The 60,948-nt window shown below is 38.9% G+C and overlaps 1 protein-coding gene across 2 annotated transcripts; it reads right to left on the bottom strand.

The window, feature by feature from the left end:
• Positions 1 to 5,576: 5,576 nt before the first annotated feature.
• Positions 5,577 to 37,853, bottom strand: Vps4b (vacuolar protein sorting 4 homolog B). Of its 2 annotated transcripts, none has more exons than XM_076836592.1 (11): positions 37,490 to 37,853; positions 27,961 to 28,072; positions 26,326 to 26,482; positions 23,159 to 23,226; positions 19,394 to 19,513; positions 16,464 to 16,620; positions 15,823 to 15,971; positions 13,725 to 13,806; positions 12,321 to 12,540; positions 9,278 to 9,418; positions 5,577 to 7,044 (listed from the first exon to the last, which is right to left on the bottom strand). In XM_076836592.1, exons 1-11 carry the CDS (start codon positions 37,514 to 37,516, stop codon positions 6,943 to 6,945), a joined length of 1,335 nt encoding a protein of 444 aa, XP_076692707.1. In that variant the 5' UTR covers positions 37,517 to 37,853; the 3' UTR covers positions 5,577 to 6,942. The 2 variants fall into 2 exon arrangements, with proteins under 2 accessions (XP_076692707.1, XP_076692706.1); XM_076836591.1 differs by having other exon boundaries at positions 37,740 to 37,823.
• Between the last annotated feature and the right edge of the window lie 23,095 nt (positions 37,854 to 60,948).

The raw sequence follows: 60,948 nt of genomic DNA, 5'->3' as shown, positions 1-60,948 counted from the left end.
CAACCTCCCTTCTTAGGTATTATGAAATCCAGATGTGAATTGCTTTTTTCAAATTTTTACATTTGAATTATATGTAAGGTAAAAGGAACCTGGATAGAGTCTAGGATTCTAGATCCAACTGCAATAAAAAAGAAAAAAGTGCACTTTTGATATTATTCTAGAATAATTTATGAAACCCCAAGTGTTTGCTGGCCCTTTTTTGTTTTATGGACATTAAATGGTCTTGTTCTGCATACCAGCCGGGGCTCTTCTCTGAACAGTTGTAGTGTAAAATACATGTAACTATTAATTTGATAGGTTTAGCAAAGAAAAGCCCAAAGCGCAAGCCAACCAAATTTGATCTTATTCCAGGTTACCCAGTTGTGCTTCCAGGTTATCAGCAACTACAGGACCAGGCCAGGGTGAGGTGAATGAGGCACTCAGTCCACTCTGGCACAAAATCAAGGAGATGCAAATAAACATGCAGTAATCAAGATCAATAATATTTTAAGACAATAGCCTTTATAAAAACAAAATTAATGAAAAAAATTTACAATGAAAAATATCAAAATTGTTAATAAAATCTTTTTAAACATGACTGACTGAATGAAAAACAACTTTGTAATGGGTTTACTTACATTCTTACTGCCATCATCTCCTTCATGGTCCATATTAATTATTGATTACAGTGTTTTTCCTGATTTAGAAAATAATAAATGTACTCATTGGAATGGCTATTATAAAAGAAAGCCAAACTCAAGTGGACAAGGACAAGTGTTGACAAGGATGTAGCAACTGCATTGTTGGTAGGAATATAGAATGGCGTAGCCACTGTGGGAAAGTTTGATGGGTCCTCAGAAAGTTAAACATAGAATGACCATGTGACCCAGCAGTTCCACTGCTAGTTGTGTACCTAAAAGAATGGAAACCAGGAACTCCAATGGATACTTGCATAACAATGTTAATAGCAATAGTATTCACAATAGCCAAAGGTGGAAAAACCCAAATGTGCACCTGCAGATAGATTCATAAACATAATACGGTATGTTCACACAATGGAATAGTATTCAGTCTTAAGAGGGAGTAAAATTCTGCCCCAAACTACAACATGACTGAAACATAAAGACATGATAGCAGTGAAACAAGCCAGACACTAAAGGCTGAATGTATAAGAGAAATCTTACAATATTCAGCCTTACTTCACTTAGCACAATGTAGAAATAGAAAAATTCATAGAGTCAGAAAGTAGACTAGACATTACCAAGGGCTGGAGAGGTGGGAAAGCAGGAGGGGGGGATATTGTTTAATGGGTACAGAGCTTCTGTTTGGGATGATGAGAAAGTTCTTGAAATGGTTAGTGCCGGTGGTTGAACAATGCTGTGAATGTACTCAATGCCACTAAACTATACACTTAAAAACGGTTACAATGGTAAATTTTATGTTATATATACATAATAAAAAAACCAAATGCCTAATTCATAACATTTAGAAAATAAGAACCTCTGTCAAATTCAATGTCAGAGAGGAGGGGTTGGGAGTAGACAGGCCATTTGCATTTGGTTCCGGACTTGGTTCAGGACACTTCTCCAGGTGACCTCATAATTCTTGGAAGGGTTTATTTAGATAATCATTTTTCCTCTGTATGTGAAAGTAGACAGGAATTTTTGTGCTCCCATATAGCAGAATCACCTAAAAAATACTTTCCTTTCTCATAGCTCTCCCTACCAACAAATCCTTGTCCCAAGTCACTGAAGAGATTAATGCTTTTGAGAGCAATAAGAGAGGACATTTGAATGCAGGGAGGGGACACAGGTCTCAACTCACCAGGGTGTTGATGATGGTCTAGGTGGAACCTATCAGTCCCCCTACCCCGGGGGCAGCAAGCTGGGCAGGTGGCTGAGCCCAGATAGGATGGCAGGCTTGGGTCTTGGCAGGCACTAAGCAGCTGCAGCCTTGAAAGAGGTTCTTATGCTTCATTCCTGGTGTAGAAAGGGAATGCTGCGAGAGGCCTATGCACTTGCACAATAAAAATGTTGGTGACAGACTTGAGGGATCAGAGGTTTATTTCCCATTCTGGGGACCACAGAGCACTCTTGGATTTTGGTACAATCCTTTGAGAAAGCAGAAGTCAAATAAAGACTAACAGATCTTTCCTGACAGCATGGCAGACCTGGATTTAGTGATAATGTAAAGGGATGATTTGAGGGAGCAGTCGACATCACTTTGCAGTTACTTGGGGAGTGCCCAAGACTTAAACATTCACTGCAAGCTGGAGACTCACCTAACAGTAAAACGAGAATTGTCAAAATGTTTTATCTACTTTGAGTCAAATCTAAAGTAGAAGGCATTTGGGAAAAGTAATGTTCTGTGTAAAAGAGGGGTGTGTGTGTATGTATACTTTTACTAAGCTTCTAGAAATATTGCCCTGGAAAGAAATAGCTATTGACAGCTGTACCCACACTATACCTGTTAACCACTTGAAGCATCACCCTTCCCATTCCCATGTAGCTACTACCAACTTCTTCCATTTTAATATTTTCATTTAATAATCTCGAGTTTTTTTGCATGTCAGTACTTTTTCATGTAATCACATTTTGTTTAATATGGTGTTTCAAAAGTTTTGTGATCTGAATTACAAAGTAGACATCTTAATTTTTTTTTTTTTTTTTAGTTGTAGATGAACACAATGTCTTTATTTATTTTTGTGGTGCTGAGGATTAAACTCTAGGCCTCATGTGCCAGGCAAGCACTTTACCACTGAGCCACAACCCCAGCCCTACAAAAGTATATTTTAGGCCTTTAAGAATGTGCTGACGATTTTATGTCTTTTTTTTTTTTTTTTTAGCTATTGGCGGACACAACATCTTTGTTTGTATGTGGTGCTGAGGATCGAACCTGGGCCGCACGCATGCCAGGCGAGCGCACTACCACTTGAGCCACATCCCCAGCCCCGATTTTATGTCTTTGGAAAACAGGACTGAAATATGCAAGTCTTACAGTTTTGGCAATCTTTCAAGACACAGCTATTCCAAAATCTAAAGTATCTACATTGGAATATCTTATAGCCAAGAATGGTGTCTGATTGTAACAGAGGGAGCTCCATGACTTTGTTCACAGATTATTCACAGATCTGTGTTAAGTGTACGGGAAAGGCAGAGATTCTATGATTGTATGTTTTCAAAATTGGTTCCATGCTTTGCCTCTTCCAAAATTAAAGTTCATTCTTCATTCCTTTTTTTAAAAAAATTTTTTTTAGTTGTAGATGGACACAATATCTTTATTTTATCTATTTATTTTTTATGTGGTGCTGAGGATCAAACCCAGTGCCCCAGGCATACGAAGCAAGTTCACTACACTGAGCCACAACCCCAGACCATCCTTCACTCTTATTTAACCACATTTGCTTTGTGTGAGTATGTGTGTGCATACTTTTTGCTGAATAATTTCTAAGAAAGGTGAGAACAATCTTAGCATGGTAATTCATTCCTTAAGTGCATACTTCAGCATGGATCTCCTAAATTAAGAGCACAGCCCAACCAATACAATCAATGCCATTATCATGTCCAAGACAGTTCAGAACAATTCCATAATATTGTATCAGTCCATATTCATATTTTTTCACTTGCACCAAAATTCTTTTACCCTTTTTTCCAAACTAGGATCTAATCAAGGTTCAAATATCCTGTTATTATCTTCAATTTCATTTAATCTAGGTGAGTAGAAGAGTGCCTCAAGCTTTTCTTCTCCTAATGACATTGGCGTTTTCTATAAACCAGGCCAGTCATTTTCTAGAATGACCTATGTTCTCTTTTGTCTGATTGCTTCCTTGCGGTGCTATATATTTTTCTCTCCCCAGCATTTTCTGTAACCCAACAATTAGGACTACTGCTTGATCAGACACAGATTAAACATTTTTGGTAAGAGAACTTCATGAAATGTATTTCATGTTGCATCTCACTGGGAAGCACATCCCTATCTTCCAACTCACATGCTCTTCCAATGTCATCTTGACATTCCTCCCAGGGTCCAGTGGGACCCTTGTCCTCTTCCCTTCAAATTGAGTGGGATTCTGTGACTATTTCAACCAACAGGCTTCAGCAGAAGTGACATTATGTGACTTGTGAGGCTAGCTCACAGGGGGTGGTTAACAGCTTGGCTTTGCTGCCTGGCACACTTGCTCCTGTACAATTGTCACAGCCAGGAGACAGCAGCCTGACTGCCCTGAGGTCACCATGCTGTGTGGAATGCTAGCCCGTCCATGGGGAGAAATCACTCCAAGAGGCCTTGAGCTGTGCTACCAGCTCCCAGAAGCTTGGCCCCTGCTATTCCAGCTCCTGTCAGTGTCTGAATGCAACTGGCAAGGGACTCCTAACCAGAACTGCCCACCCGAGCCCTTCCTAAATCCCCAATCCACAGAAACTGACAGAAAATAATTGTTACTTTAAACCTAAAGTTTTGGGATGCCTTGTAATGCAGTGATATGAACCACAATAATTGGAGTTACCTGCATGTCTTCTTATACTCATCAGTTTTTTGCCAGACATTATTATTTCTGTTCCTTTCCCCTGTCAAAAGCCTTGGTAAAGAGACTGGGTTGTGGTCTTCTCCAGGAACACTGTCGCTTTGTGGGTGACTCTCCCATGATAAATCTGCTCCAGCATTTCTATTTCCTGAATATATCGAATACTTATATTGGTAGAGTGTCCACTGTCAGGTTCAGTTTCTTCAGCCAGTCAAGCCAACAATTAAAACCACTCTTTCATTGATTGAGCCTATATTGGTATATTCAAATTTATCTGAAATTTGAAACTCAGATTCTGTGTGCCAACATAATCTGTTCTCACACATCTTCCAAAATCTCACAAACATATATTCCAGTACTAAAGTCTTGCTCTTTTCCTACTCATTTTTCCTGCTTTCACATAAAAACTTGGTAGATCTGTGAATTCAACTGATGTAATTTGGCAACCCTCAGGAAAAAATACTGTTTGGCTTTTGATGATTTTAGCACGGTGGCTGCAAGGAAGGTTTTTTAGCAGTTATATAAAATCCCTGGGGTTCCACCCCTGCACCTTGATCCCAACCAGCTGTCCTTGATGTTCTCATGCTTTTGCTTTGTCCTCACTGTACACTTGATTCCCTAACACTAGTGTTATTAGCTGTCTTGCAATTTACCAGATTACCACTAGCTGCTGCTGTTGGTTACAATCCTAATTTGAACGGCTTGTTCTCTTTGTTATGTGTGCAAAATTGAAGAACCTGCGTGATAGCTCTGATATGCCAAGGCTAGGTCAAGAGCCTATGCTTGCTGCCAAGTGATACAGAAAACAGGATCTCCGACTTAGGTTCCTGCAGTGTGTGGGAGGCCAGCGCATCGCCAAACCAGGGAGGCAGTTTGGGTGAGCAGCACCTCTCTGAAGTATTTTCGTTTAAGAGCTATCTTTGTGGTTCTGGTTTTCTGTCTTTTAAAAATATTTTGTTATTTTATAGGGTTCCAGAGGAGATTAATTCCTATGGTTAGCTGTCAATCTGTCCTTCTTTAGATCATGTTTTCTCCTATATAGAAGTTCCCCAAATAAAGATGCATACACAGAATATAGTCAATAGAGATTACATCAATTTACTTCACATAAGAACAGCGTATTTTGGGCCTATGATTTCTATTTAATATCAACAAAAACAATCTGTACAGAAAACCCAAAGGCATAATATGTAAAATGTGCAAAAATACTTTAAAACGCAAGTTACTATATAGCATTTGCAAGGTAGAATTTATAGTAATTAAGGAATCTACCTCATTCTAGCTAATTTAATAATCTTTTGCATGTATGATCAATGCAAATGTACAAGGCACAACTTAGTGTTGATGCTGAAATGTGTAACACATACCTTCAGAATATTTACTTGAAGATGTTGGAAAAACATTATTATCATGTTTATATTTTATTATATGAACATCAGTTCATTTCTAAAGGTTCATAAGTGTTACACTGATAACATATATCTTTCCAGGAAAAACTGTTTCCTGAACTTAAAGGATGAAAGACAAGACCCCTGTTACTTTATACTTTTTTAAAAATTTATATATATATACATATATATGTACACACCCACATCACACACAGGAAACTTCCCATAATCCAAAGGGAGGCCACTTTCTTATTGGTAAAGATTCCCATTACAGTATTTCATGACAGTAATTTTAAAATTCATACTTATTTACCACCTGTTTTGGTCAATCTTGCTACAAAAAGATAATGGGATTGACAATTTTATTCTTCAAGGTAAAGACAATGCCTAATTTAGAAAGTCTTTCTCTTGAGAAAACACAGTGAAAGGCATCATTTAGTTAAATACAAAAGCTTGCTTCCTTTAAAGAAATTACTTTAATCTATACAGAAAAAAAGAATCAACCTATTAAAATCAATAAGAACACTGGCTATAACACAATTCAAAATCTTTCTAAACCAACCACAGTACTCTTTATTGTTTTATTGCCCATCCCTGAGAGTAAAGTTTCTATTATTTAAAATTTTTTAATGAAGTAAATTTTACATTGATAAGAATGTTCAACAATTTATTTTCAAAATATAAAGCCCTATTTCATTTTATAAAAAAAAAAAGTCAAATGCTCTTTGCTAAGTCCACCACTCATAAAAAATTCTAAATATTTGTGTCAATCAATGTTCAATATTCTTTTTACTGGGTAATTTCTAGTTTCATGCCATTTACATTTTACTCATTTCCTTATAAATGCATTATTTTACAATTTTTGTTAGTTGGAGTATTTAATAAGTAATGGAGGAAAGTATAGTATAAAACTTAAAGGAATCTGAAGTGAGATGTATATTTCCCTGTAGTACAAGAGCTTAACTGGAAATAATCTGATGCCACCCAAGAAAGGCAAAAGTATCTATGAAAGAAAGAATACATATGGTAAACGTCTTCCTTGTTGTCTTTGGTTTAGCCTTCTTGGCCAAAATCTTCTGTAAACTTCTTTAACTTCAACAAGTCATGTTCATTGACTGTAGGTTTTGTATTCGATAGTGACCGTAACATATCCGACTGTCAGGGAGAGGAATGTGAGGATGGTATTAATGACAGATCTAATAAACCAAACATCATGGAAGCATCATCATTATCGTTACCAACTTTAACCTAAGATAAAATATGAATATGCACAGTGCCATAAGCTACTGATGACAAGTTTCCCTATTCTTTCTGGAGAACATCTGAGATCATGTCATTCCTTGGTGTAGAAACTTTCAATTTCTTCCCTGGTCCTGATCTAATCCTCCAATGCTCCCAGACACCCATGAGAAGGACGACCCCATCAGCCTGAGGTTTTAAGACTCTCTACACCTAGGTCAGGATGTAATTTCTGGCCTTATGGTTTTCTTTAACAAGATATCAGTTCCCTCAGTAAATACAAATTCAAAAGGAAGATAGTAATTTACTATAGATCTCTCTTCAATCACTTTCTCTAAATATTCCTTATATCATCATATAATCTTATAAATTATTTTAAATCTTCCAATATAAACTATAGAAATGTTTTTTGTAGTAAAATTATTACTACTTTTAAATTGCACTTACTGAATTTTACTACAATTTTATCACAAAAATACATTTCTGTAGGGCAGTCATTTATATTTTAAGTGAAGCAGACTAATATTATTTCAAAATCAAGTAGCCAGAATTTTTAAAAATTACACTTAAGATTGAAATATAAGAAAATATGCTAATATCAGAGATACATTAAAAAACAAATTGTCTTGGCTGGGGATGTGGCTCAAGCGGTAACGCGCCTGGCATGTGCGGGGCGCTGGGTTCGATCCTCAGTACCACATAAAATAAAGATGTTGTGCCCACCGAAAACTGAAAAATAAGTATTTAAAAAAATTCTCTCTCTCTCTCTTTAAAAAAAAAAAACAAAAAACAAGCAAACAAACAAAAAAAAGTCTCCTAAAACTGTGTAAGGAAAAGTGATGAAAAAGACCATTGTTAAGTCACTGTAAATTCTTCAAAGCTGTTGAACAGACTATAAAAACTTTTAATAGCAATACATTAAAGACTCAAACAAAAAAGGATTTCTGAACAACTTTGCAGATAAGCATAATTAACATATACATATATGTACACAAACATGTATGTGCATATGTCTACATTGTCTGTTATGTCTGTCTACATATCATGAAAGTTTCTTCTAAGTTACTGTTAAACCTATCATAATGCTCCTTTAGCTGAAGCAGAAAATTTTGAAAAATTCATCAATAAGAAAACAAACAATAATAAACATAACTTTTCAATAACCGTAAGTTCTCTAAAAATATATCTTATAAAAATCATTTTAATTCCTGCACTATAAACTAAAGAAATATACTTTTTGTGGTTAAAACTGTTTAGGCAATTAAATTTTTTTTTTAAAGAAAAAGAGTTAAAAATGTTCAGTTAAAATTTTTAAAATCTCTATTATTTATACTTCTCATGGAGCCTTGAGAAGTAAAACAGAAAAATACCCATTATAAATACTATAATTAACATTTCTGGTTATTTTGAAAAAGTCTTAAAAATAATTTATATACTATATATAAGCTTTTTTGGGGATGATCCAGCTTTAGAACCTATAAAATCAGAGAACTGTAGTTTTAAAAGTAGGCTTTATGCCCATAGCATAACCCCAGTGACTATGATCCTAGAGACTAAGCAGGCCGAGGCAAGAGAATCCCAAGTTAGAGGCCTGCATGGGCATCTCAGCGAGACTCCCTTTCAAAATAAAAAACCAAAAGAGCTGGGCATTTAGCTCAGTGGTAAAGCATTCCTGAGTTCAATCCTCAGTACTGAAACAAGACAAACAAAAAGCAGCTTTTTCACTTAAAGTTCATGTCCCAAGAAAATATTTTAAAGATAATCATTTTTATATTTTAAGTTTGATTAAGGTTGATTATTGCTGATCGTGGTGGCACAGGCCTGTAATCCCAGCGGCTCAGGAGGCTGAGGCAGGAGGATTGTGAGTTCAAAGCCAGTCTCAGCAACTTAGTGAGGCCTGAGCAACTCAGTGAGACCCTATCTCAAAATAAAATATTTTTTTAAAAAAGGGCTGGGGATGTGGCTCAGTGGTTAAGTGCCTCTGAGTTCAATCTCCAGTACCAAAAAAACAAAACCAAAAAACATAAATTATCTTTATAATTTTTATAATAGTATTAAGTAAACGAGCCTAAACATACTAACATTTCTAGCAAATTTTATACAATATAATGTTTTAAAATATTTCTTAAGAACAAATAAAATTTCAAACCATGGAAACAACTGGTTCCAGAAGTTTATCTCCAGGGACATCCATCCATGTCATTTCAATGGCACCGGGATCGCCTGGAGAGCATGGTGTCAGCAGATCATCTACAATGCTGTTAGGATCAGCTTGGGAAGGTCCACGAACCTGTAAGAAACCACCAACTGAAACATTTACTTGAACAAATTAAATAAAAATCAAGACTTAGGTCACTAACAGGAAAACTAAAAGTATATTAATATTTTTTTTATGTTGCATTAAAATTTTTACTTTAGGACAGATTTTGGCTGATTTAAATTTTTTTCTTGACTTTTTCTATATTTTGATTATGTTTATAATACATTGTATTATGGGGGGGTTAAGGAAGAAATAGTTATAGTAGCTATACTTTCCTTTTGCTTCCTCTAATGCTTATTAAGTGATAGTAATCTTAGAGATCAAAAATAGACAAGTTAAAAAATTTTTTAAGTTACTATTTTCATGGCCGAGAAATGTGATACCTGACAACTTTAGTTTGAAATTACTGAATCTTTTGTCTCTTTTAACAAAACCTTTTCCAAATATAAGTACAAAATCAAATGCTAACAATTTCTGATACATAACTTGTTAAAATAAAATTATAACAATATCCAGAAAATGAAGCATTGTGACATAGAGTCACATGATACTATTCAGATAGCAATAGATTTGTATCAAATTGGGGTTGCTTTCATGTATGTCTTATCATGATCAACTTTTAAGTATCATTTTAGGATTGGTGCAGGTGTGGAGAAATACGCATTCTCAGTTTACTTATGTATATTCGACTGTCTATCTTTCCTTTTCCAAATTTCAGCTGCATGAAGTCAGAAGTATTTTTCCTTTTTCAGCTGCTGTACCTTCTTCTAACTCTGAGCCCAGATTCACACTTTAGACATATGATTAAGTAAATTAATAAAAGGGCAAACCAATTCTTGCTAACTGAAATAGTTAGCCTTAAAAACAGAGAAAATGATGGCCAAGAAATATATGAAAGAATCTTTAGCATCAGTAGCATTTGGGTAAATGCATATCAAAACTACATTGATCTCACTTCAGTCTGACTAGCAATTATCAAGAATAAATAAATAGAACTGGAGACTGTCATGATAAGTAAAATAAGCCAGACCCAAAAAGTCAAAGGTTGAATGTTTTCTCTGCCGTGTAGAAACTAGTCTAAAATAAGGTAGTGGTGGGGGGTGGGGAGAGGTTTGGGGGGAGTTAAAAAAAAAATCAGTGGACTAGATTGCAGGTGGGCAGGGACCAGGTAAGTGGAATGAATCTAAATTAACTTTCTTATGTACATATATAAATATACCACAGTGAATCTCACCATCATGTATATCCATAAGACACTAACTAAAAATACACAATTAAAAACAAAAACAAAAACAAAAAAACCAACAACCCTATAAGTACATAGCACAAAGATCAGTAGAGCAAAGAGAACTAGGCAGTGGAGGGTGGGGGAGGCAAGGGAAAGGGGGAGTACTGGGGACTGAATTAGAGCAATTTATATTCCATGCCTTTATAATAATGTTAAAATGAATCCAAATGTTAAAAAAAGAACCAAGTGGGGGGAACCCAGTGGAAAATATGGAGCCACAGAGATATCTACTGTAGTTGGTGATCCAAAGCCCCAGTGTTAAAACCAATCTGGGTGCTTCACTTTTATGCTACCAACAAGGACCTTTCTTCATGGTTATATGTCCTGACCCTGGTAGTTAAGACATAAAATGGAGTGATAAATTCTGGATAAAAATTTATTGTTTCCAAATGTCAAAGAGAATTTAAAAGAAATATAATGGCTGTGGCATCAACTTAATCCTGAGCTTACTATATTTCTTGGTAAAGAAATGGCTGAAGAAGATAAATAGGTAGCACAAACAGTATTTTATGAATATTATTTCATTTTATTCTCACAACAGCACTTCAATGTTTATCTCCATTTTAGATAAATGAGACTTAAATCGGTAAACCATAATTCCTGGCTTTAAGTTAAAATTTTAATTCAAGCTCTAACTTTAAAAAGAAAAACTAGTATGGTATATTGGTCTTATATATTGTGTGATTACTTTTCTAATAGTTTATATATATATATATATATATATATATACACGTACACATACACACACACACACATATATATAAACTGTCACATACACTACTATGAGTAACACTAGATAATACTACCCTCAGGCCTCAAGATGGGTGGACTGAGTTACCTAGTCCACTGTTACTTAAGTCAGGATCTCAAGACCAGGTCTTTTTACAACACTGTTATCTTAGCCATCTATGCTCCAACTTCCTCAAGCAGGTAGAAAAGTGCATGGCAGGACAGCAGAATAGTTGTGACTTTAGTACACTTTACTTAGAAACAGATCACACCTCTGCCCCATTATACTTGTAATACATTAGACAAACTGTGTTAGATCCAAGTAACAGATGAATGGCTATGTGCACCTCTTTGTTTTTGTGAGGACCAAATGAAATAATAAGAATAGAGTGCAGTGCCAGACAATGGGAATATCTAATAGACATGAGCTTGTATTACTGTTCTTCAGGTATAAATGTACCAATTCTGCTCAAGGTTTTTCTAGCTACATCAGCAGCAGCCTTACAACTATATAAATTTGTACACTTATGTCTAAATTATATGGAGAAATTTCAAGTTATTACTTAGAAAATCTTAAGTCTCTTTAGGACTATCCATGGTTATTTTTTTTTTAATTTTAATATTTATTTTTTAGTTATCGGCGGACACAACATCTTTGTTTGTATGTGGTGCTGAGGATCGAACCCGGGCCGCATGCATGCCAGGCGAGCGCGCTACCACTTGAGCCACATCCCCAGCCCTATCCATGGTTATTAATAAACTTTATTGGAGAACTTATTTTCAACACAACAAAAAAAGTCTATTCTATAAACCCAATTATTATATTATTATACAACACTGAACTCTAACTCCTCTGAAGACAAACTAATGATGGTCTTGAAACTTCATTTTAAAAATACATGAAAAGTTATTTACCTTTTTGAAATGCGTAGCTGACTGCACTTTTCTAACAGGTTGCATAAGTGCATCACGTACAATGACGCTTATATCTGCTCCTGAGTAGCCATCGGTTTTCTTCCCAAGATCTCGGAAGTCAGCTTCCGTAAGGCTATTTTGAGTGGCACCCAAGTGTAGTTTAAACATTGCTGCTCGGGCATGGGCTTCCGGCAAAGGAATATAAATTCGTTTCTCAAATCTTAAAAAAAAAATAATATCAAGGATATTAAAACATATACTAATTTTAACTGAAAATTAGGGTTTTTTCAAGAAGAAACAGATATTTAACATTCTCAGTTATACCAACTGGAACAATGTGCCAGACTTAAACATGCATTTAGGTTAAATAAAGGACACATTAAAAAAAAAAAAAAAAAAAAAGTAAAAGTAAAATAGCTAGGAAACCAGTTTGGAATCTTTCTCATACAATTTTTGGGTAATTTTGGCCATAGTGTTTACATGCCTGGAATTCACTGATTTTGTATACTGGGGATTGAACACAGGGGCTCTTTACCGCTGAAGTATATTGCCAGTACTTTTTATTTTTGGGACAGGCTAAGTTTCTGAGGCTGGCGTTTAACTTGCAATCCTCCTGACTCAGCCTCTGGAACTGCTGGGATTATAGGTGTGTGCCACTGCACCAGGCTTATTATATGCCTGGAATTAATGACATAAAAAAATATATCCTACAGAATAATATTTCTAAAAAAATTGTTCTTTGATCTCTTTATCAAAGAATTAATGCATAATAAAACAGAGATAACAATAATTTTCTAAATTTAAAATAGTAAAATTAGTCAAAATCTTACAGAATAAACATATAACATGTCTGCTTTATTATAATGAGTACATTAAAAAATCTTATAAATAACAAATACTATGCTTTTATTAATAGTCATTTTGCATACTTAGAATTTCAGTATTTGGAGATAGGGAGAAAGTGATGAAGGACAACTTAATTGGTCTTTGTAGACTTTTCTCCTTTAGGTAACTCTCCATGGCTATGAGATTTTAAAAGTTTTTGTTACTTTTAGAGATGGGTTTGGAATCAAGCTATTTTTCAAAAGTACCTAACATATTTCCTTTCTTGGTACTGACTGATAATCTAGCATATTGGCAAATCAAAGCATGAATGGGATAAATGTGGCAAGGACTGAAGTGCTCTTTTTTTTTTTTTTTACCATGCACAATTAAATTCAAGGGAGTTATGAAGCAGTGAAAAGTGAAGTCTTCCTACCTTCCCTATAACTGAATTTTCATATTCAACTTAACAATTACTGACTTAATTTTTCTTTTACTAAAAAATCTACTTATGTTATTTGTACTTGTATAATAATCATTATATAAAGATTTTATATGAAGGATTTTCACTGAATGTCATACCTTCGTCGAATGGCAGAATCCAGAACCCAGGGTATATTTGTAGCTCCCAGAACCAAAATTCCATCATTGTCCACACCAACCCCTGTATTAAAATAGGTAATATTTTAAATAATTGGGTCATTATGGTGTTTTTAAAAAACTGTCTGTATGTTCTGTTAAGAAATGTAGTGATTCAGCACTGAAGTGCCTCATCTTGAGTCTCTCTGAAAAACCATCTATGCTCAATCAAATGCCATATTAGTATAATATAATGCAAATATTCCCAAGAATCAAACCTCCTAGATTACAGATGAATACTTAGTTCATCTATTCCTCCCATGATCCTTCTCCCTATCCCACTATGAATCAGCCTCCTTATATCAAAGAAAACATTCGGCCTTTGGTTTTTTGGGATTGGTTAACTTCACTTAGCATTATCTTTTCTAACTCCATCCATCTACCTGCAAATGCCATGATTTTATTCTCTTTTATTGCTGAGTAATATTCCATTGTGTACATATGCCACATTTTTTTTATCCATTCCTCTATTGAAGGGCCTCTAGGTTGGTTCCACAGTTTAGCTATTGTGAATTGTGCTGCTATAAACATTGATGTGGCTGGGTCCCTGTAGTTTGCTGTTTTTAGGTCCTTTGGGTATAGACTGAGGAGAGGGATATCTGGGTCAAATGGTGGTTCCATTCCCAATTTTCCAAGAAATCTCCATACTGTTTTCCATATTGGTCGCACCAATTTGCAGTCCCACCAGCAGTGTGTGAGTGTACCTTTTTCCCCATATCCTTGCCAATACTTATTGTTGTCTATATTCATAATAGCTGCCATTCTGATCGGAGTGAGATGAAATCTTAAGAGTAGTTTTGATTTGCACTTCTCTAAATGCTGGTGATGATGAACATTTTTTCATATGTTTGTTGTCTGATTGTATATCATCTTCTGAGAAGTGTCTCTTCAGGTCTTTGGCCCATTTATTGTTGGGTTATTCATTTTTTGGTGTTTAACTTTTTGAGTTCTTTATATACCCTAGAGATTAGTGCTCTATCTGATGTGTGAGGGGTAAAGATTTGCTCCCAAGATACAGGCTCTCTATTCACCTCACAGATTCTTTTTTTTTTTTTTTTTTAAGAGAGAGAGAGAGAGAGAGAGAGAGAGAGAGAGAGAGAATGAATATGAGAATTTTTAAAAAATATTTATTTTTAGTTTTTGGCGGACACAACATCTTTGTTCGTATGTGGTGCTAAGGATCGAACCCGGGCCGCACGCATGCCAGGCGAGCACGCTACCACTTGAGCCACATCCCCAGCCCCAGATTGTTTCTTCTGCTGAGAAGAAACTTTTTAGTTTGAGTCCATCTCATTTATTGATTCTTGATTTTAATTCTTGTGCCAAAGGAGTCTTATTAGGAAGTTAGGCCTAATCCCACATGATGGAGATTAGGGACTACTTTTTTTCTTCTATTAGACACAGGGTCTCTGCCAGACCTTAAACTATACTATAGAGTAATAGTAACAAAAACAGCATGGTATTGGCACCAAAACAGACTGGTAGACCAATAGTACTGAATAGAAGATAGAGAGACTAACCCACAAAATTACAATTATCTTATATTAGACAAAGATGCCAAAAACATGCATTGGAGAAAAGATAGCCTCTTCAACAAATGGTGCTGGGAAAACTGGAAATCCATATATAACAAAATAAAATTAAACACCTATCTCTCACCATGCACAAAACTCAAGGGCTGGGATTGTGGCTCAGTGGTAGAGCACTTGCCTAGCACGTGCGAGGCCCTGGGTTCAATCCTCAACACCACATAAATGGAACAAAGACTTAGTCATTTATATTCTTTCCAAAATATTTCCTTGACTGATATTGTTCCTGGTATAAGTGTATACATTATTATCTGCTATTTTAATTAATTGAGTCCTATAAGATAATTACAGCTGGTTAAAAATTATGTATGCATATGAAAACAATCAGAATGAAACATGGCATAATGAAAGAATTTTAGAAAGAAGAAATTCTACTTAAATTTATTGCCCACTGTTGTTCTAATAATGGTTATGTAATAGACAGAAGCTATTTTGAAAATCAGCATTACTACCTTGCATTTGAACCAGGAACTCAGTCTTAATTCTTCGTGCAGCTTCACTTTCATTTTCACTTCTTGAACCGCAGAGAGAGTCAATTTCATCAATGAAAATAATAGAAGGCTTGTTCTCTCTGGCAAGCTGGAATAAGTTCTTAACTAGTCTAAAAACAAAAATTTTCAGAATCTAAAAAACTAATATGAGACTAAAGCAAAGCAATATACCAATGCTACAAGAATGCAATAGCTAGATAATTCATTTTACAATTTTTACTAATGCACTTTTTCCGATAATTCTTAATTATGGAATGATGCATTATGGGACTAACTCTTTTTCTGTTGGATGGGGCACAGGGGATCCAACTCAGGGGTATTCAACCATTAAGCCACATCCCCAATCCTATTTTGTATTTTAATTAGAGATGGGGTCTCACTGAGTTGCTTAGTGCCTCGTTTTTGCTGTGGCTGGCACTAAACTTGCAATCCTCCTGACTCAGCCTCCCTAGTGTCTGGGATTACAGGCATGTGCCACCGTGCCCAGCTGACCACTACATTATGTTGCTTCTCTGAATATCTACTAATGATATAATTTTACAGATTGATATAGTAACTAAGAGGCAAAGAAAAAACTAAAAAAAACTTGATTTACTACTTACTTTTCACTTTCACCTAGCCACTTAGAAACAAGGTCAGAGGAAGATATTGAAAAAAATGTTGAGTTGTTTGCTTCTGTTGCTACAGCTTTGGCTAAATAGGATTTTCCTGTTCCAGGTGGGCCAAATAATAGGATTCCTCTCCAAGGGGTCCTTTTGCCTAAAATTTGATTAGAAAAATAATGTGAGAATTCCAAGACCGTTACTCAGTTACTATAGACAATACTCATACTGAAGAATGATGTGAAAAGGTTTTCACTCTAAACTTGTAAGCATAAAAAGGTATTTTAAAATAAATCAATCTGACGTAAGTGTGTCCTAAATGCATTTGCTTTTTCTAGAGACTACTTTGTCAAAAGTGTATTTACACTAATATAAACCTAGTAAGAATGTCATTTGATTGCTCATTCATTTGACCAATATGTACTGAAAATCAGCATGTGCAAGATAGAAGGATCTCTACCTATGCAGGCTTCAAGTCTAGTGGGGAAAAGAGTCCAGCTAGAGGTCATTTTCTGACTATCTGCTGTGTGCACTGCTCAGCACCTAGATATTGCAGGAAACTGCATCCATAAAGGAAGGGCAGCTGGAAAGAATTTTTTAAAAGTATGTATGACCTTTGGAGGAATGAACCTAACAGTTTAGATGATTTCAAAGTTTTGCTGAACTTCTGAATCCATAGGGAAGGGAAGGTAGATATTATAACTGGTGGTTGGAGAATGATATGGAAGCTCTAATTTTAAATCTAGTTTCATTACAATGTAACAAGGGAACAAATCAATCTTTGTGCCTCAATTTTGCTAATAAGAAATTACAATGCTGCCTAAAGTAAACCAAGCTGTTATAGCTGGCAATAAAATATCAAATACACATTAAAATACTACTAGGTATACAAACGTGGATGGACACACAGTGTCTACCAGAATGATGTGTAGATCACTAACAAAATGTAAACATTATTTGGGAGGATGAGGTGGAAGAATAACAAGTTCAAGGCCAGCCTTGACAACTCAGTGACACCCTTTCTCTAAATAAAAAAAAAAAAAAACCTATAGGACTAGGGATATAGCACAGCAGTAAGATACCCCTGGGTTCAATCTCAGCATTAAAAACAAAACCCCCTACATATTATTATCTTTGTTGTTATAAAAAACTTAGTTTTTACTTGAATTCTATTTTCCTTTTTTTTTTTTTTTTTTTGGTGGTTCTGGGAATAAACCCAGGGGTGCTTTATCATTGAGCTACATCCTCAGTCCTTTTTATTTATTTTGAGACAGGGTCTCACTGAATTATGGAGGCTGGTCTCAAACTTGTGATCTTCCTGCCTCAGACTCCTGAGTTGCTGGAGTTATAGACATGTGCCACCATGCCAGGTTTCCTCTTTTCAATATAAGAAAATCAGTCAAGTATTCCCTGACAAGAGCACAAATACCACTGATATCAGATGAAATACTGCACAGTGGTATACAAATACTTTTTAAATATAATTATCTTTTTAACGTGTTAGATACTTTTTTTCATTTATAGTAGACAGAAACGTCCTTAACTTCCCTCAGCAAAAGTAAGGTGATTTAAAGTTCAAATACAGACAAAGCAGTCTATACTGTTAAAAGTCAAGAGAGACTGCTGACCTCTGGAGAGGACAGAAGCAGAGGGCAAACACTGAGCTACCGACAATATAACATTTCTCATGCTGGGAATGAGTACATAGGCATACTAACTTTGTGATAATTAAAGAAGCCGAACACTTACGGGTTCCTGCATGTCTCTCTGTATTTATGCCATACTTTAATAAAAAGCTTGTTCTAAAAAGTGAGCAATTTAAAAAAAATATTTTAAAAATAATAATGATACACATACATGGAAAAATTCATGAAGATGATACACAAATGACTCACGTTTGGGCAACACTGGCAAAGTAACATAACAGAAAATGACTTCAACCACATTTTTGTACCTTTATAGCACTATGTTGCCAACTTATACTGTGTGTCTCGTGTTCCTGAAGTTAGGCTGTAAGGTGCACCCCGAAGCTAGGTGGACAACGCGAGGCCCACAGGTGCTTTGCTTTCTTCATCACTGCTCTATGCGACTTCACTGTCTGGACCTGTTCAGTTTGAGGCCAACATCACAGATTTGCTTTCTATATAAACCAGCTTGTTTTCAAAAGGAAACACCTCTGCTAGACGTTGGACTGTGGGTGTAGCCATATCATAGACACAGGTCATCAGTCACAAAAGGGATGATCTGAAGGCAAGGTTAGCACAGACAGGGCACTGACTGCCTGAGCCAGAGCTTGAGTTTTCTCCAGATGGTGGCTCAGCAACACTCTGATAATGAACTGTCCCTTTGTCCCTAGAGGATATGTACTTCACCTGAAGCTGTGAAGTTAATTCTTCACTTTTTAAGAAATGGAAATACTCTTTAAAAACTAAAGCATGACTACTGCAAAAAATTCAGATGAAAGACAAAACAAAATGTAAAAATCATCTATAATTTTACCTCATTAGCAAACATAAAGTCAACCACTTCTTAGCATACCCATTTATTTAATAAACAAGGAACCATACTATATGCATTTTATAACTTGGTTTTTGATCTTATAGATGTAGACATCCTTCAATTAATTATAGTACACATTTAAATTTATTAACAGATATACACTATATTTTAGTGAATTGTACTCCACTGAATGTTAGTAATTTGCCTTTTGCCCTATTGATTGATATATAGGTTGTTCTGCTTAAGCATAGTTACATACAAGAAATAAAACATCTTTGTGTATAGATGTATCACTGCCTTATAACTATCAGAATTTAAGATAAAAATTCATGATATGGTGACAAGAATTCACAATGTTTTTTATACCTTAGTCATTAATGCCTTCTTTTAAAAAAAATCGCCAGATAAAATTTAATTAAAAGTCATCTCACCTGTAAAAAGATGAGGAAATTTAATCGGCAATATCACAGCCTCTTTAAGTGCTTCTTTTGCTCCTTCAAGACCAGCAACATCACTCCATTTCACATTTGGTCGCTCTATAACAATGGCACCTACAAAATTATGTCATCTTTAAATTAATCTCATCAAAGCTGGAAAATAGCATGAAATAACGTTAAAAGAAATGCATTATATATCTGTCTGGAAAAGTTCTGTGTACTAAAAACTATAAAATCATATACTCAATGTCATAAACTAAAAAGAAAAAGATTTAAAATATTATTTCAGGGAAAAAGAAGAAAAAAGATTCAAAAAAATATTATACTATGAAATTTATCAGCAAACCATTAAATTAAAAGATGGGAAAAAAACTTCATCTATGAAAGAATGTCATGACTCTTTAAAAATGGAATGAAGAAGTAGTAACTGTTGGGAGTAGTCAGCAGGAGTAAGGAACCTGGGTAAGTGGCTAGATAACCTAGGGTAGGACACTTATCTACTTCTGCTTTCTTATTTGTTGAAATAATACTACCTGCCCAATTTAGGTTAGTGTAACCTAAAATTCTTAGGTTAGTGTAAGAATCAAGTGATAATGAATATTAAGAGTGTTTGGAAAAGCACCAAACACCACATAAAGTGGTTATAATATTTGACTACATTAATTCTGGAGCATCAAGTGTACTTGGTTCAATGGGGGTTGATCTACTATTTCTCGTGAACCAAAAGAGAAGTGATCTAATGTTCTCTTCAACCACAGAGAGAAAATAAACTTAATAACTTTAACTGAAGACAAACAGAAGGGAGAAGGAGGACAGAAAGGGATGGAATGGAAGCAGAAGTGGATGATGGAAAAGAGAATCTGTATCTTTATAGATCCACAGTACTTTCCTGAGATTTCACATGTGGCTTCTAAATAGACCTAGTTATAATTTTTGTAAATTAACAAAGTTACTTGAATAATTTTATTTGCTGAATGCAATATATTCAAAAGCCATAGCAACTGTTGCTGGAAGATTCCAAGAAGACCTTTTAATACAGTTTACTGGCAAAATTTTCTAGTTATCTTTCATCAAAAGCTTTTCCAATTTTCTAGTTTATAGAAATTGCTCAACTCTACACTTTTTACTAAGCAGCCTGTTCTAAGATGACATATAGTTGTTTTAAGTATAAGAAAACACTCACTTACACAATTTACTGGTTAGGGAATTAGTTTCATAAATCATTTCTGCTTGTTAGAAAATATTAACTATTATTCTAAGACCATTTGGCAACTTTCCTAATTATGAAAATCTTTGTCAGACTAAAATTAAATGAAATCATAAACACTTTTGCATATAAAGCTTCACTTTTTCTTTCATGCTCCACTAAGATTAGTAATTCCACAGAAGAAAATACTTACATCATATAATAAGATTTTGTTATACAAAAGCAAATTTACTTTATATATGTGAATCATCTAGCTAACTAAAATTTTGTGCAATTTTAATAATATGAAAAGCTTACTTTCACATTTAATTAATACCTTTGTCCTCAAAACTTAAAGATGACTTTAGAATGTTTACTGATGAAAACTTAAATACTAAGAGTTAATGGTTTGTAAAACTAAAAAGGGGGGGACTGGGGTTGTAGCTCAGCCTTGCATGTGTGAGACACTGGATTCAATCCTCAGTACCACATAAAAATAAATAAGCAAAATAAAGGTATTGTGTCCATCTGCAACTAAAAAAAACCTAAAAGGGGGAGGTGGGATTAATTGAAGAATATAAATAATTGAATGTACCTTATTACATAAATTTATCCAATCTTTGATTATATTATGCATACATCAAAACATTATTCAACCTCAAAAGTCACTAAATATCTAAGTTAGGTAACAAAAATCATAAGCCTATTTTTAATTCTGATAACCATATACTACACATAATGTCATAATTTAAAGCAGAAATACAAGATTTATTTCAGGAAAAAGAAGATGATTCAGAAAAAGAATATTATAGTATAAAATCCCTTACCAAATCATTAAATTAAAATGTAGCAAAAACTTTATACATTATAAATGAAAGGCTGAGGCTCCTTTCTTATTTTATTTCATCCTGACATTCCAAATAAATTTCCTCATTCACATGTTTTAACCATTTGTATTTTTTTTCACATCTCTCATGCTTATAACTGTCAGAGAATTTACAGAAATATGTATTAAAAAGTGGTTACATCTTTTTAAATATTTTTTTAGTTGTAGATGGACACAATATCTTTATTTATTTTTTCGTAGTGCTGAGGATCAAACCCAGTGCCTCACATATGTGAGGCAGGCGCTCTACCACTGAGCTACAGCCCCAGCCAAAGGTTACATCTTTTTTAGATTTTCTCTTGTGAGGGGCAGGGGGCCAGGGAGTAGAGGGGAAACTAAACCAAAACCAATAAAGCAGACAGAAAAAACTGTCTTGCTTTACAACTGAAATAAGGTCACATGTCACAGAACACTGGACAACCTAATAAATGCTAACATGCAGTGTACACAGCACAGCTTCAGGCAGTGGGATGCACAGTGGATTCTCTCTCCATAAAGCTGTCCTCATCAACTGTTCTGCTTTCAAGGTACTATCCTAAGTGTTCTCCAACACATCTTGCTGGAATGTGTAAGACAGAAACATGGGCAAAATGGAGATTAGTACAGCAAGGCTAAAAGTCTGGTTAAGCTAGGTATATTCACTATTCAATAACCAAGGCTGAACCGGCATCATGAAAGTTATTCCCTGTCATTTATTCTATTTCAAAAGATTCAAACAAATACATACTACCAACAATTGGGCTTAAAATTAAATTTGAAAAAAACATTAACTAACATATCAAAGAACAATCACATTTTAGCAGTTTAGAAGGTGAACAATTAAATAGATGCCTTTTTACATACACAATGCTACCATTTATCAAGTCCCTAAATTTTGTCATATAAAATATTATGATGTATTTACGGTCATTTATTTTCCTTCCATGAAAAGAAAATATTATAAATTTCCATTTTAGAGATGGGGAACCCTGACTCAGAGGTTAGGAAACTTTCCCACAATTAGAGAGCTTTTAAGTGATCAAGTTTGAGGTGGAATTCAGATCTGAACCCACTCTCTCTCCATTATGCCACTGTACTTCACTACAGAATGGAATGAAATGGGCTTATATAGGTGTGGCATGTAAAACGGTTAAAAAAGAAATATACAGAGATACATGTAAATAGGATCAATGAAAAGCAGATGAGGAAGAGCAAGTAGGAAACACAAAATAAACCATCTTCAAATCAGTCAAAAAATGGCAATAAAAACCAATTGTAATCCCTAATTCTTTCTTTTTCTCTGACAATAGCAAAATTTTAAAGCCTACAGATTTTGTAGTGTGCTAATATTATAAATACTATCTTCTCTACAAGGGGGCAAATGAAAAAGAATAAGTTGATTGACAGCCTTTTAAAGGCAGATATAAAAACAAGCAATATTTTTACTCCATGGGGAAAAAAAAAAAAACTATATCAAACCACTGAGGGCAAACCATATAAAAAACATTTTAAACAAAGCCAACATGTGATAACTGGGAACACCGTTATCACATATTAAAGACAGTTATTCAATTCTTTATACCTTATAAATGACAGTTTAACCTCATTTAAATATAGAGGGAAAGGAAAAAAAAAACAATTAAAATACACAATTCACCATGAGTGTTTTCAAGAAGACAGTAAGTTTAATAATAAAATCTAAAGCAACCTTGAAGTTGATTCTGTAGTTTCTTTTTTTCAGGATCATCAGATTCTCCTTCCCCATCACTGTCATTCCTAATAAAAAGAATTTAATAATACATTCAAATGACCACTCACTTCCATCAAATAATGCAAAAATGAAGGAATAATAACCTGAAATATTTGCAACTTAAATGGCAAAATAAGACATTCACATTTAAAGTTATGTTTACTTTATTACTCTTAATATTATATTAAATAAGAGGCAGGTATATTATCAATTAAGAGGGAGGCATAAACAGGAAAGGAACAAAAAGACTACAATGAAGTCAAGAACTATCTCCAAATTTCCATGATATACTTATGTATGTATGAATTATAAATGCATGCTCCACACATTATTCCACAAAGAATTTAAGATATATTACAGAGAAGGAGTTGCAAATAACAATAAAACATCAGGACCAGGCAAAATATGACTTGGAACAAGAATTAGTTCTAGGGAGAAAAAACCCAGAATACTAATTATCTAAGGTACAAGATCTATGACCCTTAGTCTAAGAATTACAAAGAATGAGTGAGGTTTCTTGATGAAAATTAACTGAACCCAAAGAACAATGGGCAACTCAGCAGTTCACATATGGGAATTTAAAATGACTTTTTATCTTATTTTTTTGTACTGGGGATTGAAACCAGGGGTATTTAACTGCAGAACCACATCCCCAGCCCTTTTTATTTTTTTATTTTGAGACAGTGCCTTGATAATTTGCTAAGGCTGGCTTTGAACCTGTGACCCTCCTGTCAGCCTCCCGAGCTCCTGGGATTACAGGTGTACTCCACACCTGGTCTGGCAACTTAAATTATAGCAATTAGTATATGATAGAACACATTGCAACCTTCAAAAATAATGTTGAAGAAATAGTTTGTCAGAAAGATATTCCTGATACAATGTTGAGTGAAAAAGTCACAAAACAAAAAAACAGGGCATTATATATATATATTTCAATACTGGGGATTGAACCCAGGGGAATCTACCACTGCACTACATTCCCAACCCTTTTTATTATTTTATTTTAAGACAGGATCTTGCTCTGTTTCCAAGGTTTGTCTCAAACTTGCAATCCTCCTGCCTCGGCCTCCCAAGTAGTTGGTATTACAGGCATGTGCCACCACACTCACCTGGCATTATCACATTTTAAAAAATATCAAGGAAATGAAAATTCTGACAGGTTTTATGCCAAAATGGGATTGCCTTGGTTAGGTAGGGTTATGGGTGAGATAGGAATGATTCACGCAACTCTTACTTCAACCACCCTCATCATGCTTTCTACTGTAAAGGTTGTACTTATTTAAAAAAATGCCCTTTGTAGGCTCCCTTACAGGTAGGGTTCCACATGAGACCCAAGTTCCTCTAAGAAGGTGGAATTTGCTTCCATGGAGACCAAATCTTGAGACGGAAGCACTGGTTTTACTGAGGAAGTGCGGCAGAGGTCTTACTGTGTGCTTCCAAGCCTTGGCAGCACTTGGCAAGGAACTGGCAGCAGTGGGATCTGAACATGACGTATTTACATACACATGAATTTATAATTACATGTCCTCACATGGCATAATGAGCACCTCTCCTAGTGATATGGCATCTATGCTTTATTCTCAGACTCTCAGATTTCTATAAGGCAATGGCTAGCAACAAATCCCTTTTTGTTTAAATTAGACAAAGTGAGTCCTGCTGTTTATTATAGGATAAAAACTGGCATCCCTCAATAACCAGTACAGGAGAGATGATTACAGGGTCTTCAAACAACACTGGAAGAGCCTCAATAGACAGAGGAAGACAAAATATTTCTGTAGGCAAGAGAGTCTCAGTGAGAGTTGGAGGCTCTGGGCACTGAATTTTTTCCAGTATTTTAATTTCAAGTTGGAGTTCCTGCCTTACATTAATGCTCATTCATTAACGAAATACCAAGTAAAAATTCAATAATTCCCAAAATGAAATTATGATCTGAGTTTTGTTATGTTAATACTGTGGATGCAGAAGATAAAATATTCTCCGGTGTCATAGAAAATTCCTGCCCTGGTTCCCTAACCATGTCTTCAACGGAGAATATAAAACTTTAAACCTCCAATTTCCTGCTATGGAGTTTCTTATATCCTCATGTTCTTCAAAATGGTCTACATTAGAAGCCACAAAGTCTCTAAAGCACTGTTACTTTCATTCCTTGTAACTGCAGGGATTATCTAGGGACCCGTGCCACTACGAACATCAACTGTATGATATCCTCTAAAGCTCACCCAAATCTTGCTGCTTTCACCCCAACCAGTCCCAATCATCCCAGCAAAGAGCATTCTTCTCCTAAGAGTGTGTCACCTGGAACCACTTCTGGCACCAATCAGCAAAATAGTCAAAGAGGATCTGGTTAGAAGATGTTCCACCTGCTTAGCACAGAGCTAGGCATTCATATATTACATGTCAAATAAATAAATTCTGTCTCTGTAAGTGATGTATTTCCTATCTAGGAAGATATTCCAAAAATGGGTTTCAAAGTTTATAAATTATATAATTTATACATGGATTTTAATTTATAATTTTGTAATTTATAAAATGGGTTATAACTTATAATTAGTTTCAATTTTATAAATTATGTTATTGTTTGTTTTCACTATGACAAATTTAATAGAAATTTAAGCAAATACAATGCAAATTCACATCAAAAAACTTTGCCTAAGATATCCAAACAATTATCCATATTACTGAAGTTATCTTTCTTTTTATCCACATGGTCAAAGATTTAACTCACATGTCACTCCTACAACTTTAATGCTCAATATTTACATGATGGTCAGAGGGTATTCCAGGCCATTCCATGCCATTTTTACAAATTATTCCCCTATCACTAGCAAGTGGTCATGGAGAGTCACCTTAGGTGATGTATCATCCCTTAAACCAGGGGTCAGGAAACATTTGTCTCTGAAGGACCAAACAGTAAATATTCCAGGTTTTGCAACCACAGTCTCTATTGCAAAAACTCTACTCTGTTTTTACAGTATCAGAGCAGCCTTGGAGGACAACATGTAAAGCAACGGGTAAGGCTGTGTCCCAACAAAACTTTTACTGAAAGAAACAGGCAACAAAAGAAATGTATTTCATAGAGGAAAAGTTAAAAGACACAGTGGAATCCAACACTATGAAATACATACCCCTTCTCATCAGCTGGACTTGGATGTCCCTCTTTTACTGGCTTCTGTGGTTTTTTCTCCTTCTTCTTCAGATATTCCTTCAGTTTCTCTGCTCTATCAAGATATTCTGTACACTTTGCCCTAATACTCTGCTTGGCTTTATCACCCTGTGCTTCATCTGTTGAAGGGAATAAGATTTTCATTAGTATTCTGTGCAGAAATATTTTAAAACTCTTAAGACATATTCCTTTAAACAAAGGAATTCTACATTGGGGAGAGGGAAAAGATCACCTCTAACTCACTGTTAATCAATGATTATCAATTATTTTCTATTTTTCCCCCCAAAGGGTTGGAGACAAACAATGAATTTGATACAAAAAAGAACTGAGCAAGACAACAGGGATTTTAAGTTAAGAAATAAGAAATTATTTGATATTATATAGGTTACATTTTGAAAATAGTTAAAGCTGCTTGTCTCACACAAAACCAATCTAAGAAAAACAAGGTGAATGTAGAACAGCAGTTAGAGGTTGGGGGTATGTGGATAAAGGGGCTTAAATTTGATCAGTGCATACTGTTATGTGTGTATTAAAGAATCACAATGAACCCCATTAGAGGTGTAATTTATTCATGTTGGGCTAGGGATACAGCTCATTAGGTAGAGTGATTGCCTCACATGCACAAGGCACTGGGTTCAATCCCTAGCACCACCAAAAAAAAAGAATTTCATTCATGTTAATAAAAAGATAAACAGAAGTAAAGCAGTATTAGCCATTTCTATTAATGTCTATGTAAGTTTTATTTCAAAGAGTATACAAAGTGATGGAAATTTCATATATTATATGTACCAACAACATAGTAACTTTACTACATAATAGAATGTCAGGGCTATTTTCAAAAGTCTACTTCAGCAATACATGTGATACAAGGAATTGTCCCCATACAACTTGTGTACTATATTCTTAGTTTCACTTTAATTGGGCATAAGCCCTCTTGATTAAATGGGGAAGCTCAAAAGACAACCTTGATGCATACAACTACATTAGGTGTAAGATCCATAAGAGCAGTGTTTTTTTTTTTTTTTTAAGATCTTTTTTGATATGGACACAATATCTTTATTTATTTTCATGTGGTGCTGAGGATCAAATCCAGTGCCTCACATGTGCAAGGCAAGCGCTCTGCCACTGAGCTACAACCCCAGCCCCTGAGCAGTGGTTTTTATCCACTTTTCTCTCATCATTGTATCTCTTGTGCCCAGAAGAATGCTTGGCACATGATCAACGTGCAATATGAGGTTGTTAAATAAATGAATAAAATGTTTCCCAACCTTTTTTAAAAACAATTATTTCCAAGCATATGCTTACAGAGTAAGTTCAGAGTATATATAATTTGGGCATACTATAATTAAAATAAAAAGCTGTTTCCATTGAATATGGACATTTTAAGATGTCTGCATAAACAAAGTAAAAACTATGATAGCTGTTACTTTCGTTAGTTAAGTCTGAGTGCTTAATAGTTACTAGAAAGAAAGTGGAATTTGTTTGGGGGGGCAAATGCATGGTTCAAAATTTTCTGGTTTGTATTTCAATTTTTTAAATGAAATAGAGTAATTTTTTCCTTTGCATGTTTTTAAATAAAAAATAACTTTTAACTTACATTTAATTACATGGAGAAAATACTGTACAGCATGTTGATAAAGTTGAAGGGCTTCCTCATAATTCCCAGCTTTGTCTTCTTGTGATGCTTTGCTAGCAAGATCTATTGCTTTCTGTTTGAGATGAAAAATAATAACATCAAACATAAATATAAGTTTGAAGTTAATAATTTTGAAATGGGGCTGGGGATGTGGCTCAAGCGGTAGCGCGCTCGCCTGGCATGCGTGCGGCCCGGGTTCGATCCTCAGCACCACATACAAAACAAAGATGTTGTGTCAGCCGATAACTAAAAAAAATAAATATTAAAAAAAATTCTCTCTCTCTCTCCCTCTCTCTTAAAAAATAATAATAATAATTTTGAAATATTATTATTTTTGGTGGTGCCAAAATACCAGGGCCTTTCATATGCTAGGCAAGCAATCTACTACTTAGTTACATCTCTGCCTAATTTTTTAAATTTATTAATTAATTAATTTATTTGTTGTTTTTAGATAGTCATGACAGTAGAGTTATTTTGACATTTATACATATATGGGGTACAACACATTACAGTTTTGATCCCATTGTGGTTGAATATGATATAGAGTTACACTGAATGTATATTCATATATGAGTATAGGAAAGTTATGTCCGATTCATTCTGTCTTTCCTATTCCTGTCCCCTCTCCCTTCCTTTCATGTCCTTGTTATGGGTTAGCACCCACATGAGAACATTTGATCTTTGTTTTTTGGGGATTTACTTATTTCGCTTAGCACGACATTCTCTAGTTGTATCCACTTACTGGTAAATGCCATAATTTCATTCTTCTTTGAGTAATATTTCATTGTGTATATGTGCCACATTTTATTTATCCATTCATCTGCTGAAGGGCACCTATGTTGGTTCACGGTTCACAGTTCACAGTTTGGCTATTGTGAACTGAGTTGCTATAAACATTAATGTGGCTGCCTCACTATAGTATGCTGATTTGGGTATACGCTGGGGAGTGGGATAACTGCAGCACACAGTGGTTCCATTCCAAGTTTTCTGAGGAATTGCCATACTGCTTTCCAAAGTGGTGGCACCTATTTGCAGTCCCACCAGCAACGTATGCATGAACCTTTTTCCCTGTTATGTGTGTATTAAAGTATCACAATGAACCCCATTAGAGGTTCATTGCCAACATTTATTGTTGCTTGTATTCTTGATAATTGCCATTCTGACTGGAGTGAAATGGAATCTCAGTATAGTTTTAATTTGCATTTCTCTAATTTTGAACATTTTTTCATATATTTTTTGACCATTTGTATTTCTTCTTCTGTGAAGTGTCTGGTTCAGTTTCTTATCCCATTTACTGAATGCATTATTTGTTTTTTTGGTGTTAAAGTTCTTTGAGTTCTTTATATATCCTAGAGACGAGTGCTCTATCTGAGGTGCAAGTGGTAAAGATTTTCTCCCATTCTATAGGCTCTCTGTACATATTCTTTTTTTTTTTTAATCTTATTTTTTAATTGTAGTTGGACACAATATCTTTATTCATTTATTTTTAGTGGTATTGAGAATTGAACCCAGGGTCTTGCACGTGTGAGGTGAGCGCTCTACTGCTGAGTCACAACACCAGCCCTCTCTGTACATATTCTTGATTGTTTCCTTTGCTTTTCAGTTTGATGCCATCCCATTTACTGATTCTTGATTTTAATTCTTGCACTTTAGGAGTCTTATTGAGGAAATCTGTTCCTGAGCCAATATGATAGAGTTGGGCCTACTTTTTCTTCTAGAAGGTGCAGAGTCTGACTAAGTCTTTGATTCACTTTGAGTTTTGTGCAGGGTGAGTTCCAGGGCTTTAATTTCAATCTACTATATATGGATTTCCAGTATTCCTAGCATCGTTTGTTGAAAAGGCTATCTTTTCTCCAATGTATGTTTATAGTGCCTTTGTCTAGTTATGAGATAACTGTATTTATGTGGATAGCCTGTGTGTCTTCTATTCTGTTCTGAGTCTTCTATTTTTGTGCCAATACCATGCCGTTTTTGTTACTATAGCTCTGCAGTATAATTTAAAGTCTGGTATTATGATGCCTTCTGCATTACTTTTCTTGTTAAGGATTGCTTTGGCAATTCTGGGCATCTTATTTTTCCAAATAAACTTCATGACTGCTTTTTCTATTTCTAAAAAATCTCTTTAAGGAAATTCTTAAAAATTAAGTGCCACCATTTAGAGCATACAGAAACAGTAGAAATTTAATTGGCTAAAACTCCGTCAGAAGTAACTGTGCAATGAAATATCAAGAATCTAAAAAAATACCCAAAGCTTTTAACCCAGTACTGAACCTAAACATTTACCGGGCAAAGACATTAAACATAAGAATTCTTAAAAAAAAAATGTGAAAACTTAAATTTTTACCAGTAAAAGGATGCCACACAGCAATTTAGTGAAGCCCTAAGTAACATACACAGAATACTAAAGGATTATTAAGAGCATTAAATGAAGAAACATCTGTAATATCATGGCAAGTGTTTCTGATGGGCGTTTTAAAAAGCGGGACACAAACTTTTTATATGCAGTAAAAGTTCAACTATGTGGAACAGCAGCAAAAAATGACAAAGAAAAAAGATGGGAAAAATTTAACAGAGCTTATTTTTGATGAGTAAGACTTTATGGATTTTTCATTTTCTACTTTTCCACATCTTCTAAAATATCCATTATGAACATGAACTACCTTTATAATATTAAATTTTTTAAAAACCCTATGAGAAATAATCTGTATAAATGTATCCAAGTGAATCTTGAAAATGATACAAAAGTCAATGACAAAATGACAGGCTTTTAGTTTCTCTCATTGGGGACCAAGCCCAGGGGCTGCCACAGCTAGGCAAATGTTCTACTATCAGCACAGGCTTTTAAAGAAATGGTGATGGAGCAAATGGACACCCATAAGGGGTGGGGAGAAGCTTTGACTTCAACCTATCACTTTCTACAAAAATTAACTCAAAAGACATCATAGACTTAGATATAAAACATGAAATCATAAAACTTTTAGAAAAAACACAGACAGCCATCAGGGTCTAGGGTTAGGTGAGTGCTTCTTGGATTTGATATCAAAAGTACAATGTACAGAAGGAAAAAAATAATAAACTGGACCTTGTCAAAAAAACACTTTTGTTTTCTAATCGACCCTGCTAAAAGGATGAAAAGATAAGCTACAGACTGAGAGAAACATTTGCAAAACATCTGATAAGGGACTAGTATATAGACTACCTTAAGAACTCTGAAATAACAACAGTTAGGAAAGAATCCAATCAGAAAATGGGCAAAAGACATGAACAGACATTTCACCAAAGAGAGTATTATGGCAAATAACTACATGAAAATATGCTTAACATTATTAACAAGTTCAGAAATGCAAGTTCAAGCCTTAATGAAACATAATTATACATGTTAGAATAACTAAAATAAAGACAGGCACTATGGCGCATGTCTATAATCCCAGCAGCTTGGGAGGCTGATGCAGGAGGACTGTGAGTTCAAACCCAGCCTCAGCAATTTAGTGAGGCCCTAAGTAACTCAGTTAGACCCTGTCTCTAAATAAATACAAAAAATAGCTGGAAATGTGGCTCAGTGGTTAAGTGGCCCTGATTTCAATCCCCGGAACCAAAAAAAAAAAGAAAAGAAAAGTAGCTAAGATAAAAAATAGTAACAACATCAAACACTGGTGAAGATGCAGATAACTGGATCACCACTCATACTTCGCTGGGGGACATAAAGTGGTACAGCCATTCTGGGAAATTGGTTGTTTCTATTCAGTCTACACAACTAAAAATGCTTGTTATTCATATATGTTTGTGCATATTTTTAAAAGTTAGATAGTTTTTAATGAAAAATTTTGAGATAATTGTAGATTGACAATGCAGGCAGCTGAGCAAAGTGAAACAATTTCCAAAGTGCCCCTGGGCAATCAGGTACCCCTAGGGTTCGGCTCAAAGTTTTACTTTTACTCCCTAGAGCCTGAGAGGGTGTGGTCTTGCCAATTCCTAGGATGCCCACAAGCCACGTTTCTTATTGTCTCTGCTTAAAGTATTTAGCATCTTTAGTGTCTGTATTATCCACTTTTACTCATACTTTTCTGGCCAAACTGCAAGTTTTTCAAGTCTTTCTGATTTATTTTGTTTTTATTTCAAGTTGCCTGTTCCTAGAACTTTCTCAAGTTAATTTAGGTAGTAAATCTGTATTATTCAGCAGAGGACTCAACAAAAAAGAAAATGATCATCCAAACAATTCCCAGAACAATCATGTGTAAGACTATTACATTCTGAAGCAGCTGCTCATGGATGGGATATAGAGGGGATTGTCAATGGGAGAACAGGTCTCCTACCGGGGCACACTTCTTTTGTCCAAAAGTAAGAGGGAAAAAAATGGTATTGTTTTAGAAATGATAAAATGTTGTAGTAGCATGTTTCATAGTCCAAATGGGTAAATTTTCAAGTTTTGTAAGTTAGACACGATGTAAGAAGTGGAGCTTGGCATGTGGTCAACTGTTGCTTTGGAGAAACTGGTCACATAAGAATGTATCCCAAAGACTCTGTAGTAAAGCCACACAGCAGAAATAAATTCTTTCTTATTCTCACGATAATTTTCTTATTTTGAAAGGCTATGTCACTTACTTCCTTAGCCACTTGTTTCCCCTCATTCACAGTCAGTTCTTATTGTGGTGTCACAGTCAGATACCACATTGACATTTGTTAAAGCAAAATTCTTTCCATATATATATATATTTTTTTTTCTTTCTTCCTTTCTTTTTTTTTTTTTTCTTCTTGAGACAGTCTTCTTGTGTTGCCCAGGCTAATGTTGGGCTTGTGCACCCAAGTGATCCTCCAGCCTCAACCTCCTGAATAACTGGGATTATAGGAATCAGTCATCACATCCAGCTTAAAGTGAAATTCTTATGGTTGGTATTTAACTTCAAACACTGTACAATTACTTAATTGAAGCTATTCTTTCTCCAATGATGAAAATGTCTGTAACCATCTGATATGGAAGCCACCAGGCACATATGGCTGAGGCCTTGTGGCTCATGTGACCGAAGAGTGAATTTTTATTTAAATAGCCACTTGTTACTATGGTACTGAATAGCATATGCCAAAAAGACTCTTTCTCCTTATAAATGCCCCTATTTCACCCTTGTTTTTGTTAGCATTCTGCATTTAAAACAAAATTAACCATGTCATTAGTATGATTAAGGAGAGCTAATGATTCTTTCAGAATATAATCCTTACCATTTCTGTTGCTATAACCCTGGTTCAATCCACAATCACATCTATCAAAACTACACCTAGCCTAGGAGGCAATCAGCCTGCCTTCACCCTTGTATTCCAAAGTACACATAGCAACCGCTGATGGCTTCCTACTGTAAATAATGAAGTTCAAATGCTGCAGCATCATCTACAGGGCCTCACAGGGCCATGGCCCCAGCTATGTTTGGATCTTAGCTGTAACCCTTTAGACCTCCCTTTCACTCAGGCAGCCTGAGCACTACAGACCTCTCCTAGAACACTCCAGTCCTAGTTCAGCTGGCAGATTCAGAGAGCCCTCCCTAATCTGCATAGCAGAGGCTGCATTCCACCCATGCTTCCAGCTTTCCCCTCATTCCTGCACTCCCTTACCCACCATCACTGTATTTACCTATGTATTCACCCACAGGCCTTCTCCTTTACTAATTATGCTCTGTGAGGACAGAGCCTCACTTGGAGCTTCCGAGCCTCAGAACAGTGCTGGCAGAAGGTAGGTACTCAAATTGCTGAATGAGTGAAAAAAATCTCCCTCCCTTTGGTTATTCTGTCTCTTGTTATCTCTAACAATTTCTCTACACTGGATATTTCTGAAAGCACACAAATAGCCCTCCTTCAAAATGCCTCCTTCGAAACACATCCTTCAGCTTAGTTCTCTTTCTCTGCTACCTTTCAGAGCCCAAATCACATGGGGTTAGCCTCTATTCTCTTCCCCGCTGTTATGGTTTAGATGTGAGGTGCCCCTCTAAAGCTCACATGTGAGACAATGCAAGAAAGTTTGGAGGAATGATTGGATTATATCCCTAGCCTAATCAGTGAGTTAATTCTTGATGGGACTAACTAAAGTGGTAGGGTGTGGCTGGAGGATGTGGGAATTGGGCATGGTTTGGGGTATATATTTGTATCTGGAGAGTGAAGTTTCTCTCTCTGCTTCTTGATTACCATGATGTAAGCTGCTTCCCTCTGCCTCACACCCCTCCATGATACTCAGCCTCATCCTGAACCCAAGAAATGAAGCCAGCCTTCTATGGACTAAGACTTCTGAAACTGTGGGCTCTCAACTTTCCTTCCTCTATAGTTGTTCTGGTCAGATCCTTTAGTCACAGCAGCAAAAAAGCTGAGTAAAACACCCTCATCACATGAATAAAACTGCTCAGATCAAGGCTATGGTGTCAGACGCAAAGACAAGCTCTGGCTTCATCCTGACCTGACTGTATTCCACAAAATTTCTCATTTCCTTCTTGACTGTCTTCTACTGATCCCCAAGCCCCATTTTCCTGATTTTCTTCTACCTCTCCAGCAGCTTCTCTGTTGATCCTCCTCCTGGCATGTGATGAAATATGTTCCTCTGTGTTTGCGATGGAACTCACTTGTTTACTCCCTCCCTAAGTAAGATGTCTCAATGATTTAACACCGATAATCTTTAGGCTAACTACCAAATTTATTCCATCTTAAAACACAGTTGTTCACATTGCTCCTATGTTTAAAGTTCACCCAGATGTTTACCTGTACGCATAAGTGGGTTTTGCTTCTGTGATTTTTTTTGGCTTGGTTATCCCCCTGGAATGTAACCTCCATAAGGACAGGAGTTACTTATGTCTGTTGTCTTCACTTTTGCATAAGTCTGGCACAGAGGGATGGCAAAAAACAGTGACTTCATTACCCCATGGTCAGTCATGGTCCAGTCAATCAATATGAAAGAATCCAAGATAGGGAACATCTGGGACTGTCCTTTTCAGGTTAGGAGCCCATGGTGTATTTACCTTAGAAAACCCTGGGAAATGGTAAATTCTACAATTACATGTCTCAGAAGAAAAAATGTCCCGTTCCTTGTCTGACAATACTAATGCTTTCTCTATGCTACAGAATCCATCCCCCACTCCACTCTGCCGTTTACTCCATCAGTGATATGCCACTCTACTATTCTCCCTTTTTTTTTTGTTAGGTCTCTCCTCTGCAGAAAAATGTTTAAATCTTACCTCAGACTAATATCTACAGAATTCAAATAACCAACTCTCTTCAGTTCCTAGATTTCTCTTTACCGACTCTCTTACCATCTCTTCACCTCCAAAGCAAAATCCCAAAGAGTACCCCAGGTTCATCCGGGTTTCTTGATATCCTGTTCCTCCCACAGCAATGTGTTCTGCCTGCTGATTCCCAAGGCTCGTGCGGAACACCAGAACAAACACTTAACAGTATCTCCTGACTGACCAGCACACCATTCACCCTAGTCTAGAGTCTTTCAGGCTCCCTTTGCTCTTTCCTTAAACCTCAACAACCCAGAGTTTCTGCCATGTGAGGTCACCAATGATAGATAGATATGTTTTACAATTTCCCAGGACTTAGTACAATGCATGGCAGAGTAGACATAATAAATATTTATGGACTGAGTCAACTTGGGAGTTTTATTTCATATTGTATTACCTGCAGTTTCCTCCAACCTCTGCAAAGTTTATTACACTACTGAGTGCATAAGTTGTTTTTTTAATCTCCTTGGGAAAGCATCCAAGGAGGCAGAATTTTGTAGTGAAAAAGCCAGGCTTGTAAGTAGACAGATCTGGATTAAAAAGAACCTTAATACTAATTAACTAGTTACTTAACTAAAACTAATTAATTAATCACATCTTTGGGCACACAAACCTTAATAAGCTTAGGTTTCTAATACTGTGAAACTGGAATAATATTCACCTCGAATATTATTCCATTATTACATGAGATCACATCAAACATATGAGATGATTACAGTTGTGTTTTCTATAATCACATCACCTCCTGTGAAGCATTCCTCATTTGATCTCAGAAGAGTAAGATACGCTCTTCCACACTACATTTCCACATTAACCCATGATTCTATTATAGTATCATGAAATTATTTCATAATTTTGATTTTTAGTTGTCTGCACTCCCTGTAGTATCTGGCTACAGGGATTTCTGTCTCATTCAGTGGGAGAGTTCTTCATTGTTTGACTCTTCTGCATCCAAATTTCCTAGGTTAGAAGGTCAAAAGGCTAACTGAGAAAGCACACCTGAACCAACACCTAATAAAACTATTCAACATCCTTCCTGTTTATCACTAGTCACTATACCTTCAGTGAATGTCAATCTCTAGCTGATTCACTAGAACATCCAACAAACAACCTTTATGCAATTTATTCTTTATTCTAAGAAATGAGTCATAGTTCCAATTGCAACGTTTTATGAAAAAATATAAGACATTTATTTTCATATTTTTAAGGAAGATTTTCAAGAAAAGAGCTGCAAACCAGTCTTCCCTTGCTTTTATCTATCTATCTATCTATCTATCTATTTATTTATTTATTGGTAAAAACTTGATCTCTGTTTAAAATAGGTCTACTGTGAGTGGTCTTTGCTCAGGACCAATTATTTTGAGTCAACGAGTTCTTTTCCATTTGACATCTGTAATAGTCGATCAATATTGCTGTCTGTTTGATAAACTAGTGTAAGTCCAAGACAGATATTCAATATAGACATTTCATGCTATTCTGTTATCCCAAACTGACCTTTTAGGCTGGAAATCCTGGAGGCTAAGCCACATTCCAAACCCTACTGAAATCACAGATCCTTTGAAGATGGAAGGCACCCTTACAGAATTTTTTTTCTTCTCAAAGAATTTCATTCCGTAAAGCACTAACGACTGAATCTACAATTTTAGTAGCCCATCATTTATGTACATAACACTGTGCTCATTACCTTGGGCCTGGAAAAGTGGAGCCACAAAAGTTTAAAAAAATACTTCCTGGTCTTACATACTGCAATTTGGGAGCGTGCACATAAACACATATGTTCAATGAATTATGTAAGCTGGCTCTAGCCACAGCTTCCAGGGCCGTACTCATTTTTCTACTCACGTCAAACAAACTCAAAAAGAAGGGCTTTGCTTTATAAGCCTGAGAAAGTGAGAGAGAGCCACAACCATCCTATTTTGAACTAGTCCAAGTAGTCCTTTGCAAAAATTTTGCTTTTATTTTCTTCCTGGCAGTTATTGGAGAGACCTGCCCAGCTTGCTTCGAGGCTGTTTTGTCTCGCCTTTTAAAGCTCCAACCAACTCAGGAGTCTCCCACAGCCCGCGGCCGGGGACCCCCGGGTGGCAGTGCTTCCAGGGTCCCACCTGCGGCTCCCCGGCGCCCCGCCCCTGCCCGGCCAGGGCGCGGCCGCTTCCTCCCTCCTCCTCGCCCCAACCCCACCGCTCGCGCCGCCCTTCGGCTCCGGTTCTCGGAAAGGGGCGGGAGAGAAAAAGGGATACCTGAAGGTTGGCCCCAGCAGATGCCATGGCGGGGATCCAAAGTGGCTCTCTGAGGAGTAACGCGGGGCGAGAAGCGCCAACAGGGGCGAAGCCCGTGTAACAGCCGCAAACTTCGAGAGGCTGGGGCTCTCGGACCCAGAACAGCCGCCTCAGTTCGGGAACGAGCAAAACAACCCTCCACGCTCCTAGCCGCCGGACCCTCCTCACGATACTTCCGCAATCCCAAGCCCCCTCCGGGCTATGAACACACCTCCGACCGGAGCACGTCCGCTTTCGTCATCAGCACGCGCTCTCTCTAGTCACACTGTACGCGTCTCACTGCAGCCCGGGCCCTCGCGAGATGGGGAGAGGCAGCTTTGAAGCTGGACCTGGTCTGGCGGAAGTCAGGCGTGGCGCAGGCGCACTGCGACTCAGGCCTTCGGGCTGGCTGGCGTCCGAGAGAGCCGGAGAAGCGCCAGCGCGGGCTAGGTCTTTTTCTTCCTTCCTTGCTTCCTTCCTTCCTTCCTTTTTTCCCCCTCCCCCACCCCATATTCTTAAACTTTGCGATGAGTTTTTGGTTCATCTGACTCCTTTCTCGCCTTGTCACTCCGTGACGTCTGTGCGAAAATGGCATCTCATCTCCAAGACCTCCGGGGACTTTGGTCCGGAGTGTTTTCCTCGTTCCCATCGTTTCCTCGTCTGAAATGGGGCGCGCGTGGTACGCTCCTCCGGGTGACGGGGGACGCAGAGGTGATGGGCAGCAGCTGGAGGACAGGCGACTTTGCCCCAGTTACTGGTCGACCCCACTGACCCGGTTCAGCGTGTCGCTCGAGGAAGCCGTGGGGATAATTGGTATAAATACGGCATTTTGGCCGCTGCCCTGGAGCTTACCGTGTGGTGGGGGAGGCCGGCTCCGAACCTGTCTTGCAGAATGATCACCTGTACCAGTTATATTTACAAGGAAAGTTGTGGCTTCAGAGGTTACGACCTTGTGTGAGCACCTTGATCAGAGATTAATGGCAGAACTGCAATAAAGCCGTTTCCCGGCCTTTCGATTACACAAATCCCTCCTTTCTGTTTATGGTTAGGTTTCTCAAAGGAAAGCAAAATAGTTGTAATCACTCTGTCATTTTATTTCCCTCTCTTTCCTTATTTTTTTGGTAATCATCTGGCGTCTCCTAAATAAGTACTCACCTCCCCTTTTTAGTTGGTGTGATCACCAATCCTTGAAATCTCTCTTTTATAACTTCTTTATATAACTTCTCTATACCCCTTAGTATTTCCCCTTTCTACTCCTCAATACAGAATTTTCTGTCTGCCCATAGCTTCTCTCAATACAGTCTGCCCTTCTTACCCTCTTCCTGTGTTTCATCTGTCAATCAACTAGAAATGGCTTCAATCTAAATCTCTAGGCCTACCGTGTGGCCTGCTCAGCATTAATATTGCCTTTTAGAGATGGGGAGTGGTGGTGGTGTTTGTGTTTTTTTGTATGTGTTTTGTGGTACTGGAGATTTAAACCAGGGACCCTCTACCTCTGAGATATACCTTCCGCCCTCTTAATTTCCATTTTGAAATGGTCTTGGTAAAGTTGCCCAGGCTGGCATTGAATTTAAGGACTCCTGAATCAGCCTCTTGAGTATCTGGGATTACACATGTGGGCCACTGTCCCTGCCTTCTGAGCTCTGTTTTACAGGGTTTTTCTTGGAGACAAATTCAACACACTCAAAACCAAATTAATTTCTTACAGCCCAAATGTCCTCCTCTGGTTTCTCATTCTTAGAATGCTTTCACCAAATCTGTGTCATGCAGGCTCAGAACTCAAAGCTTCCTCTCAGCCCTCCATCTCAAGCCTTCCTTTACAGTAGGGACTTCAGCCCTTAATGAATGCGGGTACTTAGTAAATGTTTAATTATTATTAGGTGCTTAACTGAACTACTTAAAATCAGATACTGTTGAGGCCTGGGGACAAAAAGACGGTCAACATAGGTAATGAATGATTGGTTCAGAAGGATGGGGGCTGATTCAGGAGGAAATAAAATGTTACTACCTTCCGGACATTTCCCCCTTCACCTGTTGCCAAGGTGACCTACCTCCAGGGAATTGTTTCTGCAGGAGTTGTTTGTGAATGACCCCCTCCCACTCTCTTCCTTTTCCCACCCAATATCTCTCTGCCTTTTGGCCCACCTTTGGCAGGATGTGGGAGCGGGGACAGAGCATGAGAACAAAGGAAATCTGAAATGTATAAAAGGGGCAGAATACCCCACTTACTCAGACACCCAGTTCTGTGGCCCCCTTCTCTGTCAAGTCTACCTCTGTTGTGTCCTTTAAATAAACTTGCTTTATATCCTTGCCTCGGAGTTTCATGGATGTTCAGTCTTCAACATCTGGGGAAATGGGACTTGGCCCTGATTGATTCACATCATTGGTATCACTGGTTCTTTAATGACTATCAAATGAAACTGATTTTGCCTGAAAATACAACCAGACTCTGACTTACCTTTCAATTCAAACCCCCCTCCACCCTTTTGTGTGTGTTGGGGATTGAACCGAGGGCCCCTTGCATGCTAACCATGTCTCTACCACAGAGCTAGCTTCAGGCCCTCAATCCCTAAATCTTTACCAAAACTAAACACAAGTGCCAGGCATCAGAAAATATGATGATGTATGGTCCTTGCCATTTGAGAGTTTAAAAATCAGTGGAAGACACAGAATAGTTTAAAAAAGAAGAATTCATTGACTGTTAATGAGTACTACCATAAGCAAGTCTATTTTAGATATTGGATATGAACCAGTCAAAATCCCCTGTCACCATGAAGGTCATGTTGTTATGACATACCCCAACCCCATTGCGGTGAAGAGGACACATCTGTTCTGTGTTGTTCTCCCCCCAAATCTATAACCTCAGTCTAATCATGAGAAAAAGGAAAAACTGCTTTGGGGATTTGTCTACTTCTACAATTTATCTGAACTATTCTCTTAAAAAATATCAAGTTCATGAAAGAAGGAGCAAGATAAAAAAAAATGTGGCATATATACACAATGGAATATTACTCAGCAATAAAAGAGAATAAAATCATGGCATTTGCAGGTAAATGGATGCTGTTGGAGAAGATAATGCTAAGTGAAGTTAGCCAATCCCCCCCAAAAAACCAAATGCCAAATGTTTTCTCTGCTATAAGGAGGCTGATTCATAGTGGGGTAGGGAGTGGGAGCATGAGAGGAATAGAGGAACTCTAGATAGGGAAGAGGGGTAGGAAGGGAAGGGAGGAGGCAGGGGGTTAGCAAGGATGGTGAAATGTGATATCATTATCCAAAGTACATGTATGAAGACACGAATTGGTGTGAACATACTTTATATACAGCCAGAGATATGAAAAATTGTGCTGTATGTGTGAAATAAGAATTGTAATGCATTCTGCTCATTTATTTTTAAAAAATCAATTTAAATTTTTTTTAATTTAACAAAAAAGGAGCAGTTGAACTGTCACAGACTAAGATCAAAAAAAAAAAAAAAATAACAATTGAATGCTGTATTGGATTCTGGATTAGACCCTGGAGCAGAAAAAGGAGATCAGTTGAAATACTGATAAAAATGAGAATAAAATCTGTAGTTTAGCTAATATTTTACACTAATGTTAATTTCTTAGTTTTAATGTCTGCACTGTGGTTATTTAAGATGTTAGTGGTAGGGGAAGTTACGTGAAGAGTATATGGGCACTCTTTATACACCTTTGCAACTCTTCTGTAAATATGGTGTTAAAATAAAAGTTATCTTTTTTAAAATTCCTGTTCTCTGGGGTGTTACATTCTAGTGGAATAGAAACTTTACCTTTTACATGTTTAAAATGTAAAGATGTTACAGGTATAAGAACTTTTGCATGTTACTGAATTCGGTGAGGAAGGGGGGTAAATGTCCCATTTTTACAAGTGAGGAAGTAGAACCTCAGAGATCAGGAGTTCCCCCCAACTAGCATGACAGAGCTGGAGTTTGAATACAGGATATCTGAATTACTTCCTTGGGAAACCTGAACTCATCACAATTTGGACCTCAAATTGCATTTGGATAATATATGCTGAGTGCCTAACACAGTGCCTGGCACACAGCAGGTATTTAAAAAATTGCTAGCCTCGTGACAGTGTTTTACCTTTCTAAATGGTAAAATCCCCAAGGTCTGAGACTTTACCTCACTTACTTTTGTCACTACCTCTGCTCCTACCCACCTCATACATGCTTAAATAGTCAAAGAATATATGCTTAAATAGTCAAAATTTGTTGAGTGAAATGAAACTTTCCTGCTTATGATCAAGGACTTTGGAAATGAGGGAGGTCAAAGGGGATCACAGTTAACATATGTGGATTCAGCCTTTGAAAGGGTCTCATATGCTGGGCTTGATGGCATAAGCCTGTAATCCCAGCAACTCCAAAGGCTGAGGCAGGAGGATCAAAAGTTAGAGGTCAGCCTCAGCAATTTAGAACTTGTCTCAAAATAAAAATAAAACTACAGGGTTTCTCATGCAGACCATCCAAGACTGAATCCATCTCAGTCTTCTGGGCCATTTGAAACGCAGTGTGCACCATAAGGCCCTGACGATGCCCTGCACAGCTACCCATGTGCTCCCAGAAGTCAGGTCTCTTCTTGTTGCATTGCTAGCTCCTCCATGACCTGGAGTGCAACTCTCAGGAAGGCCAAGTGCTGACAGAACTGGTGTGTGAAAGAGGTGACTCACAGGCAGTTATCAGGCCGGAAACCTGTTGGGCCACCTCAGGTGGCACACCTTTCTGGAGGTGCTGGTTGCCCTGAGGCCCCGCCCTTTCTCCCTCAATGCTCTTCAACATTTTATTCACATGAAGCCACATCGAGCTTGTGAAGTGAGAAGTGGACTCGGGAATTAACCCATCAACGTCAATCAGTCACGGGACAAGGGTGTGGGGACCAGGCTGGCATTCGTCATTGTCATTGTCACCTTACAGGGCAATACCACACAAGGCGGTCCTCAGAGAAGAAAGGAGGAGATTGCTGCCCTGAGGAAGTCTGTAGGGCCGCACTGTCACCCCCAGATTAGGGCACTGTGGCATGTCTGTCTCCCTCTCCGCTGCTTCCAGACTCTCTTCAGGGAAGGCTCAGACCTTCTTTTAAAGGGTCCTCCTTTCTAGTGGACTCTAAGTCAACTGACTACATCTGCAACACCCCTTCACTTCTGCCACGTGCTATTAGTTTGAAGGAAGTTACAGGTCCTGTCTACACTCAAGGGGAAGGGGATTGTCCAAGGACATGACTCACTGGGGCCACCTTAGGGTGTGCTCACCACAGTCATATAAAGGAGACAGGAGAAATTAATACTCTTAACGTAAGAGACTTGCGTGAGATTTTTGTATTCTGAATACAGTGCTTATAAGCAACTGTAACATTTGTAGATATACAGTTTGTTTTATGGAACTAAGACAATTATTGCATTAATTAAGATTTCAAAAATAGATTTAAAAATGGAGTGACTAATAACGGGTGCTTATAAGAAAGGCTTCATTGACACAGTGCTGTCCTAGTACGTCATATGGAAGAGAAGCACTCAGTATAGAAAAGAGGAATCAGTTCTCTGTCAGTTCTCTGATGCGGTTTGGATAGGCATCCTCCAAGGCCTGTGTGTTGAAGGCTTGGTCCCCAGTGTGGTGCTGTCGAGAGGCAGTGGCACTTCAAGAGGTGGGGCCTGGTGGGAGGTTTTTAAGTTGCTGGGGGAGCATCCTTGAAGAGGATAGTGGGACCCCATCTCTTTCTCTTCCTCTTTTTTGTTCCCTCTCCATGGGACATGCTCCCCACCATGATGTGCTTCCTTGCCACCAGCCCCAAAGCTATAGAACCAACTGACTGTGGACAGAAACTCCAAATCTGGGAAGCAAAAGAAACCGTTTATTTTTATGAGTTGGTTATCAGGTAGATGTTACAGTAACAAATTGGACTAACGTACTTAACTTCAGACCACATCCACCCATATGGATCCCAGTGGCAAAACTCCCCTGGACTTTGAAGCTCCTGTTGTCCACCAAGCACTCTTCTCCAGAGTGACTCCTTTCAATTGTCTTTAGAACAAGCAAAACCCTCCATGATCTCCACCACTAAGTCAGCACAGAGATCTGGTGTGAGGAATTAGGGTGGAATCATTTTTAGTCTAAAACATAACCTCTCCATCTCAGGGATTAGTTTCTGGAGAAGGACCCAGGAGAATTTAAATTCTATCTTAGGATGTCTCCCGGCACTGAAAGGCATAATCTCCTAGACAGCAACAGTATCATCATCAAGTGAATGACTCTCCTGATGAGCTAATTGTTATCTAAGTGAATATTTTCCCAGGAACTACATTGTACAGTAGTTGTGCACTGTCCCATTTGATTGCTAAATCATGTCAATATGACAACAAGATTAAGCAGAAATAAAATGAATACTTTGTAAGAGTAGCAGTTATACACTGTGCCAGAGAGGATGCAACTCTGGTATCTGTTTAAGAGTGTTTTTCCGGTCTGCAAGCAGTGTAAATGCTCCCTTTCATCTTTTTTAGAAGCTCATTTCTAGCTACGTCAAGCAAATCTTTTTCAAGACCCTGAGTTTTGCTGTCATCTATCTTTTTTATTTTTATTTTTTAAAGAGAGAGAGAGAGTTTTTTTTAATGTTTATTTTTAGTTTTTGGCAGACACAACATCTTTGTTTATATGTGGTGCTGAGGATCGAACCCGGGCCGCACGCATGCCAGGCGAGCGGGCTACCGCTTGAGCCACATCCCCAGCCCTGTCATCTATCTTTTTGAGGTGCATCAATATATGTCATTTCTTGATACTAAAAATGTTTTTAATATTTTATTTTTTAGCTGTAGCTGGACACTATACCCTTATTTTATTTATTTTGTTTTATATGGTGCTAAGGATCGAAACCAGGGCCTTGCATGTGCTAGGCAAGCGCTTTACCACTGAGCCACAACCCCAGCCCCTAAAAACATTTTTAAACAATGTAACTGTGCCAGGAAAATAAACTAAGTTGGTTGTGGTTGTGCACATGACATTTAGAGAAGGCTGGTTTTTTAATGCGCTAAACTTTTAGTAAATGGCCCTTTGGTAAATTTTTGAGTGAGTGTAGTACTTGAGGTAGAGGGAGGTGTGGAGACAGAGCTGGCCACTCCTGAAGAAGAGATCAACCTGAATAAAACCTTAAGATTGAAATTCATCAGGTAGCTTTCTTCTTTGTGATTTATTCATTTCTCTATTTTGTATTTCAAGACAGATTTGAAAATGATCTATTTCAATGTTCTAACTAGGTATGAAATTCAGTACTCCTGTTCCTACTGTAGTTGTAATTGTGTTGGGTTTAGGATCAAAACATATGGAAAGGAATTCTTACTTATATGTGTAAGTAGATGTAAACCCTGGGAATCTAAGGAAAGATCGTAGATTTAGTGACACAGCTGTGCCTGAGCCAATAATAATTTTCAATCACTTAACGGGTGCTAATCGAGATTCTATCAGGTATGCCGCACTTGAATTTAATATTTAAAAAAAATCCCAAAGAGAGATCACATATGGTCCCTTCTTTCTGGAAATCTCTAAGACAGTTGAAAAATAAAGCAGATACAAACAGAAATTATTGATAAAGACAATATACAACTGAGGAGTTAAAAACAAGTGCAGAGACACATTGGCTAAAGTGATTCTAGAAAAGGTAGGGCCTGAACTGCACCTTGTGGGGAAACTAGAGACCACAAAGGAACTTACTTGTGGGTATAAAGAGAGTCAGTGCTACTGGGGAGAGCTGCCTTTTCATATTATTCAAATTGTAATTACAAAATGGAAGTCTTGAAAGGCCAAATGTTTATTCATAATCTTGGCCAAAGTCCACCTTGGAAAACTAAGGAGAAGTTAAAAACCACAGCCAATTCAATTATTTAATTTCACTGTATTAAAGTTCCAGGTTGCCAAATGATCTCATTACCAAATTATATCCTAAGGTCATCCTGGGAAAATAAGCTATGCTATGCCAGACAAATGATTCCCAAGGGCAATTCCTCGCCAGTGATATTTCTAAGTTGCAAAATGGCTGTTTTTCATTGGAAAATTCCATTCTCTGCCCTTGGTCCTCCTAGAGAATTCTATCGCTTAACAAACCCAGCATCATGAAGCACTGGGCCAAACAGTATCACACAGAATGTTCAGTAACATGAGTGACAACTAGTAGCCATCCAAAAGGCAATTTTGTAATAGGCTTTGTGAAGAGGCGACTTGGGTCTGTGAGGACCGTGTGAGACGCGGCGGATCCCAGTGCTCATCACAAGTGATCAAGTCCTCTCTGCTTCTCAAAACATCGCAGTAATGAGATGTCATGCTTGGGAGCACTGCAAATAAAGACATGGAAAGACAAAAGTGTTTGGCTTTCCCTTTCCGTGTTTTAGGGCCTATTTTTTCAATGGTGGGGCTTTGTAGAAGCAAAAGGTTCAAGTTCCCTCTGAAAAGAGAAAGTGCATTACTCCTATCAAGGCAAGGAATACCCCTAAACAATGTCGTTTTATTGTTCCAGGGACAAGTGAGAAACTGCAGAAAATGGATATTACAAGAGCCCCCAAGGGGTAGATTCAGGTCAGAGGAAATCTATACCTTGGAGGGAGATGGAGACATTAGCTGATTTAGAAGTTGGATCTCTTCAAAGACCCCTGGAGTGTAAAGTATCATGTAATTGATCCAAGTGGCCAATATGTCAATCAACAAATCTAAATTGAGGTGACTATTGTATGAAAGACACCTAATCCTCCATGGTCCTTCTAAATTTCCCAAATGAAAAAAAAAAAAAAAGAGCAGCATTGTGCATTGATTGTCTAATTCAAGCATATTACCACACAAATTTATTTTACAACTGCCAACAGTGTCGTTGAGATTTAATTGTGCTGCATGTGCATGTTGCGGTCTGGTGGAAAGAGCTCTCTCTGGGCTTGGAGTCTTGATGTCCTAGGTCATAATCCTGACTTGCACTCAACAGCTTCGGTGACTTAGAGAGTTAGGGGTTTGGATAGAAGACAGTGTGAGTCAATCACAAGACCCCAGCTCTGTGCTCAGCTGGAACACTGTCTTGATTTTGGGCTTTGAGAAGATGATTCAGCTTCTCTTGTCTGAGTTTGCTTGTCAGTGAAGAGGTTGAGCTACATTTCCATCAAACTGCTTGCTGCTTTAAGCCAGTTGCTTGAAGCACAGCATAATTATACCACTCGACATTCCTATGGTGCTCAGAGGCGCAACTTTGCTTCTGTGCTTCTTCTTTTTTTTTTTTTAAACTACTTTCTTTTTCTTTCTTAAATGTTTTTAGTTGTAGAGAAACACAATACCTTTATTTTGTTTATTTAGTTTGTTATGTGGTGCTGGGGATTGAACCCAGTGCCTCACACATGCTAGGCAAGTGCTCTACCACTGAGCCACAACCCCACCCTGTGCCTGACTCTTGAGGCACTGATATAAAAGAGATTTTGAAGTGAGACCCAAGGACAGACACTTAACTACTCTGAAACTTAATTTTCTTATCTTTGAAACTGGACTAATAATTCCTCCTTTACATGGTTGCGCAAAGATGAGCGATAATGAACCACGGTGTCTGGCCTACAGTGGAAACTCAGTAGAAGGTGGTGTGTTTTATTTTTACCTCTATGAACTGCTTGATGCCAAGGTGTAGCATTATTCCTAAGGGAAAAGGAAATAGCCATCATAGCAATCTATCCCTTCTAGAAATCACTGTGGCAGGCACAGCAGAAAGCTACCTTTGTAATGAGACTGTCAGGTATGAAATTCTAGGAAAATTTACTAATGGACTGTAGTTGGAGTCCATTACTTTGCCAAGGTATTGGGTGCTATCGTTCTAACGTCTCTACTCAGATTTTGCTGTTAATTCTGACACATAACATCCAGGTTTCTGCAGGTGGCCAGGCCAGCCCCAATGGGCTCCAAGTCAGGGCCCTGATGCTGATTGAATGAAGTTTCTTTTCCACTTGACATTGTCCTCTATCATTCTTTCAGGCTCCCACTCATCACCTTTCCCAGCACATTCTGTCTCCATTGGTCCAAGTATCTGCATTTTTATCACATCGTGAGTGCTGTTGGGCGCTCCCTCTTTCAGCAAAACAGCGCAGCGTGGGTTTCTGCCATCCTTGGCCCCTTCTCTTCATCTCGGTGCGTAACACCAGCAATCCCTGAAAGAAGCAAAGTTGTAAACCTTTTACATTCTACACAATCATGCTTTCTTTGGGAATCAACTTCAAATAATTGATTTATTCTCTTTTGAGTGCCTATCATTTGCTATTCTCAGACCTGGAACTCATGGTTGGCTCTCTGAAAGCACGGTCCCTGTTTTGAAGTTTCCAAATGGTTCACATCTGGAGAAATAAACAATGTGTGCTGTGTGTGAGGAGGGTGAGCAGAGTGTTGCAGCAGCAGGAGGACGAGAGACTGCTCTGGGCTGAGCTGGGCTGGGCTGGGCTGGTCACTAGGAGGAACGACTAATGAGCTGTCTTTTCAGGGAAGGAGAGGAGAGGCTGGGCTCTGCAGAGGGGCAAAGGCAGGGGCCAAGGTATGAGAGCAGGATCATGCCAACTGCAGTGTTCATGCAGATTCTTCTCCATAGAACTTTTAAGGGAAGATTGTTTCCCAATCAGTTCGTTAGTTAATCTCTGCCGGGAACATTCCTTTTCAGTCCAACCTAGAGAAGATAAGTGTGCATCAGGTACTGAATGTGTTTGGCTACATCATTTGTCCCCGATCACTCTGATTTTATCCACAGTTAGGATCAGTATCCTGGGTTATTTTGAGGGCTGAGGTGGAGCACAGGCAGTTACTGGGCGGGAGGGAGCAGGTTGGCGATGAAATGGGGGATGCCATCTCTCCCTCGGCTTCACAAAGACCCATACGACATGGGGGTTGGGTCGTATTTATATCTATAGTTTCAAGATTCATTCACAAATTAATTCACATTTATGAAAATAAATCTAAGCATAGTAGATTAGTAGATTTCCTAATTCTTTGCAACTTTTGAAATATTTCTGTGATAAATTGAAAGAATTAAAAAATAATTTTAAAGATACTTTGTTAAATGAATTAGCACATAAAGGAGAAGGTTGTGGCTGGGGTTCTGGTGGGTTAGCTTCAAATCTCTACTCCCTGTTCAAGGGACCCCTGTCTTTTACTCTCCTAGGGCTGCTGTGGCCACATAACGTAAACTAGGTGGCTTCCAACAACAGAAATAGATTCCCTTACAGTTCTGGAGGCTGTCATCAGTGTCAGGTGACCTCTGTAGGCTCTAGAGAAGGGTCTGTCCTTGCCTCTTCTGTTTTCTGGGGGTTGCCTGCAATTTGTAGCCGACCCATTCCAATCCCTGCCTCCATCATTGATGCATCCTGTTCTTCTGTGTGTCTGAGTCTCTGTGGCCAAATTTCTTCTAAGGGCACCAGTCAGCAAGTGAGACCTGAATAGCAGCAATGTCCTTAAACAAATTCATGATCCAAATATTTCCAGAAAGTTCCAAGGAGAAGCAGGACCCGGGCACAATTAACTTTAAAGAGTAACTACCATTAAGAACATTAATTATGACAGGACATTAATATTGACTACCAAGTCACCCTTTGGTTGTAAATATTTTATACAAATGACAGAACAACTCTCCTTTATAAATATAGCAATTACAACAGGAGATTTTGGAATTTTATTCATCAATGTTTAAAAAATTGTGATTCAAACTGTTTAAGAAAAAATTTAAAAGAGGAGTTCAAATACTGTCATTCCTTTAAATGATTTTTTGGCTATGGGAACAGTTCCCCAATATTTGGTTCGTCTGTAAATTTTGGAGAATTTCTCTCACTCGATATTAATTAATTTCTTAGTTCAATTAACTCATCTGTTAATTAACAATCTCGAGTTGGCTTAAAAGAACCTATATCCCAAACAAGGGTAGGAAGAGATAATGTCTTAGTTTTCAGTCTTTGGTGTGGTAAGAGGTCCCCCTAGTGGTGATTCTCGGAAATTACGATTCTCTATCCTTGCTGAGGTCACAGGGATTCAGAAGCCAGCTATTTGTTTCAGCCCCATGAAAACCCCACTTGAGGTGGTGGCCTCAGGGCAGGGGCCTGTTAGGGAGCCACTGTGAAGTAAGTCTTGGCTCTCTGCTCTCTGGATGGAAATGAAGAATGCTTCTTTATAGAACAGTGTTGTTCAATAGAAAAGATGTGAGCACAATATGTAATTTAAAATTTTCTAGTGACCACATTAAGAAAAAAAGGAAAAACGAACCAAGTGAGGGGGATGGAGGTATAGTTCAGTGACAGAGTGCTTGCCTAGCACCACAAAAAGGGAAGAAAGAAACAAGTGAAATTCATTTCAACAGTGTATTTTTCCCAAATATTTAGATTTATTTCCCATGTATCCTGAATATTATCATTTTAGCATACAACTCATATAAAAATGAATGACATGATTTACATTCCACAGTGTGTATTTCCCCTGTGTAGCACATCTCAACAGGGACCAGCCACATTTCAGGTGCCCAGTAGCCTACGGGACTAGGCACGTCTCATTAGCTGTTCCACAATTTGCCATTCATATCTCAGGGTAACATCTCACCATTTGTCCAAAATCCACAGAGAAAGAGATCATCCGACATCAATAAATTGACCGGACCAAGAGGTTAGTGTGTCTTTGGGTCATTGCTATGGAGCACAAAGTGGGACCAAGGGTTCTGGAAGGTGGCTTGACATTACATACAGAGGTTCAATTGCTCAGGCTTCCAACCACAGTTATATTTCTGGGAATAGAAGCCGTGGAATATGAGCATGATCCTGGCTTTGGATGCTGCACACCCATTTACTGGGCTGAACTGTGTCTCTCCTCCCAATTCCTGCAGGTCTCGGTGGCTCTTGAGGTGGCTGTCACTGGAAGCTCTGGCTCTCTCAATTCCAACACACAGCTGCTTCTTCAGGAGCCCGCACAGCTGGCACACCCTGAGACTGTGGCGCACACCCCTGAATTCCCTTGGGGTCTGAAGTGGGCTAACAGAACTGAGATGCATTCATGAAGTTAAACTAAGAATTAACATATAACTTCACTGATTAAAATCAGAATATAGTTAAACTAGTTACTAATTAAATTTCTTTCACTGGGTCTCACCAGAAGGAGCCCTGGGCTAAGGGAAAGGCTGCAGCTTTTCTGGGCCTTCTGCCCCAGAAGTGGAATCTACCCTAAAGAGGCAAAAAGAGACACAGACCAAGATCATTGGATGAAGCTGTTGGTTGTGGCCTTATTGATGTTAGGCTAAAATAGGAACTTAAATATTCAACTGTGGGAAACTGCTTAACAATAAGGCACTCCACACGATGCAGTTTTCAAAATGAGATTTTGGTGAATTGTTTTCTTCTTTAGTTTTTAGTGTTGGGTTTTAGCGGGGACCCAAGAGTGTCACACAGCTTCCTTCTTTCCACTTCTCCCCTGCTCAGACGCCACCGTCTTCATCACATTCGAACTAATCATTTTAGAATTTACTTCCAATTCTCCAAGAAACTGACACACCTTTCTTTCTACCTGTGGACTGTCCAGCTGTGGTCTTTATCTGTCGGCTCTTGACTGTGGAAGGGCGGGTTTAGCTCCTTCTCCTCTGCTCCCTCCCTGGAATGCCCACCCCTTCCATTTCCTAATCCTTCCCCTCTGCTGCAGTTCCAGCTTCCCTCAGCGCTGCTGTTCTCATTCTGGCCCACCCATGGCTCTGTCCTATCATCGGTCCCACATCAGACTGTGGTCACCTGCTCTGCTGGACTGTGGGTTTCTGAGGACAAGGATCCATGCCTTTCCGCTCTGTGCCCCGAGTGTTTGACACATCCCAGGAGCTCAGCGGTTGAGGAACACATAAATATGGTATGCAGGCTCTGGGCTGCTGTTCACAGCAGGGCTTAGAATGTCAGCAGCAACGAAAGCCACCCCACCAGGAACACTGTAGGCAAGGGAATCTTGTGTCAGTCTCCGCCATTCCGTACTTGTTAGGATGTCTTAGCATTTCTCTGCCCTCCTAAGACTTGGCGTCTACCTCGAGGTTCTTCTTGTTTACCTGCTCTCTGCACTGGGCAACTTTATCCCCAGGTCTGCTCATAACTGGGAGAGCAAAAGTAAATCAACTTCAAGACCATTTAAAATGAATAGTCTCATTGAATCATTCCCAGTAGAACTGAGTTTTCCCCTGAAATAAGATATAGAATGTGGACCCTTTTAGGTTGGGTTTTGAAGATACCAAGAAGTGGAGATGGTTCTTCTGGGAAGAAAGGTGTTCCAACAGTCATCCTTTGAGTCAGAGAGGAGAGGGCCATACGCCAAAACAAACAAACAAACAAACAAACAAAACCAAAATCCACCTGTTTGCCTCAGCCATGAGTTAACTATAGTCAAATAACTCTACTGATGATCAGGCTGTAACCTTGTTGGTGATTAGATGTGACGCACTCCTGCCTTCCAGATGTGCTTGTATGTAACAGCAGAAAGTTTTTGAGTTGAAAGTTTCTAAGTAGAGAATCTGCTAGACTCCACTGCATGCCGGTTACAGGACAGGCACTGGATTTGATCTTGGGGAACAGAAGCAGTCAAAAAGACACGGACCTCAGTCCAGGAGCTGAGAAAACCACAAGCTATTTTAAGCAAAATAAATGTTATGATGAGAAAGTTCTGTTACAGTGTTTAGATTCGGAGGGAAGAGAGAAGTTAGGAAATGCTTCTCTTAAGGGAGAACTGGATGAAACTCACCTTTCATCAGAGGATGCTGTAGGGGACCAGGGATGTGGTGTAAGAGGGCAAAAGCCACTTACATATCACAGAGTCCGTGCTAGAGTCTGGCCGTGGCTCCTCAGATGCCCTCCCATGCCCAGGCACACTCTGTGTTACCCTTCCTTCTAAGACTGCTACGACCCATAACTCCAGGAAGGACTTCTCTGAGGAGTTGGTTGGGTCCCTGGGCCTCTCCCTGCATTTGAGCCTCAGGATTCTGACAACTTAAAAGGGGGCTTCTCCTTCCACCCCCTTGACTACCCCAGGGATAGGCCAACTGTGAGGCTTTCACACTGAATCTCATCCCTCACCTTCTTTCCAAATCTTCTTTTTCTTTCATTCTTAAATCAGAGGGTCTTTTACTGGAATAGGGGTGGGGCCTAGGAGACCTGGGCCATCTCTATCATCCTCCTTTCAAATATTTCCTGTTTTACATCTTTGATGCTAATTTTGGCTGAGCATGGGGTTAGTGAGAGGGCTTAAGAGCGGAAGTGAAAAATTCACAGGGAGTGTGGAAGCCATGTCCAGTAACACACACACCAACGCAAACAACTCACTCTGTTCATGAGGGGACAGGGTTCTAAAGTGGTTCAGAGCGGCGGAAGGAGACATGGGCCATGTGGCAAGGGGAGAACTAGTGCTGTTCAGGACAGATATGGGAGCCCAGGAAGAAAGTCAGGATCAGAGTTTGCTCTGAGAGTACTGGGGTGGCAGGTACCTGAACTGTGGGGGGTGTCAAGGTGAGGGCCCTGGGAATTCAGAGTACACAGGCTTAATCTTGTGTTCTATGAACCATTTGTACCATGGCTCTGAAAAATTCACCTTTCATTCATTTTTAAAGTTATTCAATTAAGAGTGTTGTGGTTGGAAACAGGTTACCTATTTTATTTCTTAGGTAGTAAAACTTTCTTTGAACTTTGAGTAAGTGCCAACATTTGACAATACAATAAATTAAAAGCATGTGGTAGCTTATGAAAATATTACAACACACACACACACGCACACACACACACACACACACACACACTCACACACACACAGAGTGTGTCTGACGGGTCAAGTTGAGTGTCTCTTCCAAACGTGCTGTCAGAATGGGAAAGTGATTATGTCAGTCACTGGCAAGAAGCATCACTGGGAGCCATCACTGACGGGAAGTTAAAGAGTCCCCATCTCTCTGCTCCTACTTCTGTGACATGTAAATATGTCTCTGGAAATGCATGCATATGTACTTTATTACTTACTACCACATAAAAATGTTTCCCTAAGGTGAGGTGCATGTCATGCTGATGGATGTGAACACTCGGCACTCATTCCTCAAGGGTACAGTTCAGTAACCCCATTCCTGGGCTGACCAAGGACCTGAAATGTGATTCTTTCGTTAACTGCTAAAAAGAATTCCTTCCCCACCCTTTCTCAAAGCATGAGCTCATCCTTTTGAGCAAGATTCAGGGAAGACAGGGTGTGGGGCACCATGTAACAGAGATGCATTCATTCCTAGAAACTGGAATCCGGAGATCCTCTTGTAGGGGCCTGTTTGGGTGATTCTCCTTTGGAACAAAGCCTTCTTGGAGCTGTGCCTGGTCCCTGGGCAGAGAACCTGCCCAATCACATTTGTATCCTAGAGCCAAATATCTTGTCTTGTGAGGAAATGAATGAGCTCTTTAGAGATTTTATGGGAGCAGCAGTCGGGGAAGGTTGGACTGAGTAAGAGAGAGGAAAGAAGGAAAGAGAGAGAGAGAAGGAAACCCCTGTTGGCTTAGAATCATTGGGGAAAAAAATTGAGTCTAGGTAAAGGAAAATTATGAATTATGGACTATTGCAAAATAAATATAATTTAATTTAAAATATATAATAAGCGGAGATACCTATGTTTACTAGTCAACTACATGAAAACACATTTTTATATGTTTATAAAATTGATGTATATTGATATATCATAAATATAAAAAAGTTATTTTGTACTTTAAAGCAAATACAAACCAGCACCATGCATATATGAGAATAATAAATTTCAAATTAGTGAAGTCAAAATCAATGAAGATTTTTGACTTATCAAGAGCAAGATGATTATTGCTTGATCATCACAATGATAACTAACCTTGGGTCTTTGCAAAGGTATCTGAGGAACCCTCCCTTCTGCAATATGGAACAGTGTGAATCCAAGGAGCTGTAGGGTGCACTTTACTGACGACAGACTCCGACAGTAGTAGTTGGTCTGCAGAAGGCGTGTGACCAGAGCCAGGCTGTTCAGAAAACTGCAGTCGGGTCTTTCCGACTGGGGCTGCAGGGTCCAGCTCTGTGCTCTCTGGTGACAGGATAGTGTGATGCATAGCTGGTAGATGTGAATATTTAGCATTCATTCCTCAGGTGTACTGTTCAATAACCCCATTGCAGGGGTGACCAAGGACCTGGATGTGAGCCTTAATTTTTAACTGCTAAAAAATTTTCCTATGTTGCCTGGGAAAGCCCACCTGCAGCATAGACAGAAGCCAACATGAGGAGGAAGGCAGAGCTGAATGAGATACAGTCCTGGATGGGAGGAGTTCCTGGCCTATGCACTGGGTTAAAAGAACGAATACTGCTCCCTTCTCAGGACAAGCTTGTGTTTCTGTGACTTGCAACCAAAGGATCTGCTTGACCCATTGCTCTTCAGTATTGGTTTCTTTGAGTTTGCAGATAGGGAACCCGGGCACCCCAGGACTAATTTGTGGTCCTGTTCAGCATTGCTTCTGTACCTTTGTGGCTTGCCCTGCTCTCTGCTTGCTTATTACCAAGGCCCTGCTGATGGAAACTGCGTGGCCTCCAGAGGCAGCGGTCAGGCAGAGTTGCACCAGTGGAAGCCTTACTTCACTTAGCCGGAAGGTTCCAGCAGTTGTTTGTGTGAGTGCCCAGTTCTTTGTTTAGCTGGGAACTCCCTAACAGAAGGGATGGGGCCTTATTTCATATGCATCCCCAGTGCCCAGTAGAATCCTGCTGGGTCACAGAGTCTGGTAGAGGTTGGATGCCCCTTTTGCAAGCTCCCAGTGCTTCTCCCCTTGTACTCTAAACTGGAGGTATTTGGTTCATGCCTTAGTCCTGTGTCCACTGCCTTAGCTTTGGCTGTAGGGTCCAGGCTTGATGATCTTTGCACCTGCCTTAGTACATAGTGCAATAGGAAGCGCTCAGTGAGCTGCTCCCTCTGCTCTCAGAAACTTATATTTGGACTTTGTAACACCAAAAGGTCTGGTGTTAAAGTTATGTACCTTTAGCCTCATGATCTGGAGTAAGGAGGAATCTCCTCATCTTCACCTTCAAATATAGTCTAGAACGGGCACAGCTTGTACATCCCAGGCACACTGAAAAGAAAACTGGACAAGCCACTTCTCAGAGGTGCTCCACTGTGCTTCTTTTTGATTACTAAAATTTGAAATAATTATTGATTTACAGGGAGTTGCAAAGATAGTACAGAGAGGCACACTCTTCACTCAGTTTCCCCCGTTGATTATATCTTAGGAAACTGCACAACTGTATCAAAACCAGGAAACTTACCATGCTTATGGTTGTGTGGTTCTAAGCCATCTGAACAGAGGCTGGTGGCTGACATCACAACCAAGATACAGGACTGTTCCATTCCCACAAAGATCTCCCCTGAGCAACCTCTGATAATCACACTACCCCACCACCACTCCCCGCCACCCCCGGCCCCAGCATCTACTAAGCTCATTTTCATTTCTCTAATTTTATCATTTTGAAAATATCATCTAAATGAAATCATACATGGTGTGACATTTCAAGATATTTCCCCCCACACTTAGCATAATTCCCTGGAGATTCATCCAGGTTTTGGGGTGTTCTCAATAGTTTGTTCCTTTTGATTGCTGAGTCATATCCCAAACTGGCAAACCATTTTCCAGAGAGACTGGACCCTTAGCAATGTATGAGGAGCTACTTTCTCTGCATCCTTTACCAACATTTGGTGTACAAAACAAAATATCATCCTATGGAAAACAGTCAGGTTATCTTGAAGTTCTTTCATAGTGAGAGGGGAAACTTGGCCAGTCCAGGAAAATACCCATGATAGAAATGTGTAACGGGGACCTCTGGGAAAGGTGTCATGCAGTCATTTTGACAGGGTGGCTCTTCCCTGCAATTTTTTTCCTTTCCTCACATTTTGCAGATTAATATCTGTCATATTTTTTGTTCTTTTCTATTTATTACCTTGTTCTTTGCTCCTGTTTTAGTCTTCCACACTTTTTTCTGCCTTTTGGGATTTTAATTGAGCATTTTGCTTTCTGCTTTAAGGAAAAAAATTTGTCTTCTTTCATTGATTTAGTCATTTATTTCTATTAATGAGGACTGGTGGATTCCTGTTTGTAAAAAGGTTTTATAATCTGTTGCTATGATTATTTGTTTTTATAATCAATTTGTCTCCAATTTGGCCAATGGGAGCACTTTGGCTGACTCCTGTGTCCTCTGACATGCGCCACCTCTCTTTGGACACTTTCTTACTTTCTGGCTCATTTTGTATTCTCCTTACACTTCACCCCCACTGTTTCTCCTCCCACCATTTCTTCAAGAGCTTTCGGTGAAGTGTGGGATACTGGTTGCTCATTGATGTCGGGGTTTCCGCTGTCACAGCTCTCTGGGTGGACAGAACTAGGAAGCATACCCATATATACATTTATACACCTCGCTACTTACTGAAAATCTTGCATTTGTGCTGACACCATCAATTCAGGTGCTACACCACACAGATCATTCTACCACTACTATAAAAACTGTGGCAGGCTCCTGCCACTTCCCAGGATATGAGCTTCTTCCCAGTGGCAGAGCTTGTCCTCTAGGAACGTGCTCCCTTGTGGGTAAAAATTCTTAATAACTTCACTCCAACCTCAGAGACCCTGGGAGCAAGGGAACAGAACTACTCTGCTTGCACCTGTGGCATGGGGCCCTCCTTGTGGTCAGCCCTCTGACCTCTCTTCCTTCACCCCTTCCTCCTTCTCTCCCTTCCTTCCTACCTTAACATTAAGAGTTTCATTTCCTCTGAAGGTTTTAAAAATAGGAGTCCTGGAGACGGGACGGGGAGGGCCAACCAGATGTTCTCTGGAGACGTTGAACTTCCACGTTGAAGCTGCTTCCGGCACCAAGCTCCTCTGTGGCCCGCAGGTCTTCAGGAAGTCTGTGGCTCTAGCCCTCCAGCTGTGGTCAGTGGTGGCAGGTGCTTAAGGGAAGTGGAGTCCATGTTCCTGTTTGAACACAGGGTCTGGAGAGAACCGAGGCCGCTTGGTGACGGGGCGGCAGGGGATAATGAGAAGAAGCTGGAAAAGCAGAGGTGAGGTCTGAGCCAAGACCCCAGGGTCATCTCTCTCCTTCCCCCTCATAGCTGTGCTGGACCCAGCCCTCTCCGCTGGAGGAGCTCTCTCTCTTCTGCTCCCCCCTTCTCTGTCTTCCCCTTTCTCTCTCTTAATTTCTCCCAACCTTAAGGGAACAAGGGGAGAGCTTTTAAAAAAGAGCATGAACAGTTTCTGATGGGAAGGTACCAGGAGCTATGGAAACCCAGAAGAAGGCAGGCTTTCCTTAGTGTGGCTTTGGGGGAGAGATGGGAGTGGGTAATGTAGTTCTGATGACTCAGTGAGGAGTCTGGAGAGGACAGCAAGAGAACAAGCAGGAGACAAAGAGGACCACACATTACTGATGGGGGACACCTCACCTGGGAATTACCCAACTCCCCTGAGAGCCATTTCCTTTCATCTGCATGAATGTCACGATAATATTTAGTGTCACAAATCCTCAATATATATATATATATATAGAGCCAGGAAAACTCCTAGTTGCAGTGGAAGTGGTAGAGAGAGGACTGAAAAGAAAAGGTGAAAAGAAAAAAAGAACGGAAGTGATTGGACGTAATGAGAGATGGCGTGTGAGGGGTGGAGAAGCCAAGGAGACAGTCAGGTGGAGTCTAGGTGTGGACCTGGGTGAAAGGGTAATGGTCATGTCCTAGACACACACTGGGTCTTCAGGGACTCCACCAGGTGGGTTGGTTTGGAGATCTCACTGTGGATCCTGCTGACTGGTTGTCACCCTTGTAGAGCTCTTCTTAGCATGGGTCGTGTCGTATTTGAGGAAGCATATCTGTAGCTCCCTGAGAATCCAAAGGAACTTGCTGGTTTCCTTCCCTGGTAGGACTCTTCTTCCACACCATTCTCTCCCACCTCCCGGCTGCTCGCAGCCTTCCCACCTCCCTTGAGAGCAGTGCCCCTCCTGAGGCCGCGCCCTGGGAAGTCAAGATTTTGCACTCTGACTTTTTTTTTTCATGAGAATCTTTATCTCAAAATCTGTCTTCCTGCTCCTCAAAATTGGGGAAGAAGTTCAAAAGAGGAGAGGGAAGGAGAGGAGCCTCGACATACAAACTTGACATTCCTTCCCGGTGGAACAGGCTGCTGAGTCGCCTTCATACTCTTTCTGGTTAATGCTAGAGGTAACTTGGCTTAAGAGCATCTTCATCCTGGTTTCGGATTCTGTAATCACACAGTTAGTCTTTTGTCTTTGAATGATGGAAGTGGTGGAAGTCTAGATAATTGGTCCCCAAATCTCAGGACACGTGAAGGGATGTTAAGAAAAAATTGTCTTTTTCCTACACTTACGAAGTTTTGGTTCACTTAGATTTTCTTCTCTCTTCCTTACTGGTCTTAAAAATCCTAATTACTGGGGAAGCTGTTAAAAATAGAGATTTTTTTTTTTTTTGGTTCCTACCAGAAATTATGAATCAGTAGGCAAAAGGTGGGGGCCCTTCTCTGGAATCCTCATTTTATGATCAGGTGATTTTGTTGAAACTGATTCTCAGATTTCAATGTGAGAACACTTTTATCCAGTTACTCTTGACCCTGGCTTCTATAGAATTGCCTAGAAGCTTTTAAAAAATACTAATACTTGGGCTCCACCCCAAATCAATGACACCAGAATTTCTCCCAGTAGGGCTTGGGAACTGTATTTGTTTATTGCTCCCAGGTAATCCCAACGTGTAACCAGGGCAGGGAGGATCCCACTAGACAGCTGAGTGTCAAGACGATGTTGACATTCACTTGTATGCATGGAGAGGATGGTGTTCACTCGCAATTTAAGATGTTTATTCAATCCTGATAACAATTCTGTGAGTTTGGAATAATCATTCCCATTTTATAGACAAGAAAATTGAGGTTCAGAAAAGTCATATAATCTGAGAACATGTATCTTATGAGTGTTGGTGCTAGCTTGGGATTCTGGGGCCAAATGCTTCATCTATATATCTTACTCTCTCTTTCCACTGAGAAATGCTCTGGAGAAACAAAATTGTTGGATTCCATTTTAGAATTCAAATGAATTAGTTATCAAACTGCCTTAATAGGGCCGTGGAACATGCCTGTAATCCCAACGGTTTGAGAGGCTGAGACAGGAGAATCTCGAGTTCAAAGGCAGCCTCAGCAATGGTGAGTGCTAAGCAACTCAGTGAGACCCTGTCTCTAAATAAAATACAAAATTCGGGCTGGGAATATGTTAGAGTCTGTAAACAAGTCTGGATGGCGCCTGGCAAAATGCCAGAGGGAGTGGTTTGTGAAGTAACAAAAGCGAGCCATTAAGTGTGGAGATTCCTTATTGGTTGACTGCTGTATCTATTTTATGCTAATTAGATAAGCTGTGTAAAATGTTAAAATACCACTCCTATCCTACAATAAATGGCTTCCATTCCTGCTGCATCAACGTACACAAGTTATTCGTCACCCCCCGGTTATTTTGCCCAGCCAGCCAGGCAGCGGCAGGAATATGGCTCAGTGGTCAAATAACCCTGAGTTCAATCCCTGGTACAAAAAAAAAATCTTAAAATGCCTTGTTAGGAAGTTGCCCTATTGGAATCTGTTTTGAAGTGTGGTTTAACAGTAAGCTTGGGTGGTGGTGATGAGTGATCAGGAGTGGACAGAACCGTGTCAACCAGTAAGAACAGTGCTGCTGACTTAGGAGGAATCTTGGCCATGGGGAGAGACAGGGAGTCTAGTCTCCCCTCACCTGTCCCTGGTGTCTCCTGGCTGTGGCTGGGACTCCTTGCAGGAAAGCCATCTCTTCCTCCCAGGCAGGACCCCTAGAAACTTGCCCCCTCTTTCTCCAAGTTCAGTCGTTGTTTTGCCGCTCAGTGAGCATTAATTCATGAATGAAAACTGAAAGGGGATATTGACCCTGAATCACTCCCTCGCTCCCTCCATTGCAGTGTTTCTCAGCTGACACAACCTCTATGGAGGGGCACAGAAACGATCCAGTCATCTTTTCTTTGCCTCGCCTGTGACTTCCCTGGCTGCCAGACTGCTTGGGCGAGGCTCTGGCTCTGGGCTGACTCAGGCTTGCTCACCTAGAGCACCCAATCGCTTGGGGATGACTGGACTCTGTCATTAGCTGCCCCACCCACTGCTCCATTAACCCATCATTTCTTATTTTCTCCCAGAACCTCTGCATCTGCCCATGAGATTTGGTTAATAAATGTCCAGCCCAGCGGTGGGTTTCCTCCACCTTCAGCTGGCCCACTACTATTGTTTATGTGACGTTTCTATAGTTTTAGAAAGATAATAGCCAAATTGAGATCTAATGTATACACCATAAAGCCCACCACCCTTTCAAAGTATAAAATTCAATGTTTGTTAAAAAGTCTATTCACAGAATGTTCAAT

Source organism: Callospermophilus lateralis, chromosome 17, assembly GCF_048772815.1.
Source record: "Callospermophilus lateralis isolate mCalLat2 chromosome 17, mCalLat2.hap1, whole genome shotgun sequence".
Classification (NCBI taxonomy): Eukaryota; Metazoa; Chordata; class Mammalia; order Rodentia; family Sciuridae; genus Callospermophilus; species Callospermophilus lateralis.
This window is presented reverse-complemented; position numbering and strand designations above follow the sequence as displayed.

Bases quoted from the DNA above. Each gene is read 5' to 3' on its own strand.
- Vps4b (XM_076836591.1), bottom strand. From the start codon at position 37,769: ATGACGAAAGCGGACGTGCTCCGGTCGGAG. The intron at 15,972-16,463 runs GTAAGTAGTAAA...TTTTGTTTTTAG, and splicing joins TGGCTAGGTGAAAGTGAAAA to ACTAGTTAAGAACTTATTCC. The intron at 7,045-9,277 runs GTTTGAAATTTT...TCTCCCTGACAG, and splicing joins TGGAACCAGTTGTTTCCATG to TCGGATATGTTACGGTCACT.